Source organism: Cavia porcellus, unplaced genomic scaffold, assembly GCF_034190915.1.
Source record: "Cavia porcellus strain 051 isolate PalLab524CR breed Dunkin Hartley unplaced genomic scaffold, mCavPor4.1 scaffold_22, whole genome shotgun sequence".
Taxonomy (NCBI): domain Eukaryota; kingdom Metazoa; phylum Chordata; class Mammalia; order Rodentia; family Caviidae; genus Cavia; species Cavia porcellus.
The window spans coordinates 19,969,805-20,024,628 of record NW_026947505.1 but is presented as its reverse complement, the minus strand read 5'-3'; the positions used below and the strand labels follow the sequence as shown (position 1 = coordinate 20,024,628).

Genomic DNA, 54,824 nt, shown 5'->3' with positions numbered 1-54,824 from the left:
TTATGTAGGTCTGTATTAAGGAGGGATTTGTAGAAATTTTCAAGCCTATATGCTGTTACAGTTTGGATAGCATAAAGGCTTTTAAACATTAGGAATAATCCAGAAAACCTGTGGGCTTTTTGAAAACAGTCAGATCTGACGGTCATTTCCTGCAGAGGGGTGGTCATTGCCTATGGAAAGGGTCAGGCCTGCTGCTCCCAAACATCATGATTCTATCGTCCTCTCTTGCCTGCCTGGGTCCAGTTGCTTGGCATTTCTCGCTATGTCCCATTGGCATTTGGCTTTGTGACCTCAGTTTTCAAGTCTTGGATGCCATGCTGGAGAATGTGTGCTGCTGTCACAGGCCATGGCTGCCCCCCTCCCCGCCCCAAGGATTCTGGCAGGAGCCAGAGACTGTGGAATCCGAGGATTCCCGTGCCATGCTTTGCTTTAGGCCAGTGAGCAGCTCTTGCTGGGGAGCTGCTGGCTGGGCCTTGGAAATATTTTCATGATGAACAGCATGGGATTTACTAGAGAGGGCTTTGCTTTGTCATCTAGAAAGCGAGGCAGACTTCTAGTGATCTGAAGTTCTCTCCTGCCTCTACTTCTGGCTAGCGTGATTAGATCGTGGCTCCTGGCATGTTGCTCTGAAAGGGATGTTGGGGTTATGAGTTGGTGAGTTGTGAGTCACAGCTGTCAGTTGCCTTGGGACATTAGATTCTGAGGTGCTTTGGTTCTGTGGGCCCATAAAAGAAGACCAAGGAGAAGCGGGAGCCCCAGCGGGAAAGGGTGCATAGTCTGAAGAGGTTCATAGTGGCTGCAGTGTAGCTGGCACAAGCCCAGGTATTAATGCATATGGCTACAGAAGAGTAGGTGTGTTTGGGACAGCTGGTGTGGGAAGTCTTTATGGCTGAGGACACTCTGGCTTTTCCTGGAGTCCTAACTACCCACCATTCAGAGCTCCTCCCAGGTGAGCTGCAGGTGACAGGGGCTGACCAATCGTTTCCCTGCTTTTTACAGGTAGGACAAAATTTACCTAAAAGTATTGCCTTTTTTTTTTAAACACACAGATACAAGTTAGGAATTTTCTTAAAAGCATATAGCCATAGGATGCAAGGGTACCTAGAAGTCAGCTGAATTACATCAAGTTGAATCTATTTCCTGTTTTATGTGATGTTTTGCTTACTAAACCAGAAGGGAATGATGCAGCAGCTTTAGTAAAGTAGTTCACAGTTTCTTAAGATACCCTTGTCTGTATTAAATCATAAGTAGTATGATTTAATAGAAGGGGCTGGGTGGTGGTATTGGTTTAATTTAGGGATCCTATGCAAACGCTGTTAGTTACTGGTGCAGAGTCAGCCTGGGAGGAGGTCAGAAAGTGAGCACCACAGGGCTCTGATTTTGGCTTGGGTTGGGTTGAGTATAAGGAAGATGCATTTGTCTGATTTGGAGGCCCAGAACTGGGAAGGACTGCTTAGTCTGTAGATAAATCAGAGTCATCTAGAATGAAGACCTCAAATTAACAAGAAAAAGACCCGGTGTGGTGCACGTGTGTGATTCCAGGTAATTGGGAGACTGAGGCAGGAGGATTGCAAGTTCCGGCCCTGCTTGGGTAACTGTGAGCGTCTTTCTCTAAATAAATAAACAAATGGGGCTAACTAGGGTTGTAGCTCACAGCCCCTTCCCTCATTTCTGTAAAAAATAAATATAAAGTGTGGTTCAGTTTTACAGATTTGAGCCGAAATCTCAAGATGGCCAAATAGTCTAATCAGATAATTATTCTTCTGGGGATGTAGCTGAGACAAAACATGAAATATAGATGATATTTTCATGCACCCATCATTCAGATTTTTTAAAAACTCTAGTAAAAAATTGGTAGCAACCTATATTTCCACTGGTGTGGGCTGGAGATAGTGGATAGGTCAATTCCAGGGGATGTGTCTTTAGAATGGAGGTTTATGAAGTTATGCAAAATAATATTTAGGAGCAAATTAAAAGATAATCAGGGACTATGTTTCTGGTAAAAGTTACAGTGTGCCTACCATCTAATTCCAAAGGTTTAAAAAACATGCCTAGAAAATAACTGGAAGGAAGTGTCCTAATAATACCAAACCTCCTTTGTTTCTAGATGGGTTGAGCTAAGTGACTTTCTCTTTTTCATGCTTTTAAAGTTATTATTTGCCAGTGGGGGAAAAAACCACTCCTTTAAACAGGTCTTGTTGTCTGAGGACAGGATGGAGTAGATGATTCATGTGGAGATTATTGTTGAGTACCTACCTGCCCCGTGTCAAGTGTTGGCTTAGATACTACTCTCACAAAATAACACCCAGCACCTGACTCTGGCACAGGCCACTGTGGAAGGCCAGGCTGTCTGGTGGAAAGTCTTGTGTTTTTTTTTTCTCTGTCATTTATGAATTCAGCGTGGAGTCCTCAGTGGGTTGAGGCTATCCAAATGTCAAAGCCAGTGGAGAATCCCAGGATCCAGTCTTGACGACCTTGGTGATATGACCTTTGGACTCCTGGGGTGATTTTAAAGGAACCTGAGCATCAGGACTTGATCCACAAAGGGAGAATAGGGTGATGGAGACTCAGGAGTGACCTGTATGGGCTTGTGGAGGGGGTCTGCAGTAGTGCCTATAAAAGGCTTTCATGGTTGTCAGGGGCAGGCAAGACCACTAGTGTTCATTTTTTTTGTTCATTTTTTGGTGCCTGGAATTGAACTCATGACCTTGTACTTGCCAGGCAAGTGCTTGAGCCGCTGAGCCAAATCCCTGGTCCTAGGTTTGGCGCCATAGGTAAATTCCCAGGGGTGGGGAAGATGACATCACGGTAAATTCCTAGGGGTGGGGGAGATAGGAGCTTCCTGGTTCCTGTTGAGGCTTTTCTGGCTAGAGTCCTGTCTGGGCCAAAACCCTTGCAAATTTAATTTGACATAATCTCTTTAAATGGTTGGCAGCGGTCATTTAGGGCTCTTGTCATTCCATACAGCGAGGCACCTTGGGAGAGCGCCCCACCCCATCTCTCCCCAGTGCTGTTCAGTTCAGGGCTCTGGCCAGCCACCTCAGCAAGCTTTTGTGCAGTTAGGAGCCATGCAGCCTTGTTCCCGTGGCACAGCTACTTACACATATTTTCTGAGCCTCACTAGCTTATTCTCCATGTGTTTTGTTTCTTTAGGCAGGGGCTGAACAAGCGTTGTGTGTTTTCACTTCAGTTACATTTATTGGTACATTTGGGACATACCTAATGATCATCATAGAGGATTTGTACCTCTACATGGTACTGTTTACTTTCCCATTCCCCTACCCTCCCTTCAACGTTCCTCCCCTTATCCATTTACAAACTTTCCTTTCCACGTTTTCTTTCTGTTTTGCGTTAAGTAATCAGATTTACACTCTTTTCCCTTTTTGCTTCTTGATTTTTGAGACATAATCAGGAAAGACCTGTTGAATACATAGAAAAAAATCACCCAACACTTTTTTGATACAGTCGTTTGTTTCTGCCATCAGTTGCTGATCCTTTTAATCCACATTGTGAATAAGGACGGAAGGCTCCCTCAACTACAATGCCAGCCACCTGCGACAGGGGCCTGGCTCTGAGGTGAGCTGCCGCGCCAGGGGTCTGCACCCTGAACTTTGACGCGTGGCCCCACCCCACCTGGGCGAAGGTGCCAGCCAGGCCAGCAGCCACGTAGCGGCACTTGCAAGGCCTGGTGCCCAGCTCCAGCGGTGAAGGCACCTGAGCTTGGTGCCCTAGAGCGGCTATTGGCCAGCCTTGCTCTGTGGCCACGGGACCCCGCCCCCGGCCGCCCTCATTGGGCGCTCCGCCCGCAGGCCTCCTTCATTGGACGCTCCCGCCCCGCCCCCGCGCGGTGTCCAGCTTTCGCCCCGCCCCCTCAGTGAAGCCCTGCCCCTTTGTGGTCGTCCTGGAGACCCTCTGTTACCTATGTTTATGGTTCATAGAGCAGCACGAAGCCGAAGGTGTAGCTGTGCAGTTCCGCCCTCTGCTGCCACTGCCACTGGGAAAGACTTCTTTGCCACTGCCGGTCCGGCCCGGTCGGGCCAGGTCCTGCCCGGTCCTGCCCGGTTCGGCCGGGTCCGCAGCGAGCGGTCCTTTGCTATGGACACGGTATCAGCCACTGTAGCCGTGGTCTTCGTGTCCCCGGGCACCCCCGAGCTGCTGAAGCGCCTGTTAAAGCTGTACTCGGCCTTTGTAGCCCTGCTACTGAAGGTGAGGCGGGGGAACCAGGGTTGGGCAAGGGGCGCTGGTCGCCTGCTGGTGGGACGGTCCCTTCGGAAGGTACCCGATGGCAGGAGCGTGGTGTGGACTGCAGAGGGCCGGGCTGTCCTGAGGGAGCGGCATGGTCTGAAGCCAGCCATCGCCTTGGGAGCCACGTTCACGCCCCACCTGTTTTCCTTGCAAGGATTGTTTCCTGAGGGTGCACCGAATTGAGACGCAGCCTCCTGGAGGAGTGATGCCTGATTTGTGGCGATCATTGTCATAGTGCTTTTGCTTGCAGACACACAAACCGATGGCTTCTATCATGTATTTACAATGTGGGGTGTGTGTTTGTGTGTGTGTGTGTGTGTGTGTGTGCGCGCGCGCGCGCGCGTGTGCAGTAATAGAAAACAGCTCACCTAAGCGTGATCTGGGCCATGCGTGAGACACTGCGATGAAGAAGGGCTGTTGGCCAACTGGGAAATAGGCTCAACTCACTCCCTAAATTTAGAGACTCCACATATGGGACAAGAATGTGAGCCTGACTGTACCCCCTTTCCAGACGTTTCTACAGGGCACCTGGAAGTTGGTTTAGACTATGGAGAGTAGATCGAGAGTATCTGTGATGATCCTTTGTGATTGCTCCGCCAGTTCTGTTAACGGGTTTCCGTTATTTGTGGCCTTCCTTTTCAGCTGGTTGCAGTGTTACCTGAGAATCTCCAGCCCGGGCCTGGAGACTTATATGGGCTCCCCTGGGAGCCTGTATTGCTCACTACCTGTGTTGGAATCCTTATGCTTGCGATTTTCTTGTGGAGGAATGTTTTTCCAGTGAGTGAATTAACTTGTTCTTTGACTTCTGTATATATTGAGGATTCTATTATCATTGGCCCTTTCAGTTATTAACATAAACAAATCAGTGGTTCTAATTCAAGTTAGTTTTCTGAAATAATTTAATCTTGGTACTGGCAAAGACTTAAGAGCAAGCTAACCATATCCACTTGTTAGTAGAGTTGGTGACTCGTATAGCCATCCTGAAAACCAGTTTAATAATTCTATATATCATAAGCCTTTAAAATGGGATACAAAACAGCATAAGAAATATAAATTGCTTTTATATGGTATAATAACATCAGTAAGTGATCTTAAAGAAATTACATGTTAAGATTTTATACAAAGGTATTAGATGTAGTATTTAATAGAGTAATAACTTGGTGAAACCTAAATGATCTATATTAGGGAATATCACGTTTCACCTTATTTATATCCACAGAACAGAATATTAGGCTGCTGTATGTATTTCAAAGGCAGGGGGCAAAGAAGGTGTTCACGATTTAATGTGAAGTGGGATAAGGGGAAACAGACCGTGAGGTACTGATGAACTGTGCTGTAGAAACATACAGGGCAAGAAATACAGTAAGATGGTAAAAAGGTCCAGGCAAGATCAGGCAGAGTGGTGTGTGTATTCCTGCAGCCCTGGAGGAGAGGGAGGCTGAGACAGGAGAAGTGCAAGTTTGAGCCCAGCCTGGGCAACTTGGTCACTTAGCAAGAGCCTGTCTCAAGAAAAATGGGAAGGCTGAGAATGTAGTTCATTGTGAAGGCCCTGTCCCAGGTTCCACCAAAAAACAAACCCAAAATAGCACCGTATGAAAGATTCCTGTGAGGACTTCTGGAATCTCACTGAATAGCTTCTTGGATGCAAGCACGCCTGGAAGGGTACGCAGAGTGTTTGGGGGTGAAAAGGTGCTGTTTCCCCTGCTCCTCTCCTTTGGTTCCCCTGCAGCTGCTACCCAGCAGGGCTCTCAGGCTCAGCCCTGCAGCTTCACACCCTGCCCCTGGGCTCACTTCCTCCCACTCCCTGAGGTCACATGGCTCTGAGGTGCCACTCCTGATCCTGGAGAGCACAGTCGCCCTCCCCCCCACGCCCCTCAGCTGGCCACTGCGCTCTGCTGTCCTATACTGTTTATAGCACTCGGAACGAGAAGACAGAGTCTGCGTTACAGAGAAGTGCAGTGATCGCTGCTGTGGTATTTAATTAGTTGCAGTTTAGGATTTATGACCCCAGAAGGCACCGGGAGGAAGAACTGGGTCTGTGCTCTTCCTGGAAGCCGTTAGCTGTCATTTCTCTGTGTTCTTCTGGTGTCTTCCCTTCTGCTTAGATTTATTACTGTTTTTGTGGTCTGGGGAAAAGATGATGAGGTGTATTAGATTATTTCTTAATTGAGTCAATAGATCACTTGAAATAGGGTTTCTGAGGTATCTTCCAGTGGGTGAGAGAGGCGTATCTTAGTGCAAAGGTTATGCTGGTAATCTCGCTTTCCAGTCTTCCATATGGTCACCCATTTCTAGACTGCATGCTTGCCTTTGGGATTGTCAAGTAATTTTGAGTAAGTAAATCAATAATGTGTGTATTATAAAAACAAGCATTTCACTGTTGAAGCCAAATGCTCATCTCAGAAGCCTGGTGTTCACTTGGTCCTGGCACACAAGCCTATGTGTAGCTGTGAAGTAAGACACGCTCCTTACTCTTCCTCTGTATCAGAGGCTATTTATAATACGTTTTTAATTGTATGGGTTTATTCTGAACTAAGGTTACTAAATTTTCACTTGGTTATGATCCTGACTTGTGTTAGGAACTATGCATTCCTTTTAATCAAATGTTTGACATCAAATTTCTCTCTTTTTCTTCTAGGTAAAGGAGAGAATATACCAAGGTAAATCTCTTCCTGTTGGTGTTTGGGAGGACTTTTAGGCAGGCTAGGAGCGACAGTGACTTTGGTGTCTGATTTGACTCACTAACTGCTCCACATTTTACTGTTGCTACTAACCATAGTATAGTGGGGAGGGTGATGGTACCGGCTGAGCTAGGAGATGTGGTGCAGGGGTGACTGCTTACTTGGAGCAGACAGAGCGTGGCTGGACCACACAGGTGTGGAGAGAGGACAGTGTGTCTGTGCTAGGGACACCTTGGCCCCTATAGGTTTATCGGCACAGGAGCTCAAGAGACAGCAGTGTAGATCTGTAGCCTAAAGTTTCTTTTTCTCGTAGCAAATGACATTCATTTGAAGTGATCCGTTTTCAGAGAACAAGTGCCTTTTGTGAAAGAAGCCTCTCCAACTGTGTAACATTTTACTGTATCTCCTGCCTTTGCAGTAATTGGTATCTCCTCAAAACAAGTATTACTATAGTTTTCTTAAAGTTTAACAGTGTCCTGTGCACTGTTGCTGTTAGCTTCGGGTCTCTCTGGACAGGCAGGTAGCTGTGCTAAGCCCTGTCTCTCACAGAGCCTCACAGGTGTCCTTGCTGCTGAGACACTGTGCAGCTCAGTTCCATTTAATGCTCCTAATAACCTGGCTATTTCCTCTTTTTAGTCACTGAACAGCAGATTGCCGAAAAGGTGAAGACTACCACAAAGGACAATGCACAACTTGCAGAAAAATTGTCAAGTTATGAACAGAAGGTAGAACCTCTCACGGGCCCTCCTCTAGCTTGTCTGTGGTGTAGCTCAGTTATTACGGTATTTTGAAGGCCTGTGTTCTCGCTTCATCATTTCCTCTGAGCCCTCCAGATCTTATGCACCATCATGTGTAAAGGGAACGCTCTGCTTGCTTCTTTGGAACAAGGTTTTACTAGCACAGTGACTTCTGTTACTTAGTTCTGAATGTGTTTTTTACATAGATCAATCAATCGCAGAGGCTTCTTCAGGAGACCAAGAATCAGAATAGGATTCTCTCTGAGGAAGCAATTAAATACAAGGTAAAAGTCCTTCTCTTTTGGGGATTATAGTCTAAAAACAAAAGCAAGCATTAATGCATACTGTTACTTTTAATCTCTTTTCTTCTGGATAAAATCAAGGTGCTTGAAGAAAGCAAGGAATTTCTGGATGATATGGCCAGAACTCTTGGTGATATGTTAGAATGTGAGCGGAAACGCAACATGAAAAATCAGGATTTGGTGAGTTCTGCTGCTGCGTGTTACTACAGATGTATTATTAGGTATTTCGTAAATCAGTTGAGCTGTTCCCATGCTGTTAACTCCATGAGACTAGGAATAACAGAAGCGAGCATGCCTGTACCCATTTTGTGGGATTTTTAGTACTAATTCAGTAGAATGTTTTTATAGGCACGGGAAGTGTTTTGATCCTGAATCTTGGATAATTTCATAGTTGTGTCCTCCAGAACACACAGTGGCTAAAAAATTGGTCCAGTTGAGTACTCTGTGTAAACTGGTTTTATTTCACAGTGAACTCTGTGCCTTTCGAATAGTCTGCAAATCCCCTAAGCGGAAATGTAGTGAGGAGAGTTCTCACACTTCCCACCTCCTGTGTGGCCTGGTCCTTTGCTCAGCACACACCTGGTGAATTGCCCATTTTCAGTCCTTTGTGCACCATGCTGTTTGGCAGGAAGTTATGACATACAACCTGCAGTTAAAAGAACGGTGGGTTAGGGTCACCCCTTGAGCCAGTATTGTCATAAATATTGAGAAATTTGGCACATGAGATTTTTCTATTCCCCCAGAAACACTTTTTTTTCTATTGTTTTATTTTGGTTTTGTCTTTTTGAGACTGGGTTCTGTTATGCAGTTCAGGCTGGCTGTGAACTCACCTTGTAGCCTAGGCTGGCCTTAAACTCTCCTGCCTCAGCTTCCTGAGTGCTGGGATTACAGGCGTCCTCCACCATACCCAGCATTCTTACCATTTTTAATTCAGACAAGAACATGTTTAAAGTGATCTTGGAGCTGGTTTTTTTTTTTTTTTTTTTTTTTGTTTTTTTTTTTTTGGTGCCAGGGATCGAACTCATGACCCAGTGCTTGGCGGGCAGGCATTTAATGCTGCTGAGCTAAATCTCCAGACCTTTTGGGGCTTGTTTTCCTGACACCAGAAAAAGCTGTTCATTTTCCATGGTTTGCTTGAACATTTCTTTATTCTATGTCATGTGGTTACCCCAAAGCTTGAGGGTGCCATGAAACTCTTGAATTCAGTTTTTTCTCTCAGCTCTTTAAGCAGATTTATTTCCCCAGACCACGTTTAATCCCGATTTTACCTAAAACATAGTGGATAGTTTGGGGTACCTTGTAGTAATGTTTTTGTTCTTTAGCATATGTATCAGTGTTTCTCCCACAGTCCTAATGCGTTCTGTGTGTTCCTTGCTTCCGTGGCAGGTCCTGGAAAATGAGAAATCTGTGGAGAAGCTAAAGGAGGTTATTTCAATGAATGCCTCAGAATTTTCCAAGGTAAGGCTGCCCACACTCCCTGCCGGTGTCAGTGTCGAGACTCAGCTGCATGGAGCAGTGGTGACCTGATGAGTGCTGAGAGCCGTGGAAGGCAGAGGCCGTGCATGATTGAGGGGCAGGGCGTGGGGCCCCTCCCTGGCGCGGCTCGTGAACAGTCGTGTTGTGCGTTAGGTTCAGGTCGCCCTGAATGAAGGCAAGTTGAGTGAGGAGAAGGTGAAGTCTGAGTGCCATCAGGTTCAGGAAGAAAACACAAGGCTGAAGAAGAAGAAAGTGCAGATTTTGTAAATGTTTGGTCAGAGTGGGTGCAAAACCCAGCGACTTTAGCTCTGTCATCTTTTCTCATGAGGAGCTGCTTATGCAGGCCCCTGTAGCAAGCTGGGGAGCATCGAGTCTGTCCTCCTCAGCTTGCACATTACTGAGGGCACAGGCTCCTTTTGTGTTTCTCATGGATTTTCAATTTTGTAAATTGATGGCAGTTCTTGGCCCTTGTCTTGTTAGATACTAGTCATTACTTTGGCCTCAGCAAGGCCATGGGTTGGCTTTTTAAACCTCAGATTTAAGGCTTTGCTAAGCCTCCTCTAACAGTTACTGCCTCACATTGGCCATAGGAAGGTTAGATCAGGGATCTGTGATCAACACACACACACTGAGGCCAGAAATCCCACAACTAGCTGCCGGCAGTTCCCATGTGAATGGGTTATGTTCCTGCTAGGGGGATACACAGGATAGTCCCATTAGGTGGTAAGGACAGTCCTGCATGCCCTGCAGCGGTTCATGCCAGTGGGAATATGTTAAGCCCCAGCAATACATGCCCACGGGTGCCACCTGGAAGTCAGGCATTTGAGTCAGCAGGCATTTTTCAGAAGGACTTGATGGATGGGGTCAGCTTCATTGACAGCTCAGGGTGGAAGTCACACTCTGCAGTCCTGAACCAAGTCTTAGCCTCTGCGATGGGACAAGGAGGGACAGGACTCCTGCTTCCCCATCCCACTTGCATGGTCCTGTGCCTCTGTGGAATCCCCAGTCCGCAGGGACCCTTCCATGTGACTTTCAGCTACAGCAGGAAGTTGAAGACCAGAAGAAGCTGAACGCTAAACTCAGCCAGCGAATCAGGTCGTTGGAAAAGTCTCAGAGGGATCTGGAAGCCACTCTCCATGATAAGGATGATAGCATTGGTGTAAGTTACCCCAGCCGGCCCAGCCTGATCATGAACACTTGGAAAACAAACCCACTGTGAGGATGGAGAGGCGATTAACTGCTGCTCCCTTCTCTGCTAGGCTCTGAACAACTGCATCATGCAGCTGAACCGGTTGGAGGAGAGGGGATCGGAATCTGAGGGTCCAGGTCCAGGCAGATGTGAGCCAGGTGAATTAGCCAAAGGAGAAGTGGGAGGTAAGACCAGCCCTAGCCCAAGGGCCCTTTTTTTTTTTAAACCAGGGATCTAACTCATGACCATGCACTCACCAGGCAGGTGCTTGTGCCACTGAGCTAAATCCCCAGCCCTTCAAGGGCCCTTTTTTGTCTTCTTCTCTTTATTGTTATTTTAGACAAGGTCTCTATGTAGTGGCTGGCCTTGATCTCACTGTGTAGCCCACACTGGCCTCAAACCCACAGCAAAATTTCTACCTCAGTCTCCTAAGCATTTTTGTCTTTAATTCCATACATGGATACTGCTTCTCAGCTGAGTTTCTTCTTGCCCCGACTGACCCATGCAGCTCTTTAGGTTCTTAGTGTGAAGGACCACAAGAGGATGGGAAAATAGACAGACCAATCTGGGGTCAGGTGGAGCCCTTACCCTCCTCATGGGAAGAAAGGAACTGGCCCCTCACTGCAGGGGCGTTTATAAGTTTTAGCAACTTAATGTCATGTGACACACTGTTGTCCTAGCAGCCCACTGTTCAGATTGTCTTGGGGCTTGGTCATCTCTGGGCTGAGGCAGCTTCTTCACATGGCAACCCCAGGGACTCTTTGTTCTTGGGCCAGCCATGCCCTGGCCCTGCATGTGTGGTCGGTTTCCAGCTTCAATGGCTCCCAACATCTGAATAATTCGTACTTATGTCTGGGTCACTGGGGTGCAGTAGCAGCAGGCAAGTGGGGAAAGCTGCTTTTCCACCCCTGAGAACTGGATGTGTACGCTGGAGCCTTTGTCTTTGTGTCGGCCTCTGTGCCAGAGAAGACACTCACTCAGCTTTCTGGAGATGACACACGGGTCCGTACTCACGGCCTCTGCTGTTCTGTGGTTCTCAGGCACTTGGCCAGGGTCACCTAGAGTGTCGGGATGTGGAACCACAGCGCAGGCTGTCAGGGCAGAGGCTGGAGAGCAGCAGGGTCTGAGATGAGGAAATTGGTCACGGTGCCGCCCCAGCTGCAGAGGGTGCTCAGAGTGCGAGTCTGGACCCACGTCGGCCAGCTCCCCCTAGACCATGTGGCATGCTGTCTTGGCAGGAGCTCACAAAATCTAAGGGTGCAGTTGTCATGAAAGTCAGTGTGTCAGTTCTGTTGGTGAATTGTTTTTCTTTACAGTGTTTCATGAGCATTAGTTTAGTTTTGTGGAAGTCAAGACCACAGTGTTAGAAACGGCACAGGAAGACACAGCCACACTTGTTCTCTTTGTAGGTGGGGAAAATAAGAAGGCTCACATGCACCAGCTGATGGATGTCTCCCGGGTGAGTCCCTTCACAGAGCCCCCCCCCCCCGGGGCCCTTGAGTCCTGACTCAGCCTTACTTTCAAGCCTGTGCCCCTCCCTCACAATTTTCAGACACATCCCGCAATATCCGTATTTCAGAAAGATCTCCAACTCCTGCAGTCGAAGCTGAGAGCCTCCCTGTCTGCCAGATGTGATCTGGAAGGTAGGTCCCTGACCGCATGGTGGTCAGGCTGAGTGCCGGCATGAATGAGGCAGGGATGCTGGGAGCCTGGTTCTGTGTCTTTGGCAGTGCCCTTGGTGACGTGTCTCACCTCCCAGACCAGATCGTGAAGCTAGGTGAGGACCTCGGCAGGCTGCAGGTGGACAAGGCCCGGCTGGAGGAGGAGTTTAGCATGCTGCAGCAGAAGGTGGAGGTCCTGAAGGAGCTGTCCCAACAGAAGGAGCTGGAGCTGCAGAAGTGAGTCCCAGAGATTTTGCCCAGTGTCTCATGCTGGCCATTCCTGTCACTTCTGATTGCCTAGCAGCTTCGATGTGCAGTGATCATAGAGGAAACTTGGGGCCCAGGGTGCTGCTGGTTTCCTGTGATGGCGACCTGAGGCTGCTCCTGCCTGTCTGCCGTCACCTTCATCCAGCTAGCAGTTGGGCCCAGCGTCCCTGCCTCTGTAGCCTCAGCTCCACTGCTTGTTTCTTGAAGCCTAGGGATTTGTCGAGGGCTCAGTTCAGCATCTTTGGCATTGTTCTCCATGTGTGGGTTGAGGGAGGGCAGCACTGGCCTCTGGGGACCACATTTTGCTTTCTGGCTGGGGCCAAGGCTCCCGTCCACCCATTCGGCCTATCTTGTGTGCTTATCATGGCCTAGGTCTAGAGGAACAGCTCTTCCCTGACAGTATGGGGGAAGCGGGGGAGGTGGACTCCGCCTATTGCTTTCCCAGCAGCTCTGCTGGACAATCCTGGCTTCCCTCGGGGTACACTCATCTCCCACACAGGCAGCTAGAGCCTGGCGCATGCTTGCTCTTAGCTTGTTCTGTTTGCCGATTAGACAATTACAACGAGAGGTGAGAGAATATAAGAACACAAGCAAATGGCCCAGAGCCTGGAGCTTGACTGCCCTCCTGAAACCCTGTGTCTGCTGCTGGGTGGGGAAGTGGCCTGTGGGCCGAGTTCAGCCCTGGCAGCTGCCTTTCTCCTAGGATACCGAGTCAGGTGGAATGTGCACAGCAGCAGCCAGAGCAGGCGCTGTCGGCTGTGGATGAGAAGGTGGTGCCGGCCACAGAGGCGGTGAAAATCTACAAGTGAGTGTGGCGTCCGAGACAGAGGAACTGGGCTGAGTTGCTTTGTTACATAGAAGAGATGGGCACAGAAGCACATGAGAAGTCCAAAATGGAATGTATTTAACTCACACGGGGAGGGGTTCTACATTAACAGACCAAGGCTTGTTAACAGCGAAGCTCCTTTGCAGATGTGTCCTGTGCCCATTTTTAGGAAATCGGCCTGCTTCTGTCACACGTCTACACCCACCAGAGTCTCAGTGCTCCGACAGACTGGGGGCAGCATTTTGAGTCACTTCTTATGGCTATAATTTGAGGGGAAAACCTTTTTTTTTTATCAGTACCGGGGATCAAAGTTAGGACCACCCGCTTGCAAGGCAGGTGCTTATGCCTCTGAGCTAAATCCCCAGCCCCTGAGGGAAAAATCTTTATGGGGAAGGTAGCCTTAGCCAGATTATTTTGAGAATATAATTCAAGGACAGTTAAGGAAATTGACAAGTTTTCAACTCATAATCTCTAGGCATTCAATGAAAAATCAGGAAACTGAGGTTCACACTGCACTCATCACGTTATGAAATGTTTCTGTATGATGAAGTGCGGGATGACCGGTGTGCATCGCCATACTCGCGTGGGCTTGATTTTTGGGAGCAGCTGTTGGGGTCCTCAGGGCCTGTGCTAGGCAGACACCTTGCAATGATCGGGATGAGGTGGGCGTGGGCTCTTGTGGGAGTTGGGAGCCAGTTCCAGGGCCCCCTGAATCCGACCCCGGGCGGCCCAGGCTGCTGTGCCTCCTGGTCCTTAGGCTGATGCCTTGGCAGCCTTCACACCGCATGGGGCCGCCTGCAATGGTCAGAGCTCCATGGACTGCCTCCCAAGCAGCCCAGGCGCAGGCGCCTCCGCCAGCCCCTCCCTGTGCAGTGTCAACTGGCCGAGGCAGCTTCCTGTTCTCCCCAGATACCCCGGGACCCTGGGAGCCCTTGTGTCGCCCCTGTCGTGCCCAGGGCCACGCTCATGCTGGCAAGAGTGCAGCGAGCTGGTGCAGCGCCCCGCTGGCACCTCTGGAGCTCATCTCTGCACACAAGTGGGGCAGCGTGGTGACCATGCTCGATGCTTGGCTTGCTACTCAAGAGGGGCCAGCAGGGTCCGGGATCCCTTGACTCCTCTTGGGACGGGCACCCGGTTCACTGCCGAGCTCTAAACTGGGCCTGCTTCTGTTCGCAGGTGAGCATGGCCGTGAAGGGGCCCCCAGCCCATCCAGGGCCCCCGTTCCTGGGAGGCCCCATGCCGTCCCACGTGGACTATGGGTCGCCGCCGCCACCACTGCTCTGCAGATCCTTCGGGCCTCGGCCGATGTCTCCTAGGCCACCGCAACCATTCGGTACCGTAGGACACTTGGGCCGGCACCACCGCCTACCCTGTCCTCTCGCCTACCCTGTCCTCTCTCCTCACCTGTCCTGATTGGCAGCTGCAGCCCGCCTGACTTGAAGCACGAGGCCCAGCACTCTGAGCCCAGTGCAGCCTCCACAGCTGCTTGGACCAGAAGGGCCCTTTCGGCAGAGCGAAAGCCAGTCTCAGCGGGGTGGTCACCTGGGACGCCACAGGCCGCCGGCAGTGGGAGAAGGGAGGGTCAGGCTGTGGTTGAGCCTTACTGAGCCTCAGTTTTCCTTATCTGTGATGTCCAGTGCATCACTCGACTTCCTGGCACAGGGGAAGGGAAACGCTTTCAGCAGACCTGGGCTGCTCCTCAGGACGTGTCCGCATGTCCCTCTTGCTTTCCAGTTGCACGCATGGGCCCACCACTGGGCTTAAGAGACTATGCGCCCGGCATGCTGCCCGGACGCCACGACCTGCCGCTACATCCCCGCGAGTTCTTGCCGAGACCTGTGCCATTCAGGCCTCCAGGCCCGCTCGGCGCCCGAGCATATTTCATTTCGGATCTGCGAATGCCACCTGCTGGACTCCAAGACTACCGACCACCACCTGCCGGGCCCCAGGATAACCCACAGATGCCTGCCGGGCCCCAGGACAACCCACTGACGCCTGCCGGGCCCCAGGACTACCCACCACCGCCTGCTGGGCGCCAGGCCTACCCACCACCACGTGCCGGGCACCAGCACTACCCACCACCGCCTGCCAGGCCCCAGGACTACCAACCACCAAGTGCCGGGCTCCCGGACTACCCACCGCCGCCTGCCCGGCCCCACGACTACCCACCGCCGCCTGCGGGGGTCCCAGGAAAACCCACCACCAAGTGCCGGGCCTCAGGACCATGGATGGCCGCCCTCTGCGAGCCTAAACTTCGCATGCTGTGACATTCCCAGAGCCGACTTCGGTGAGCCTCTCCAGGGCCTCGAGTCCTGGGACTCCATGACAGCATGCTGCATTGCCCCGAGCATGGTTCCCTGGACTCTGGTACAGAGCCCGGGCACTCCTGGCTCGGGTTTCCACTTAGCCCTGGGTCCTGTGCAGGCCCAACTCCATTGCAGTGCAGGAGCAGGGTCCTGGGAGCAGTCGCCCACCCGGTCACTCCCAACCCTCTCTGGCTGTGGCATGGCAGAGGCCACAGTGTCGCCCTCTCCCTCTCTGCACAGTGTTCAATGAGTGGGCGCACTTTCGTCACCACTCACCTGCGGGCCACCAGGGACGGCTCCCGAGCTGGCAGGTCCGCGTGTTACTGGTTCTGTGCGCTGCTCCCAAAGCACGTGGCCGCTGTGTGCGGACTCAGTCTTCCTTGGCCCTGTCTTCCTCCTCCACAGCCTGAGACCTAAAGCAGCCTCCGCCTCTGGCTTGGGCTGCCACAACACAGCTTTCCCAGCTCCCCAGGTCCGCGAAGTGCTGACCAGGTGGAGCCCGCGCAGGCTGAGGCCTCCTTCGACCCCCCCACCCTCACTTGATGCCTGCTCAGTGAGCCTGGTACCTCTGGCTCCACTCGAGGGCTCCCTGGCCTCCTGCCTCCCACGGGCCTTGCAGCTGCCTGTCAGAGGCAGCCATGCCTCTGCTCCCTCCAGGGACAGTCCTCGGGGCGCTGCAGTGTTCCCCAGTGCACATCTGAGGGCGTGCCCGAGGCCTCTTCCGGTCCTTGTCTTCATCCTCATCCTCGTCCCCATACTCGTCCTCGTCCTGGGAAAGTCCTCTGAGTGCCTTCTCTGCCCCCAGATCCCGGCCCTGGCCCCGTGGCCAACAGCAGCTCCCGAGGCTCCTCCCCAGCGAAGGACATGGACAACGCCAAGGTGAGCCTGGAGCCCGTGCATGGGCCCAAGCCGCTCCATGTGCCTTCGGTTTCCACTCTGTTCTCCAGCTGGCCTGGGCGTGATGACCCCGCTGACTAGGTCACCATCTGACTGGGCCTTCACTAAGGCTCGGGCCGCGTGCTGAGTGCTGGAGCACAGCACACCTCACGCCCCTGCCTTGAGTGTTTGGTCAAGCAGGACTTGACCTCACAGTACCCAGAGCCCACCTGCAGTTCCCTAGCAGTCCTCCCACCTCAGCCTCCCGAGTGCGGGATGACCGGTATGCATCGCCACACTCGCGTGCGCTTGAATTTTGGGAGCAGCTGTTGGGGTCCTCAGGGTCTGTGCTAGGCAGACCCCTTGCAATGATGGGGATGAGGTGGGCGTGGGCTCTTGTGGGAGTGGGGAGCCAGTTCCAGGGCCCCCTGAATCCGACCCCGGGCGGCCCAGGCTGCTGTGCCTCCTGGTCCTTAGGCTGATGCCTTGGCAGCCTTCACACCGCATGGGGCCGCCTGCAATGGTCAGAGCTCCATGGACTGCCTCCCAAGCAGCCCAGGCACAGGCGCCTCCGCCAGCCCCTCCCTGTGCAGTGTCAACAGGCCGAGGTAGCTTCCTGTTCTCCCCAGATACCCCGGGACCCTGGGAGCCCTTGTGCCGCCCCTGTCGTGCCCAGGGCCACGCTCATGCTGGCAAGAGTGCAGCGAGCTGGTGCAGCGCCCCGCTGGCACCTCTGGAGCTCATCTCTGCACACAAGTGGGGCAGCGTGGTGACCATGCTCGATGCTTGGCTTGCTACTCAAGAGGGGCCAGTAGGGTCCGGGATCCCTTGACTCCTCTTGGGACGGGCAACCGGTTCACTGCCGAGCTCTAAACTGGGCCTGCTTCTGTTCGCAGGTGAGCATGGCCGTGAAGGGGCCCCCAGCCCATCCAGGGCCCCCGTTCCTGGGAGGCCCCATGCCGTCCCACGTGGACTATGGGTCGCCGCCGCCACCACTGCTCTGCAGATCCTTCGGGCCTCGGCCGATGTCTCCTAGGCCACCGCAACCATTCGGTACCGTAGGACACTTGGGCCGGCACCACCGCCTACCCTGTCCTCTCACCTCACCTGTCCTGATTGGCAGCTGCAGCCCGCCTGACTTGAAGCACGAGGCCCAGCACTCTGAGCCCAGTGCAGCCTCCACAGCTGCTTGGACCAGAAGGGCCCTTTCGGCAGAGCGAAAGCCAGTCTCAGCGGGGTGGTCACCTGGGACGCCACAGGCCGCTGGCAGTGGGAGAAGGGAGGGTCAGGCTGTGGTTGAGCCTTACTGAGCCTCAGTTTTCCTTATCTGTGATGTCCAGTGCATCACTCGACTTCCTGGCACAGGGGAAGGGAAACGCTTTCAGCAGACCTGGGCTGCTCCTCAGGACGTGTCCGCATGTCCCTCTTGCTTTCCAGTTGCACGCATGGGCCCACCACTGGGCTTAAGAGACTATGCGCCCGGCATGCTGCCCGGACGCCACGACCTGCCGCTACATCCTCGCGAGTTCTTGCCGGGACCTGTGCCATTCAGGCCTCCAGGCCCGCTCGGCGCCCGAGCATATTTCATTTCGGATCTGCGAATGCCACCCGCTGGACTCCAAGACTACCGACCACCACCTGCCGGGCCCCAGGATAACCCACCGATGCCTGCCGGGCCCCAGGACAACCCACCACCGCCTGCTGGGCGCCAGGCCTACCCACCACCACGTGCCGGGCACCAGCACTACCCACCACCGCCTGCCAGGCCCCAGGACTACCAACCACCAAGTGCCGGGCTCCAGGACTACCCACCGCCGCCTGCCCGGCCCCACGACTACCCACCGCCGCCTGCGGGGGTCCCAGGAAAACCCACCACCAAGTGCCGGGCCTCAGGACCATGGATGGCCGCCCTCTGCGAGCCTAAACTTCGCATGCTGTGACATTCCCAGAGCCGACTTCGGTGAGCCTCTCCAGGGCCTCGAGTCCTGGGACTCCATGACAGCATGCTGCATTGCCCCGAGCATGGTTCCCTGGACTCTGGTACAGAGCCCGGGCACTCCTGGCTCGGGTTTCCACTTAGCCCTGGGTCCTGTGCAGGCCCAACTCCATTGCAGTGCAGGAGCAGGGTCCTGGGAGCAGTCGCCCACCCGGTCACTCCCAACCCTCTCTGGCTGTGGCATGGCAGAGGCCACAGTGTCGCCCTCTCCCTCTCTGCACAGTGTTCAATGAGTGGGCGCACTTTCGTCACCACTCACCTGCGGGCCACCAGGGACGGCTCCCGAGCTGGCAGGTCCGCGTGTTACTGGTTCTGTGCGCTGCTCCCAAAGCACGTGGCCGCTGTGTGCGGACTCAGTCTTCCTTGGCCCTGTCTTCCTCCTCCACAGCCTGAGACCTAAAGCAGCCTCCGCCTCTGGCTTGGGCTGCCACAACACAGCTTTCCCAGCTCCCCAGGTCCGCGAAGTGCTGACCAGGTGGAGCCCGCGCAGGCTGAGGCCTCCTTCGACCCCCCCACCCTCACTTGATGCCTGCTCAGTGAGCCTGGTACCTCTGGCTCCACTCGAGGGCTCCCTGGCCTCCTGCCTCCCACGGGCCTTGCAGCTGCCTGTCAGAGGCAGCCATGCCTCTGCTCCCTCCAGGGACAGTCCTCGGGGCGCTGCAGTGTTCCCCAGTGCACATCTGAGGGCGTGCCCGAGGCCTCTTCCGGTCCTTGTCTTCATCCTCATCCTCGTCCCCATACTCGTCCTCGTCCTGGGAAAGTCCTCTGAGTGCCTTCTCTGCCCCCAGATCCCGGCCCTGGCCCCGTGGCCAACAGCAGCTCCCGCGGCTCCTCCCCAGCGAAGGACATGGACAACGCCAAGGTGAGCCTGGAGCCCGTGCATGGGCCCAAGCCGCTCCATGTGCCTTCGGTTTCCACTCTGTTCTCCAGCTGGCCTGGGCGTGATGACCCCGCTGACTAGGTCACCATCTGACTGGGCCTTCACTAAGGCTCGGGCCGCGTGCTGAGTGCTGGAGCACAGCACACCTCACGCCCCTGCCTTGAGTGTTTGGTCAAGCAGGACTTGACCTCACAGTACCCAGAGCCCACCTGCAGTTCCCTAGCAGTCCTCCCACCTCAGCCTCCCGAGTGCGGGATGACCGGTATGCATCGCCACACTCGCGTGCGCTTGAATTTTGGGAGCAGCTGTTGGGGTCCTCAGGGTCTGTGCTAGGCAGACCCCTTGCAATGATGGGGATGAGGTGGGCGTGGGCTCTTGTGGGAGTGGGGAGCCAGTTCCAGGGCCCCCTGAATCCGACCCCGGGCGGCCCAGGCTGCTGTGCCTCCTGGTCCTTAGGCTGATGCCTTGGCAGCCTTCACACCGCATGGGGCCGCCTGCAATGGTCAGAGCTCCATGGACTGCCTCCCAAGCAGCCCAGGCACAGGCGCCTCCGCCAGCCCCTCCCTGTGCAGTGTCAACAGGCCGAGGTAGCTTCCTGTTCTCCCCAGATACCCCGGGACCCTGGGAGCCCTTGTGCCGCCCCTGTCGTGCCCAGGGCCACGCTCATGCTGGCAAGAGTGCAGCGAGCTGGTGCAGCGCCCCGCTGGCACCTCTGGAGCTCATCTCTGCACACAAGTGGGGCAGCGTGGTGACCATGCTCGATGCTTGGCTTGCTACTCAAGAGGGGCCAGTAGGGTCCGGGATCCCTTGACTCCTCTTGGGACGGGCAACCGGTTCACTGCCGAGCTCTAAACTGGGCCTGCTTCTGTTCGCAGGTGAGCATGGCCGTGAAGGGGCCCCCAGCCCATCCAGGGCCCCCGTTCCTGGGAGGCCCCATGCCGTCCCACGTGGACTATGGGTCGCCGCCGCCACCACTGCTCTGCAGATCCTTCGGGCCTCGGCCGATGTCTCCTAGGCCACCGCAACCATTCGGTACCGTAGGACACTTGGGCCGGCACCACCGCCTACCCTGTCCTCTCGCCTGCCCTGTCCTCTCTCCTCACCTGTCCTGATTGGCAGCTGCAGCCCGCCTGACTTGAAGCACGAGGCCCAGCACTCTGAGCCCAGTGCAGCCTCCACAGCTGCTTGGACCAGAAGGGCCCTTTCGGCAGAGCGAAAGCCAGTCTCAGCGGGGTGGTCACCTGGGACGCCACAGGCCGCTGGCAGTGGGAGAAGGGAGGGTCAGGCTGTGGTTGAGCCTTACTGAGCCTCAGTTTTCCTTATCTGTGATGTCCAGTGCATCACTCGACTTCCTGGCACAGGGGAAGGGAAACCCTTTCAGCAGACCTGGGCTGCTCCTCAGGACGTGTCCGCATGTCCCTCTTGCTTTCCAGTTGCACGCATGGGCCCACCACTGGGCTTAAGAGACTATGCGCCCGGCATGCTGCCCGGACGCCACGACCTGCCGCTACATCCCCGCGAGTTCTTGCCTGGACCTGTGCCATTCAGGCCTCCAGGCCCGCTCGGCGCCCGAGCATATTTCATTTCGGATCTGCGAATGCCACCCGCTGGACTCCAAGACTACCGACCACCACCTGCCGGGCCCCAGGATAACCCACCGATGCCTGCCGGGCCCCAGGACAACCCACCACCGCCTGCTGGGCGCCAGGCCTACCCACCACCACGTGCCGGGCACCAGCACTACCCACCACCGCCTGCCAGGCCCCAGGACTACCCACCGTCGCCTGCGGGGGTCCCAGGAAAACCCACCACCAAGTGCCGGGCCTCAGGACCATGGATGGCCGCCCTCTGCGAGCCTAAACTTCGCATGCTGTGACATTCCCAGAGCCGACTTCGGTGAGCCTCTCCAGGGCCTCGAGTCCTGGGACTCCATGACAGCATGCTGCATTGCCCCGAGCATGGTTCCCTGGACTCTGGTACAGAGCCCGGGCACTCCTGGCTCGGGTTTCCACTTAGCCCTGGGTCCTGTGCAGGCCCACCTCCATTGCAGTGCAGGAGCAGGGTCCTGGGAGCAGTCGCCCACCCGGTCACTCCCAACCCTCTCTGGCTGTGGCATGGCAGAGTCCACAGTGTCACCCTCTCCCTCTCTGCACAGTGTTCAATGAGTGGGCGCACTTTCGTCACCACTCACCTGCGGGCCACCAGGGACGGCTCCCGAGCTGGCAGGTCCGCGTGTTACTGGTTCTGTGCGCTGCTCCCAAAGCACGTGGCCGCTGTGTGCGGACTCAGTCTTCCTTGGCCCTGTCTTCCTCCTCCACAGCCTGAGACCTAAAGCAGCCTCCGCCTCTGGCTTGGGCTGCCACAACACAGCTTTCCCAGCTCCCCAGGTCCGCGAAGTGCTGACCAGGTGGAGCCCGCGCAGGCTGAGGCCTCCTTCGACCCCCCCACCCTCACTTGATGCCTGCTCAGTGAGCCTGGTACCTCTGGCTCCACTCGAGGGCTCCCTGGCCTCCTGCCTCCCACGGGCCTTGCAGCTGCCTGTCAGAGGCAGCCATGCCTCTGCTCCCTCCAGGGACAGTCCTCGGGGCGCTGCAGTGTTCCCCAGTGCACATCTGAGGGCGTGCCCGAGGCCTCTTCCGGTCCTTGTCTTCATCCTCATCCTTGTCTCCATACTTGTCCTCGTCCTGGGAAAGTCCTCTGAGTGACTTCTGTGCCCCCAGATCCCGGCCCTGGCCCCGTGGCCAACAGCAGCTCCCGCGGCTCCTCCCCAGCGAAGGACATGGACAACGCCAAGGTGAGCCTGGAGCCCGTGCCTGGGCCCAAGCCGCTCCATGTGCCTTCGGTTTCCACTCTGTTCTCCAGCTGGCCTGGGCGTGATGACCCCGCTGACTAGGTCACCATCTGACTGGGCCTTCACTAAGGCTCGGGCCGCGTGCTGAGTGCTGGAGCACAGCACACCTCACGCCCCTGCCTTGAGTGTTTGGTCAAGCAGGACTTGACCTCACAGTACCCAGAGCCCACCTGCAGTTCCCTAGCAGTCCTCCCACCTCAGCCTCCCGAGTGCGGGATGACCGGTATGCATCGCCACACTCGCGTGCGCTTGAATTTTGGGAGCAGCTGTTGGGGTCCTCAGGGTCTGTGCTAGGCAGACCCCTTGCAATGATGGGGATGAGGTGGGCGTGGGCTCTTGTGGGAGTGGGGAGCCAGTTCCAGGGCCCCCTGAATCCGACCCCGGGCGGCCCAGGCTGCTGTGCCTCCTGGTCCTTAGGCTGATGCCTTGGCAGCCTTCACACCGCATGGGGCCGCCTGCAATGGTCAGAGCTCCATGGACTGCCTCCCAAGCAGCCCAGGCACAGGCGCCTCCGCCAGCCCCTCCCTGTGCAGTGTCAACTGGCCGAGGCAGCTTCCTGTTCTCCCCAGATACCCCGGGACCCTGGGAGCCCTTGTGCCGCCCCTGTCGTGCCCAGGGCCACGCTCATGCTGGCAAGAGTGCAGCGAGCTGGTGCAGCGCCCCGCTGGCACCTCTGGAGCTCATCTCTGCACACAAGTGGGGCAGCGTGGTGACCATGCTCGATGCTTGGCTTGCTACTCCAGAGGGGCCAGCAGGGTCCGGGATCCCTTGACTCCTCTTGGGACGGGCACCCGGTTCACTGCCGAGCTCTAAACTGGGCCTGCTTCTGTTCGCAGGTGAGCATGGCCGTGAAGGGGCCCCCAGCCCATCCAGGGCCCCCGTTCCTGGGAGGCCCCATGCCGTCCCACGTGGACTATGGGTCGCCGCCGCCACCACTGCTCTGCAGATCCTTCGGGCCTCGGCCGATGTCTCCTAGGCCACCGCAACCATTCGGTACCGTAGGACACTTGGGCCGGCACCACCGCCTACCCTGTCCTCTCACCTCACCTGTCCTGATTGGCAGCTGCAGCCCGCCTGACTTGAAGCACGAGGCCCAGCACTCTGAGCCCAGTGCAGCCTCCACAGCTGCTTGGACCAGAAGGGCCCTTTCGGCAGAGCGAAAGCCAGTCTCAGCGGGGTGGTCACCTGGGACGCCACAGGCCGCTGGCAGTGGGAGAAGGGAGGGTCAGGCTGTGGTTGAGCCTTACTGAGCCTCAGTTTTCCTTATCTGTGATGTCCAGTGCATCACTCGACTTCCTGGCACAGGGGAAGGGAAACGCTTTCAGCAGACCTGGGCTGCTCCTCAGGACGTGTCCGCATGTCCCTCTTGCTTTCCAGTTGCACGCATGGGCCCACCACTGGGCTTAAGAGACTATGCGCCCGGCATGCTGCCCGGACGCCACGACCTGCCGCTACATCCTCGCGAGTTCTTGCCGGGACCTGTGCCATTCAGGCCTCCAGGCCCGCTCGGCGCCCGAGCATATTTCATTTCGGATCTGCGAATGCCACCCGCTGGACTCCAAGACTACCGACCACCACCTGCCGGGCCCCAGGATAACCCACCGATGCCTGCCGGGCCCCAGGACAACCCACCACCGCCTGCTGGGCGCCAGGCCTACCCACCACCACGTGCCGGGCACCAGCACTACCCACCACCGCCTGCCAGGCCCCAGGACTACCAACCACCAAGTGCCGGGCTCCAGGACTACCCACCGCCGCCTGCCCGGCCCCACGACTACCCACCGCCGCCTGCGGGGGTCCCAGGAAAACCCACCACCAAGTGCCGGGCCTCAGGACCATGGATGGCCGCCCTCTGCGAGCCTAAACTTCGCATGCTGTGACATTCCCAGAGCCGACTTCGGTGAGCCTCTCCAGGGCCTCGAGTCCTGGGACTCCATGACAGCATGCTGCATTGCCCCGAGCATGGTTCCCTGGACTCTGGTACAGAGCCCGGGCACTCCTGGCTCGGGTTTCCACTTAGCCCTGGGTCCTGTGCAGGCCCAACTCCATTGCAGTGCAGGAGCAGGGTCCTGGGAGCAGTCGCCCACCCGGTCACTCCCAACCCTCTCTGGCTGTGGCATGGCAGAGGCCACAGTGTCGCCCTCTCCCTCTCTGCACAGTGTTCAATGAGTGGGCGCACTTTCGTCACCACTCACCTGCGGGCCACCAGGGACGGCTCCCGAGCTGGCAGGTCCGCGTGTTACTGGTTCTGTGCGCTGCTCCCAAAGCACGTGGCCGCTGTGTGCGGACTCAGTCTTCCTTGGCCCTGTCTTCCTCCTCCACAGCCTGAGACCTAAAGCAGCCTCCGCCTCTGGCTTGGGCTGCCACAACACAGCTTTCCCAGCTCCCCAGGTCCGCGAAGTGCTGACCAGGTGGAGCCCGCGCAGGCTGAGGCCTCCTTCGACCCCCCCACCCTCACTTGATGCCTGCTCAGTGAGCCTGGTACCTCTGGCTCCACTCGAGGGCTCCCTGGCCTCCTGCCTCCCACGGGCCTTGCAGCTGCCTGTCAGAGGCAGCCATGCCTCTGCTCCCTCCAGGGACAGTCCTCGGGGCGCTGCAGTGTTCCCCAGTGCACATCTGAGGGCGTGCCCGAGGCCTCTTCCGGTCCTTGTCTTCATCCTCATCCTCGTCCCCATACTCGTCCTCGTCCTGGGAAAGTCCTCTGAGTGCCTTCTCTGCCCCCAGATCCCGGCCCTGGCCCCGTGGCCAACAGCAGCTCCCGCGGCTCCTCCCCAGCGAAGGACATGGACAACGCCAAGGTGAGCCTGGAGCCCGTGCATGGGCCCAAGCCGCTCCATGTGCCTTCGGTTTCCACTCTGTTCTCCAGCTGGCCTGGGCGTGATGACCCCGCTGACTAGGTCACCATCTGACTGGGCCTTCACTAAGGCTCGGGCCGCGTGCTGAGTGCTGGAGCACAGCACACCTCACGCCCCTGCCTTGAGTGTTTGGTCAAGCAGGACTTGACCTCACAGTACCCAGAGCCCACCTGCAGTTCCCTAGCAGTCCTCCCACCTCAGCCTCCCGAGTGCGGGATGACCGGTATGCATCGCCACACTCGCGTGCGCTTGAATTTTGGGAGCAGCTGTTGGGGTCCTCAGGGTCTGTGCTAGGCAGACCCCTTGCAATGATGGGGATGAGGTGGGCGTGGGCTCTTGTGGGAGTGGGGAGCCAGTTCCAGGGCCCCCTGAATCCGACCCCGGGCGGCCCAGGCTGCTGTGCCTCCTGGTCCTTAGGCTGATGCCTTGGCAGCCTTCACACCGCATGGGGCCGCCTGCAATGGTCAGAGCTCCATGGACTGCCTCCCAAGCAGCCCAGGCACAGGCGCCTCCGCCAGCCCCTCCCTGTGCAGTGTCAACAGGCCGAGGTAGCTTCCTGTTCTCCCCAGATACCCCGGGACCCTGGGAGCCCTTGTGCCGCCCCTGTCGTGCCCAGGGCCACGCTCATGCTGGCAAGAGTGCAGCGAGCTGGTGCAGCGCCCCGCTGGCACCTCTGGAGCTCATCTCTGCACACAAGTGGGGCAGCGTGGTGACCATGCTCGATGCTTGGCTTGCTACTCAAGAGGGGCCAGTAGGGTCCGGGATCCCTTGACTCCTCTTGGGACGGGCAACCGGTTCACTGCCGAGCTCTAAACTGGGCCTGCTTCTGTTCGCAGGTGAGCATGGCCGTGAAGGGGCCCCCAGCCCATCCAGGGCCCCCGTTCCTGGGAGGCCCCATGCCGTCCCACGTGGACTATGGGTCGCCGCCGCCACCACTGCTCTGCAGATCCTTCGGGCCTCGGCCGATGTCTCCTAGGCCACCGCAACCATTCGGTACCGTAGGACACTTGGGCCGGCACCACCGCCTACCCTGTCCTCTCGCCTGCCCTGTCCTCTCTCCTCACCTGTCCTGATTGGCAGCTGCAGCCCGCCTGACTTGAAGCACGAGGCCCAGCACTCTGAGCCCAGTGCAGCCTCCACAGCTGCTTGGACCAGAAGGGCCCTTTCGGCAGAGCGAAAGCCAGTCTCAGCGGGGTGGTCACCTGGGACGCCACAGGCCGCTGGCAGTGGGAGAAGGGAGGGTCAGGCTGTGGTTGAGCCTTACTGAGCCTCAGTTTTCCTTATCTGTGATGTCCAGTGCATCACTCGACTTCCTGGCACAGGGGAAGGGAAACCCTTTCAGCAGACCTGGGCTGCTCCTCAGGACGTGTCCGCATGTCCCTCTTGCTTTCCAGTTGCACGCATGGGCCCACCACTGGGCTTAAGAGACTATGCGCCCGGCATGCTGCCCGGACGCCACGACCTGCCGCTACATCCCCGCGAGTTCTTGCCTGGACCTGTGCCATTCAGGCCTCCAGGCCCGCTCGGCGCCCGAGCATATTTCATTTCGGATCTGCGAATGCCACCCGCTGGACTCCAAGACTACCGACCACCACCTGCCGGGCCCCAGGATAACCCACCGATGCCTGCCGGGCCCCAGGACAACCCACCACCGCCTGCCGGGCCCCAGGACTACCAACCACCAAGTGCCGGGCTCCCGGACTACCCACCGCCGCCTGCCCGGCCCCACGACTACCCACCGCCGCCTGCGGGGGTCCCAGGAAAACCCACCACCAAGTGCCGGGCCTCAGGACCATGGATGGCCGCCCTCTGCGAGCCTAAACTTCGCATGCTGTGACATTCCCAGAGCCGACTTCGGTGAGCCTCTCCAGGGCCTCGAGTCCTGGGACTCCATGACAGCATGCTGCATTGCCCCGAGCATGGTTCCCTGGACTCTGGTACAGAGCCCGGGCACTCCTGGCTCGGGTTTCCACTTAGCCCTGGGTCCTGTGCAGGCCCAACTCCATTGCAGTGCAGGAGCAGGGTCCTGGGAGCAGTCGCCCACCCGGTCACTCCCAACCCTCTCTGGCTGTGGCATGGCAGAGGCCACAGTGTCGCCCTCTCCCTCTCTGCACAGTGTTCAATGAGTGGGCGCACTTTCGTCACCACTCACCTGCGGGCCACCAGGGACGGCTCCCGAGCTGGCAGGTCCGCGTGTTACTGGTTCTGTGCGCTGCTCCCAAAGCACGTGGCCGCTGTGTGCGGACTCAGTCTTCCTTGGCCCTGTCTTCCTCCTCCACAGCCTGAGACCTAAAGCAGCCTCCGCCTCTGGCTTGGGCTGCCACAACACAGCTTTCCCAGCTCCCCAGGTCCGCGAAGTGCTGACCAGGTGGAGCCCGCGCAGGCTGAGGCCTCCTTCGACCCCCCCACCCTCACTTGATGCCTGCTCAGTGAGCCTGGTACCTCTGGCTCCACTCGAGGGCTCCCTGGCCTCCTGCCTCCCACGGGCCTTGCAGCTGCCTGTCAGAGGCAGCCATGCCTCTGCTCCCTCCAGGGACAGTCCTCGGGGCGCTGCAGTGTTCCCCAGTGCACATCTGAGGGCGTGCCCGAGGCCTCTTCCGGTCCTTGTCTTCATCCTCATCCTCGTCCCCATACTCGTCCTCGTCCTGGGAAAGTCCTCTGAGTGCCTTCTCTGCCCCCAGATCCCGGCCCTGGCCCCGTGGCCAACAGCAGCTCCCGCGGCTCCTCCCCAGCGAAGGACATGGACAACGCCAAGGTGAGCCTGGAGCCCGTGCATGGGCCCAAGCCGCTCCATGTGCCTTCGGTTTCCACTCTGTTCTCCAGCTGGCCTGGGCGTGATGACCCCGCTGACTAGGTCACCATCTGACTGGGCCTTCACTAAGGCTCGGGCCGCGTGCTGAGTGCTGGAGCACAGCACACCTCACGCCCCTGCCTTGAGTGTTTGGTCAAGCAGGACTTGACCTCACAGTACCCAGAGCCCACCTGCAGTTCCCTAGCAGTCCTCCCACCTCAGCCTCCCGAGTGCGGGATGACCGGTATGCATCGCCACACTCGCGTGCGCTTGAATTTTGGGAGCAGCTGTTGGGGTCCTCAGGGTCTGTGCTAGGCAGACCCCTTGCAATGATGGGGATGAGGTGGGCGTGGGCTCTTGTGGGAGTGGGGAGCCAGTTCCAGGGCCCCCTGAATCCGACCCCGGGCGGCCCAGGCTGCTGTGCCTCCTGGTCCTTAGGCTGATGCCTTGGCAGCCTTCACACCGCATGGGGCCGCCTGCAATGGTCAGAGCTCCATGGACTGCCTCCCAAGCAGCCCAGGCACAGGCGCCTCCGCCAGCCCCTCCCTGTGCAGTGTCAACAGGCCGAGGTAGCTTCCTGTTCTCCCCAGATACCCCGGGACCCTGGGAGCCCTTGTGCCGCCCCTGTCGTGCCCAGGGCCACGCTCATGCTGGCAAGAGTGCAGCGAGCTGGTGCAGCGCCCCGCTGGCACCTCTGGAGCTCATCTCTGCACACAAGTGGGGCAGCGTGGTGACCATGCTCGATGCTTGGCTTGCTACTCAAGAGGGGCCAGTAGGGTCCGGGATCCCTTGACTCCTCTTGGGACGGGCAACCGGTTCACTGCCGAGCTCTAAACTGGGCCTGCTTCTGTTCGCAGGTGAGCATGGCCGTGAAGGGGCCCCCAGCCCATCCAGGGCCCCCGTTCCTGGGAGGCCCCATGCCGTCCCACGTGGACTATGGGTCGCCGCCGCCACCACTGCTCTGCAGATCCTTCGGGCCTCGGCCGATGTCTCCTAGGCCACCGCAACCATTCGGTACCGTAGGACACTTGGGCCGGCACCACCGCCTACCCTGTCCTCTCGCCTGCCCTGTCCTCTCTCCTCACCTGTCCTGATTGGCAGCTGCAGCCCGCCTGACTTGAAGCACGAGGCCCAGCACTCTGAGCCCAGTGCAGCCTCCACAGCTGCTTGGACCAGAAGGGCCCTTTCGGCAGAGCGAAAGCCAGTCTCAGCGGGGTGGTCACCTGGGACGCCACAGGCCGCTGGCAGTGGGAGAAGGGAGGGTCAGGCTGTGGTTGAGCCTTACTGAGCCTCAGTTTTCCTTATCTGTGATGTCCAGTGCATCACTCGACTTCCTGGCACAGGGGAAGGGAAACCCTTTCAGCAGACCTGGGCTGCTCCTCAGGACGTGTCCGCATGTCCCTCTTGCTTTCCAGTTGCACGCATGGGCCCACCACTGGGCTTAAGAGACTATGCGCCCGGCATGCTGCCCGGACGCCACGACCTGCCGCTACATCCCCGCGAGTTCTTGCCTGGACCTGTGCCATTCAGGCCTCCAGGCCCGCTCGGCGCCCGAGCATATTTCATTTCGGATCTGCGAATGCCACCCGCTGGACTCCAAGACTACCGACCACCACCTGCCGGGCCCCAGGATAACCCACCGATGCCTGCCGGGCCCCAGGACAACCCACCACCGCCTGCCGGGCCCCAGGACTACCAACCACCAAGTGCCGGGCTCCCGGACTACCCACCGCCGCCTGCCCGGCCCCACGACTACCCACCACCGCCTGCGGGGGTCCCAGGAAAACCCACCACCAAGTGCCGGGCCTCAGGACCATGGATGGCCGCCCTCTGCGAGCCTAAACTTCGCATGCTGTGACATTCCCAGAGCCGACTTCGGTGAGCCTCTCCAGGGCCTCGAGTCCTGGGACTCCATGACAGCATGCTGCATTGCCCCGAGCATGGTTCCCTGGACTCTGGTACAGAGCCCGGGCACTCCTGGCTCGGGTTTCCACTTAGCCCTGGGTCCTGTGCAGGCCCAACTCCATTGCAGTGCAGGAGCAGGGTCCTGGGAGCAGTCGCCCACCCGGTCACTCCCAACCCTCTCTGGCTGTGGCATGGCAGAGGCCACAGTGTCGCCCTCTCCCTCTCTGCACAGTGTTCAATGAGTGGGCGCACTTTCGTCACCACTCACCTGCGGGCCACCAGGGACGGCTCCCGAGCTGGCAGGTCCGCGTGTTACTGGTTCTGTGCGCTGCTCCCAAAGCACGTGGCCGCTGTGTGCGGACTCAGTCTTCCTTGGCCCTGTCTTCCTCCTCCACAGCCTGAGACCTAAAGCAGCCTCCGCCTCTGGCTTGGGCTGCCACAACACAGCTTTCCCAGCTCCCCAGGTCCGCGAAGTGCTGACCAGGTGGAGCCCGCGCAGGCTGAGGCCTCCTTCGACCCCCCCACCCTCACTTGATGCCTGCTCAGTGAGCCTGGTACCTCTGGCTCCACTCGAGGGCTCCCTGGCCTCCTGCCTCCCACGGGCCTTGCAGCTGCCTGTCAGAGGCAGCCATGCCTCTGCTCCCTCCAGGGACAGTCCTCGGGGCGCTGCAGTGTTCCCCAGTGCACATCTGAGGGCGTGCCCGAGGCCTCTTCCGGTCCTTGTCTTCATCCTCATCCTCGTCCCCATACTCGTCCTCGTCCTGGGAAAGTCCTCTGAGTGCCTTCTCTGCCCCCAGATCCCGGCCCTGGCCCCGTGGCCAACAGCAGCTCCCGCGGCTCCTCCCCAGCGAAGGACATGGACAACGCCAAGGTGAGCCTGGAGCCCGTGCATGGGCCCAAGCCGCTCCATGTGCCTTCGGTTTCCACTCTGTTCTCCAGCTGGCCTGGGCGTGATGACCCCGCTGACTAGGTCACCATCTGACTGGGCCTTCACTAAGGCTCGGGCCGCGTGCTGAGTGCTGGAGCACAGCACACCTCACGCCCCTGCCTTGAGTGTTTGGTCAAGCAGGACTTGACCTCACAGTACCCAGAGCCCACCTGCAGTTCCCTAGCAGTCCTCCCACCTCAGCCTCCCGAGTGCGGGATGACCGGTATGCATCGCCACACTCGCGTGCGCTTGAATTTTGGGAGCAGCTGTTGGGGTCCTCAGGGTCTGTGCTAGGCAGACCCCTTGCAATGATGGGGATGAGGTGGGCGTGGGCTCTTGTGGGAGTGGGGAGCCAGTTCCAGGGCCCCCTGAATCCGACCCCGGGCGGCCCAGGCTGCTGTGCCTCCTGGTCCTTAGGCTGATGCCTTGGCAGCCTTCACACCGCATGGGGCCGCCTGCAATGGTCAGAGCTCCATGGACTGCCTCCCAAGCAGCCCAGGCACAGGCGCCTCCGCCAGCCCCTCCCTGTGCAGTGTCAACAGGCCGAGGTAGCTTCCTGTTCTCCCCAGATACCCCGGGACCCTGGGAGCCCTTGTGCCGCCCCTGTCGTGCCCAGGGCCACGCTCATGCTGGCAAGAGTGCAGCGAGCTGGTGCAGCGCCCCGCTGGCACCTCTGGAGCTCATCTCTGCACACAAGTGGGGCAGCGTGGTGACCATGCTCGATGCTTGGCTTGCTACTCAAGAGGGGCCAGTAGGGTCCGGGATCCCTTGACTCCTCTTGGGACGGGCAACCGGTTCACTGCCGAGCTCTAAACTGGGCCTGCTTCTGTTCGCAGGTGAGCATGGCCGTGAAGGGGCCCCCAGCCCATCCAGGGCCCCCGTTCCTGGGAGGCCCCATGCCGTCCCACGTGGACTATGGGTCGCCGCCGCCACCACTGCTCTGCAGATCCTTCGGGCCTCGGCCGATGTCTCCTAGGCCACCGCAACCATTCGGTACCGTAGGACACTTGGGCCGGCACCACCGCCTACCCTGTCCTCTCGCCTGCCCTGTCCTCTCTCCTCACCTGTCCTGATTGGCAGCTGCAGCCCGCCTGACTTGAAGCACGAGGCCCAGCACTCTGAGCCCAGTGCAGCCTCCACAGCTGCTTGGACCAGAAGGGCCCTTTCGGCAGAGCGAAAGCCAGTCTCAGCGGGGTGGTCACCTGGGACGCCACAGGCCGCTGGCAGTGGGAGAAGGGAGGGTCAGGCTGTGGTTGAGCCTTACTGAGCCTCAGTTTTCCTTATCTGTGATGTCCAGTGCATCACTCGACTTCCTGGCACAGGGGAAGGGAAACCCTTTCAGCAGACCTGGGCTGCTCCTCAGGACGTGTCCGCATGTCCCTCTTGCTTTCCAGTTGCACGCATGGGCCCACCACTGGGCTTAAGAGACTATGCGCCCGGCATGCTGCCCGGACGCCACGACCTGCCGCTACATCCCCGCGAGTTCTTGCCTGGACCTGTGCCATTCAGGCCTCCAGGCCCGCTCGGCGCCCGAGCATATTTCATTTCGGATCTGCGAATGCCACCCGCTGGACTCCAAGACTACCGACCACCACCTGCCGGGCCCCAGGATAACCCACCGATGCCTGCCGGGCCCCAGGACAACCCACCACCGCCTGCCGGGCCCCAGGACTACCAACCACCAAGTGCCGGGCTCCCGGACTACCCACCGCCGCCTGCCCGGCCCCACGACTACCCACCGCCGCCTGCGGGGGTCCCAGGAAAACCCACCACCAAGTGCCGGGCCTCAGGACCATGGATGGCCGCCCTCTGCGAGCCTAAACTTCGCATGCTGTGACATTCCCAGAGCCGACTTCGGTGAGCCTCTCCAGGGCCTCGAGTCCTGGGACTCCATGACAGCATGCTGCATTGCCCCGAGCATGGTTCCCTGGACTCTGGTACAGAGCCCGGGCACTCCTGGCTCGGGTTTCCACTTAGCCCTGGGTCCTGTGCAGGCCCAACTCCATTGCAGTGCAGGAGCAGGGTCCTGGGAGCAGTCGCCCACCCGGTCACTCCCAACCCTCTCTGGCTGTGGCATGGCAGAGGCCACAGTGTCGCCCTCTCCCTCTCTGCACAGTGTTCAATGAGTGGGCGCACTTTCGTCACCACTCACCTGCGGGCCACCAGGGACGGCTCCCGAGCTGGCAGGTCCGCGTGTTACTGGTTCTGTGCGCTGCTCCCAAAGCACGTGGCCGCTGTGTGCGGACTCAGTCTTCCTTGGCCCTGTCTTCCTCCTCCACAGCCTGAGACCTAAAGCAGCCTCCGCCTCTGGCTTGGGCTGCCACAACACAGCTTTCCCAGCTCCCCAGGTCCGCGAAGTGCTGACCAGGTGGAGCCCGCGCAGGCTGAGGCCTCCTTCGACCCCCCCACCCTCACTTGATGCCTGCTCAGTGAGCCTGGTACCTCTGGCTCCACTCGAGGGCTCCCTGGCCTCCTGCCTCCCACGGGCCTTGCAGCTGCCTGTCAGAGGCAGCCATGCCTCTGCTCCCTCCAGGGACAGTCCTCGGGGCGCTGCAGTGTTCCCCAGTGCACATCTGAGGGCGTGCCCGAGGCCTCTTCCGGTCCTTGTCTTCATCCTCATCCTCGTCCCCATACTCGTCCTCGTCCTGGGAAAGTCCTCTGAGTGCCTTCTCTGCCCCCAGATCCCGGCCCTGGCCCCGTGGCCAACAGCAGCTCCCGCGGCTCCTCCCCAGCGAAGGACATGGACAACGCCAAGGTGAGCCTGGAGCCCGTGCATGGGCCCAAGCCGCTCCATGTGCCTTCGGTTTCCACTCTGTTCTCCAGCTGGCCTGGGCGTGATGACCCCGCTGACTAGGTCACCATCTGACTGGGCCTTCACTAAGGCTCGGGCCGCGTGCTGAGTGCTGGAGCACAGCACACCTCACGCCCCTGCCTTGAGTGTTTGGTCAAGCAGGACTTGACCTCACAGTACCCAGAGCCCACCTGCAGTTCCCTAGCAGTCCTCCCACCTCAGCCTCCCGAGTGCGGGATGACCGGTATGCATCGCCACACTCGCGTGCGCTTGAATTTTGGGAGCAGCTGTTGGGGTCCTCAGGGTCTGTGCTAGGCAGACCCCTTGCAATGATGGGGATGAGGTGGGCGTGGGCTCTTGTGGGAGTGGGGAGCCAGTTCCAGGGCCCCCTGAATCCGACCCCGGGCGGCCCAGGCTGCTGTGCCTCCTGGTCCTTAGGCTGATGCCTTGGCAGCCTTCACACCGCATGGGGCCGCCTGCAATGGTCAGAGCTCCATGGACTGCCTCCCAAGCAGCCCAGGCACAGGCGCCTCCGCCAGCCCCTCCCTGTGCAGTGTCAACAGGCCGAGGTAGCTTCCTGTTCTCCCCAGATACCCCGGGACCCTGGGAGCCCTTGTGCCGCCCCTGTCGTGCCCAGGGCCACGCTCATGCTGGCAAGAGTGCAGCGAGCTGGTGCAGCGCCCCGCTGGCACCTCTGGAGCTCATCTCTGCACACAAGTGGGGCAGCGTGGTGACCATGCTCGATGCTTGGCTTGCTACTCAAGAGGGGCCAGTAGGGTCCGGGATCCCTTGACTCCTCTTGGGACGGGCAACCGGTTCACTGCCGAGCTCTAAACTGGGCCTGCTTCTGTTCGCAGGTGAGCATGGCCGTGAAGGGGCCCCCAGCCCATCCAGGGCCCCCGTTCCTGGGAGGCCCCATGCCGTCCCACGTGGACTATGGGTCGCCGCCGCCACCACTGCTCTGCAGATCCTTCGGGCCTCGGCCGATGTCTCCTAGGCCACCGCAACCATTCGGTACCGTAGGACACTTGGGCCGGCACCACCGCCTACCCTGTCCTCTCGCCTGCCCTGTCCTCTCTCCTCACCTGTCCTGATTGGCAGCTGCAGCCCGCCTGACTTGAAGCACGAGGCCCAGCACTCTGAGCCCAGTGCAGCCTCCACAGCTGCTTGGACCAGAAGGGCCCTTTCGGCAGAGCGAAAGCCAGTCTCAGCGGGGTGGTCACCTGGGACGCCACAGGCCGCTGGCAGTGGGAGAAGGGAGGGTCAGGCTGTGGTTGAGCCTTACTGAGCCTCAGTTTTCCTTATCTGTGATGTCCAGTGCATCACTCGACTTCCTGGCACAGGGGAAGGGAAACCCTTTCAGCAGACCTGGGCTGCTCCTCAGGACGTGTCCGCATGTCCCTCTTGCTTTCCAGTTGCACGCATGGGCCCACCACTGGGCTTAAGAGACTATGCGCCCGGCATGCTGCCCGGACGCCACGACCTGCCGCTACATCCCCGCGAGTTCTTGCCTGGACCTGTGCCATTCAGGCCTCCAGGCCCGCTCGGCGCCCGAGCATATTTCATTTCGGATCTGCGAATGCCACCCGCTGGACTCCAAGACTACCGACCACCACCTGCCGGGCCCCAGGATAACCCACCGATGCCTGCCGGGCCCCAGGACAACCCACCACCGCCTGCCGGGCCCCAGGACTACCAACCACCAAGTGCCGGGCTCCCGGACTACCCACCGCCGCCTGCCCGGCCCCACGACTACCCACCGCCGCCTGCGGGGGTCCCAGGAAAACCCACCACCAAGTGCCGGGCCTCAGGACCATGGATGGCCGCCCTCTGCGAGCCTAAACTTCGCATGCTGTGACATTCCCAGAGCCGACTTCGGTGAGCCTCTCCAGGGCCTCGAGTCCTGGGACTCCATGACAGCATGCTGCATTGCCCCGAGCATGGTTCCCTGGACTCTGGTACAGAGCCCGGGCACTCCTGGCTCGGGTTTCCACTTAGCCCTGGGTCCTGTGCAGGCCCAACTCCATTGCAGTGCAGGAGCAGGGTCCTGGGAGCAGTCGCCCACCCGGTCACTCCCAACCCTCTCTGGCTGTGGCATGGCAGAGGCCACAGTGTCGCCCTCTCCCTCTCTGCACAGTGTTCAATGAGTGGGCGCACTTTCGTCACCACTCACCTGCGGGCCACCAGGGACGGCTCCCGAGCTGGCAGGTCCGCGTGTTACTGGTTCTGTGCGCTGCTCCCAAAGCACGTGGCCGCTGTGTGCGGACTCAGTCTTCCTTGGCCCTGTCTTCCTCCTCCACAGCCTGAGACCTAAAGCAGCCTCCGCCTCTGGCTTGGGCTGCCACAACACAGCTTTCCCAGCTCCCCAGGTCCGCGAAGTGCTGACCAGGTGGAGCCCGCGCAGGCTGAGGCCTCCTTCGACCCCCCCACCCTCACTTGATGCCTGCTCAGTGAGCCTGGTACCTCTGGCTCCACTCGAGGGCTCCCTGGCCTCCTGCCTCCCACGGGCCTTGCAGCTGCCTGTCAGAGGCAGCCATGCCTCTGCTCCCTCCAGGGACAGTCCTCGGGGCGCTGCAGTGTTCCCCAGTGCACATCTGAGGGCGTGCCCGAGGCCTCTTCCGGTCCTTGTCTTCATCCTCATCCTCGTCCCCATACTCGTCCTCGTCCTGGGAAAGTCCTCTGAGTGCCTTCTCTGCCCCCAGATCCCGGCCCTGGCCCCGTGGCCAACAGCAGCTCCCGCGGCTCCTCCCCAGCGAAGGACATGGACAACGCCAAGGTGAGCCTGGAGCCCGTGCATGGGCCCAAGCCGCTCCATGTGCCTTCGGTTTCCACTCTGTTCTCCAGCTGGCCTGGGCGTGATGACCCCGCTGACTAGGTCACCATCTGACTGGGCCTTCACTAAGGCTCGGGCCGCGTGCTGAGTGCTGGAGCACAGCACACCTCACGCCCCTGCCTTGAGTGTTTGGTCAAGCAGGACTTGACCTCACAGTACCCAGAGCCCACCTGCAGTTCCCTAGCAGTCCTCCCACCTCAGCCTCCCGAGTGCGGGATGACCGGTATGCATCGCCACACTCGCGTGCGCTTGAATTTTGGGAGCAGCTGTTGGGGTCCTCAGGGTCTGTGCTAGGCAGACCCCTTGCAATGATGGGGATGAGGTGGGCGTGGGCTCTTGTGGGAGTGGGGAGCCAGTTCCAGGGCCCCCTGAATCCGACCCCGGGCGGCCCAGGCTGCTGTGCCTCCTGGTCCTTAGGCTGATGCCTTGGCAGCCTTCACACCGCATGGGGCCGCCTGCAATGGTCAGAGCTCCATGGACTGCCTCCCAAGCAGCCCAGGCACAGGCGCCTCCGCCAGCCCCTCCCTGTGCAGTGTCAACAGGCCGAGGTAGCTTCCTGTTCTCCCCAGATACCCCGGGACCCTGGGAGCCCTTGTGCCGCCCCTGTCGTGCCCAGGGCCACGCTCATGCTGGCAAGAGTGCAGCGAGCTGGTGCAGCGCCCCGCTGGCACCTCTGGAGCTCATCTCTGCACACAAGTGGGGCAGCGTGGTGACCATGCTCGATGCTTGGCTTGCTACTCAAGAGGGGCCAGTAGGGTCCGGGATCCCTTGACTCCTCTTGGGACGGGCAACCGGTTCACTGCCGAGCTCTAAACTGGGCCTGCTTCTGTTCGCAGGTGAGCATGGCCGTGAAGGGGCCCCCAGCCCATCCAGGGCCCCCGTTCCTGGGAGGCCCCATGCCGTCCCACGTGGACTATGGGTCGCCGCCGCCACCACTGCTCTGCAGATCCTTCGGGCCTCGGCCGATGTCTCCTAGGCCACCGCAACCATTCGGTACCGTAGGACACTTGGGCCGGCACCACCGCCTACCCTGTCCTCTCGCCTGCCCTGTCCTCTCTCCTCACCTGTCCTGATTGGCAGCTGCAGCCCGCCTGACTTGAAGCACGAGGCCCAGCACTCTGAGCCCAGTGCAGCCTCCACAGCTGCTTGGACCAGAAGGGCCCTTTCGGCAGAGCGAAAGCCAGTCTCAGCGGGGTGGTCACCTGGGACGCCACAGGCCGCTGGCAGTGGGAGAAGGGAGGGTCAGGCTGTGGTTGAGCCTTACTGAGCCTCAGTTTTCCTTATCTGTGATGTCCAGTGCATCACTCGACTTCCTGGCACAGGGGAAGGGAAACCCTTTCAGCAGACCTGGGCTGCTCCTCAGGACGTGTCCGCATGTCCCTCTTGCTTTCCAGTTGCACGCATGGGCCCACCACTGGGCTTAAGAGACTATGCGCCCGGCATGCTGCCCGGACGCCACGACCTGCCGCTACATCCCCGCGAGTTCTTGCCTGGACCTGTGCCATTCAGGCCTCCAGGCCCGCTCGGCGCCCGAGCATATTTCATTTCGGATCTGCGAATGCCACCCGCTGGACTCCAAGACTACCGACCACCACCTGCCGGGCCCCAGGATAACCCACCGATGCCTGCCGGGCCCCAGGACAACCCACCACCGCCTGCCGGGCCCCAGGACTACCAACCACCAAGTGCCGGGCTCCCGGACTACCCACCGCCGCCTGCCCGGCCCCACGACTACCCACCGCCGCCTGCGGGGGTCCCAGGAAAACCCACCACCAAGTGCCGGGCCTCAGGACCATGGATGGCCGCCCTCTGCGAGCCTAAACTTCGCATGCTGTGACATTCCCAGAGCCGACTTCGGTGAGCCTCTCCAGGGCCTCGAGTCCTGGGACTCCATGACAGCATGCTGCATTGCCCCGAGCATGGTTCCCTGGACTCTGGTACAGAGCCCGGGCACTCCTGGCTCGGGTTTCCACTTAGCCCTGGGTCCTGTGCAGGCCCAACTCCATTGCAGTGCAGGAGCAGGGTCCTGGGAGCAGTCGCCCACCCGGTCACTCCCAACCCTCTCTGGCTGTGGCATGGCAGAGGCCACAGTGTCGCCCTCTCCCTCTCTGCACAGTGTTCAATGAGTGGGCGCACTTTCGTCACCACTCACCTGCGGGCCACCAGGGACGGCTCCCGAGCTGGCAGGTCCGCGTGTTACTGGTTCTGTGCGCTGCTCCCAAAGCACGTGGCCGCTGTGTGCGGACTCAGTCTTCCTTGGCCCTGTCTTCCTCCTCCACAGCCTGAGACCTAAAGCAGCCTCCGCCTCTGGCTTGGGCTGCCACAACACAGCTTTCCCAGCTCCCCAGGTCCGCGAAGTGCTGACCAGGTGGAGCCCGCGCAGGCTGAGGCCTCCTTCGACCCCCCCACCCTCACTTGATGCCTGCTCAGTGAGCCTGGTACCTCTGGCTCCACTCGAGGGCTCCCTGGCCTCCTGCCTCCCACGGGCCTTGCAGCTGCCTGTCAGAGGCAGCCATGCCTCTGCTCCCTCCAGGGACAGTCCTCGGGGCGCTGCAGTGTTCCCCAGTGCACATCTGAGGGCGTGCCCGAGGCCTCTTCCGGTCCTTGTCTTCATCCTCATCCTCGTCCCCATACTCGTCCTCGTCCTGGGAAAGTCCTCTGAGTGCCTTCTCTGCCCCCAGATCCCGGCCCTGGCCCCGTGGCCAACAGCAGCTCCCGCGGCTCCTCCCCAGCGAAGGACATGGACAACGCCAAGGTGAGCCTGGAGCCCGTGCATGGGCCCAAGCCGCTCCATGTGCCTTCGGTTTCCACTCTGTTCTCCAGCTGGCCTGGGCGTGATGACCCCGCTGACTAGGTCACCATCTGACTGGGCCTTCACTAAGGCTCGGGCCGCGTGCTGAGTGCTGGAGCACAGCACACCTCACGCCCCTGCCTTGAGTGTTTGGTCAAGCAGGACTTGACCTCACAGTACCCAGAGCCCACCTGCAGTTCCCTAGCAGTCCTCCCACTTCAGCCTCCCGAGTGCGGGATGACCGGTATGCATCGCCATACTCGCGTGCGCTTGAATTTTGGGAGCAGCTGTTGGGGTCCTCAGGGTCTGTGCTAGGCAGACCCCTTGCAATGATGGGGATGAGGTGGGCGTGGGCTCTTGTGGGAGTGGGGAGCCAGTTCCAGGGCCCCCTGAATCCGACCCCGGGCGGCCCAGGCTGCTGTGCCTCCTGGTCCTTAGGCTGATGCCTTGGCAGCCTTCACACCGCATGGGGCCGCCTGCAATGGTCAGAGCTCCATGGACTGCCTCCCAAGCAGCCCAGGCACAGGCGCCTCCGCCAGCCCCTCCCTGTGCAGTGTCAACAGGCCGAGGTAGCTTCCTGTTCTCCCCAGATACCCCGGGACCCTGGGAGCCCTTGTGCCGCCCCTGTCGTGCCCAGGGCCACGCTCATGCTGGCAAGAGTGCAGCGAGCTGGTGCAGCGCCCCGCTGGCACCTCTGGAGCTCATCTCTGCACACAAGTGGGGCAGCGTGGTGACCATGCTCGATGCTTGGCTTGCTACTCAAGAGGGGCCAGTAGGGTCCGGGATCCCTTGACTCCTCTTGGGACGGGCAACCGGTTCACTGCCGAGCTCTAAACTGGGCCTGCTTCTGTTCGCAGGTGAGCATGGCCGTGAAGGGGCCCCCAGCCCATCCAGGGCCCCCGTTCCTGGGAGGCCCCATGCCGTCCCACGTGGACTATGGGTCGCCGCCGCCACCACTGCTCTGCAGATCCTTCGGGCCTCGGCCGATGTCTCCTAGGCCACCGCAACCATTCGGTACCGTAGGACACTTGGGCCGGCACCACCGCCTACCCTGTCCTCTCGCCTGCCCTGTCCTCTCTCCTCACCTGTCCTGATTGGCAGCTGCAGCCCGCCTGACTTGAAGCACGAGGCCCAGCACTCTGAGCCCAGTGCAGCCTCCACAGCTGCTTGGACCAGAAGGGCCCTTTCGGCAGAGCGAAAGCCAGTCTCAGCGGGGTGGTCACCTGGGACGCCACAGGCCGCTGGCAGTGGGAGAAGGGAGGGTCAGGCTGTGGTTGAGCCTTACTGAGCCTCAGTTTTCCTTATCTGTGATGTCCAGTGCATCACTCGACTTCCTGGCACAGGGGAAGGGAAACCCTTTCAGCAGACCTGGGCTGCTCCTCAGGACGTGTCCGCATGTCCCTCTTGCTTTCCAGTTGCACGCATGGGCCCACCACTGGGCTTAAGAGACTATGCGCCCGGCATGCTGCCCGGACGCCACGACCTGCCGCTACATCCCCGCGAGTTCTTGCCTGGACCTGTGCCATTCAGGCCTCCAGGCCCGCTCGGCGCCCGAGCATATTTCATTTCGGATCTGCGAATGCCACCCGCTGGACTCCAAGACTACCGACCACCACCTGCCGGGCCCCAGGATAACCCACCGATGCCTGCCGGGCCCCAGGACAACCCACCACCGCCTGCTGGGCGCCAGGCCTACCCACCACCACGTGCCGGGCACCAGCACTACCCACCACCGCCTGCCAGGCCCCAGGACTACCCACCGTCGCCTGCGGGGGTCCCAGGAAAACCCACCACCAAGTGCCGGGCCTCAGGACCATGGATGGCCGCCCTCTGCGAGCCTAAACTTCGCATGCTGTGACATTCCCAGAGCCGACTTCGGTGAGCCTCTCCAGGGCCTCGAGTCCTGGGACTCCATGACAGCATGCTGCATTGCCCCGAGCATGGTTCCCTGGACTCTGGTACAGAGCCCGGGCACTCCTGGCTCGGGTTTCCACTTAGCCCTGGGTCCTGTGCAGGCCCACCTCCATTGCAGTGCAGGAGCAGGGTCCTGGGAGCAGTCGCCCACCCGGTCACTCCCAACCCTCTCTGGCTGTGGCATGGCAGAGTCCACAGTGTCACCCTCTCCCTCTCTGCACAGTGTTCAATGAGTGGGCGCACTTTCGTCACCACTCACCTGCGGGCCACCAGGGACGGCTCCCGAGCTGGCAGGTCCGCGTGTTACTGGTTCTGTGCGCTGCTCCCAAAGCACGTGGCCGCTGTGTGCGGACTCAGTCTTCCTTGGCCCTGTCTTCCTCCTCCACAGCCTGAGACCTAAAGCAGCCTCCGCCTCTGGCTTGGGCTGCCACAACACAGCTTTCCCAGCTCCCCAGGTCCGCGAAGTGCTGACCAGGTGGAGCCCGCGCAGGCTGAGGCCTCCTTCGACCCCCCCACCCTCACTTGATGCCTGCTCAGTGAGCCTGGTACCTCTGGCTCCACTCGAGGGCTCCCTGGCCTCCTGCCTCCCACGGGCCTTGCAGCTGCCTGTCAGAGGCAGCCATGCCTCTGCTCCCTCCAGGGACAGTCCTCGGGGCGCTGCAGTGTTCCCCAGTGCACATCTGAGGGCGTGCCCGAGGCCTCTTCCGGTCCTTGTCTTCATCCTCATCCTTGTCTCCATACTTGTCCTCGTCCTGGGAAAGTCCTCTGAGTGACTTCTGTGCCCCCAGATCCCGGCCCTGGCCCCGTGGCCAACAGCAGCTCCCGCGGCTCCTCCCCAGCGAAGGACATGGACAACGCCAAGGTGAGCCTGGAGCCCGTGCCTGGGCCCAAGCCGCTCCATGTGCCTTCGGTTTCCACTCTGTTCTCCAGCTGGCCTGGGCGTGATGACCCCGCTGACTAGGTCACCATCTGACTGGGCCTTCACTAAGGCTCGGGCCGCGTGCTGAGTGCTGGAGCACAGCACACCTCACGCCCCTGCCTTGAGTGTTTGGTCAAGCAGGACTTGACCTCACAGTACCCAGAGCCCACCTGCAGTTCCCTAGCAGTCCTCCCACCTCAGCCTCCCGAGTGCGGGATGACCGGTATGCATCGCCACACTCGCGTGCGCTTGAATTTTGGGAGCAGCTGTTGGGGTCCTCAGGGTCTGTGCTAGGCAGACCCCTTGCAATGATGGGGATGAGGTGGGCGTGGGCTCTTGTGGGAGTGGGGAGCCAGTTCCAGGGCCCCCTGAATCCGACCCCGGGCGGCCCAGGCTGCTGTGCCTCCTGGTCCTTAGGCTGATGCCTTGGCAGCCTTCACACCGCATGGGGCCGCCTGCAATGGTCAGAGCTCCATGGACTGCCTCCCAAGCAGCCCAGGCACAGGCGCCTCCGCCAGCCCCTCCCTGTGCAGTGTCAACAGGCCGAGGTAGCTTCCTGTTCTCCCCAGATACCCCGGGACCCTGGGAGCCCTTGTGCCGCCCCTGTCGTGCCCAGGGCCACGCTCATGCTGGCAAGAGTGCAGCGAGCTGGTGCAGCGCCCCGCTGGCACCTCTGGAGCTCATCTCTGCACACAAGTGGGGCAGCGTGGTGACCATGCTCGATGCTTGGCTTGCTACTCAAGAGGGGCCAGTAGGGTCCGGGATCCCTTGACTCCTCTTGGGACGGGCAACCGGTTCACTGCCGAGCTCTAAACTGGGCCTGCTTCTGTTCGCAGGTGAGCATGGCCGTGAAGGGGCCCCCAGCCCATCCAGGGCCCCCGTTCCTGGGAGGCCCCATGCCGTCCCACGTGGACTATGGGTCGCCGCCGCCACCACTGCTCTGCAGATCCTTCGGGCCTCGGCCGATGTCTCCTAGGCCACCGCAACCATTCGGTACCGTAGGACACTTGGGCCGGCACCACCGCCTACCCTGTCCTCTCACCTCACCTGTCCTGATTGGCAGCTGCAGCCCGCCTGACTTGAAGCACGAGGCCCAGCACTCTGAGCCCAGTGCAGCCTCCACAGCTGCTTGGACCAGAAGGGCCCTTTCGGCAGAGCGAAAGCCAGTCTCAGCGGGGTGGTCACCTGGGACGCCACAGGCCGCTGGCAGTGGGAGAAGGGAGGGTCAGGCTGTGGTTGAGCCTTACTGAGCCTCAGTTTTCCTTATCTGTGATGTCCAGTGCATCACTCGACTTCCTGGCACAGGGGAAGGGAAACGCTTTCAGCAGACCTGGGCTGCTCCTCAGGACGTGTCCGCATGTCCCTCTTGCTTTCCAGTTGCACGCATGGGCCCACCACTGGGCTTAAGAGACTATGCGCCCGGCATGCTGCCCGGACGCCACGACCTGCCGCTACATCCTCGCGAGTTCTTGCCGGGACCTGTGCCATTCAGGCCTCCAGGCCCGCTCGGCGCCCGAGCATATTTCATTTCGGATCTGCGAATGCCACCCGCTGGACTCCAAGACTACCGACCACCACCTGCCGGGCCCCAGGATAACCCACCGATGCCTGCCGGGCCCCAGGACAACCCACCACCGCCTGCCGGGCCCCAGGACTACCAACCACCAAGTGCCGGGCTCCCGGACTACCCACCGCCGCCTGCCCGGCCCCACGACTACCCACCGCCGCCTGCGGGGGTCCCAGGAAAACCCACCACCAAGTGCCGGGCCTCAGGACCATGGATGGCCGCCCTCTGCGAGCCTAAACTTCGCATGCTGTGACATTCCCAGAGCCGACTTCGGTGAGCCTCTCCAGGGCCTCGAGTCCTGGGACTCCATGACAGCATGCTGCATTGCCCCGAGCATGGTTCCCTGGACTCTGGTACAGAGCCCGGGCACTCCTGGCTCGGGTTTCCACTTAGCCCTGGGTCCTGTGCAGGCCCAACTCCATTGCAGTGCAGGAGCAGGGTCCTGGGAGCAGTCGCCCACCCGGTCACTCCCAACCCTCTCTGGCTGTGGCATGGCAGAGGCCACAGTGTCGCCCTCTCCCTCTCTGCACAGTGTTCAATGAGTGGGCGCACTTTCGTCACCACTCACCTGCGGGCCACCAGGGACGGCTCCCGAGCTGGCAGGTCCGCGTGTTACTGGTTCTGTGCGCTGCTCCCAAAGCACGTGGCCGCTGTGTGCGGACTCAGTCTTCCTTGGCCCTGTCTTCCTCCTCCACAGCCTGAGACCTAAAGCAGCCTCCGCCTCTGGCTTGGGCTGCCACAACACAGCTTTCCCAGCTCCCCAGGTCCGCGAAGTGCTGACCAGGTGGAGCCCGCGCAGGCTGAGGCCTCCTTCGACCCCCCCACCCTCACTTGATGCCTGCTCAGTGAGCCTGGTACCTCTGGCTCCACTCGAGGGCTCCCTGGCCTCCTGCCTCCCACGGGCCTTGCAGCTGCCTGTCAGAGGCAGCCATGCCTCTGCTCCCTCCAGGGACAGTCCTCGGGGCGCTGCAGTGTTCCCCAGTGCACATCTGAGGGCGTGCCCGAGGCCTCTTCCGGTCCTTGTCTTCATCCTCATCCTCGTCCCCATACTCGTCCTCGTCCTGGGAAAGTCCTCTGAGTGCCTTCTCTGCCCCCAGATCCCGGCCCTGGCCCCGTGGCCAACAGCAGCTCCCGCGGCTCCTCCCCAGCGAAGGACATGGACAACGCCAAGGTGAGCCTGGAGCCCGTGCATGGGCCCAAGCCGCTCCATGTGCCTTCGGTTTCCACTCTGTTCTCCAGCTGGCCTGGGCGTGATGACCCCGCTGACTAGGTCACCATCTGACTGGGCCTTCACTAAGGCTCGGGCCGCGTGCTGAGTGCTGGAGCACAGCACACCTCACGCCCCTGCCTTGAGTGTTTGGTCAAGCAGGACTTGACCTCACAGTACCCAGAGCCCACCTGCAGTTCCCTAGCAGTCCTCCCACCTCAGCCTCCCGAGTGCGGGATGACCGGTATGCATCGCCACACTCGCGTGCGCTTGAATTTTGGGAGCAGCTGTTGGGGTCCTCAGGGTCTGTGCTAGGCAGACCCCTTGCAATGATGGGGATGAGGTGGGCGTGGGCTCTTGTGGGAGTGGGGAGCCAGTTCCAGGGCCCCCTGAATCCGACCCCGGGCGGCCCAGGCTGCTGTGCCTCCTGGTCCTTAGGCTGATGCCTTGGCAGCCTTCACACCGCATGGGGCCGCCTGCAATGGTCAGAGCTCCATGGACTGCCTCCCAAGCAGCCCAGGCACAGGCGCCTCCGCCAGCCCCTCCCTGTGCAGTGTCAACAGGCCGAGGTAGCTTCCTGTTCTCCCCAGATACCCCGGGACCCTGGGAGCCCTTGTGCCGCCCCTGTCGTGCCCAGGGCCACGCTCATGCTGGCAAGAGTGCAGCGAGCTGGTGCAGCGCCCCGCTGGCACCTCTGGAGCTCATCTCTGCACACAAGTGGGGCAGCGTGGTGACCATGCTCGATGCTTGGCTTGCTACTCAAGAGGGGCCAGTAGGGTCCGGGATCCCTTGACTCCTCTTGGGACGGGCAACCGGTTCACTGCCGAGCTCTAAACTGGGCCTGCTTCTGTTCGCAGGTGAGCATGGCCGTGAAGGGGCCCCCAGCCCATCCAGGGCCCCCGTTCCTGGGAGGCCCCATGCCGTCCCACGTGGACTATGGGTCGCCGCCGCCACCACTGCTCTGCAGATCCTTCGGGCCTCGGCCGATGTCTCCTAGGCCACCGCAACCATTCGGTACCGTAGGACACTTGGGCCGGCACCACCGCCTACCCTGTCCTCTCGCCTGCCCTGTCCTCTCTCCTCACCTGTCCTGATTGGCAGCTGCAGCCCGCCTGACTTGAAGCACGAGGCCCAGCACTCTGAGCCCAGTGCAGCCTCCACAGCTGCTTGGACCAGAAGGGCCCTTTCGGCAGAGCGAAAGCCAGTCTCAGCGGGGTGGTCACCTGGGACGCCACAGGCCGCTGGCAGTGGGAGAAGGGAGGGTCAGGCTGTGGTTGAGCCTTACTGAGCCTCAGTTTTCCTTATCTGTGATGTCCAGTGCATCACTCGACTTCCTGGCACAGGGGAAGGGAAACCCTTTCAGCAGACCTGGGCTGCTCCTCAGGACGTGTCCGCATGTCCCTCTTGCTTTCCAGTTGCACGCATGGGCCCACCACTGGGCTTAAGAGACTATGCGCCCGGCATGCTGCCCGGACGCCACGACCTGCCGCTACATCCCCGCGAGTTCTTGCCTGGACCTGTGCCATTCAGGCCTCCAGGCCCGCTCGGCGCCCGAGCATATTTCATTTCGGATCTGCGAATGCCACCCGCTGGACTCCAAGACTACCGACCACCACCTGCCGGGCCCCAGGATAACCCACCGATGCCTGCCGGGCCCCAGGACAACCCACCACCGCCTGCCGGGCCCCAGGACTACCAACCACCAAGTGCCGGGCTCCCGGACTACCCACCGCCGCCTGCCCGGCCCCACGACTACCCACCGCCGCCTGCGGGGGTCCCAGGAAAACCCACCACCAAGTGCCGGGCCTCAGGACCATGGATGGCCGCCCTCTGCGAGCCTAAACTTCGCATGCTGTGACATTCCCAGAGCCGACTTCGGTGAGCCTCTCCAGGGCCTCGAGTCCTGGGACTCCATGACAGCATGCTGCATTGCCCCGAGCATGGTTCCCTGGACTCTGGTACAGAGCCCGGGCACTCCTGGCTCGGGTTTCCACTTAGCCCTGGGTCCTGTGCAGGCCCAACTCCATTGCAGTGCAGGAGCAGGGTCCTGGGAGCAGTCGCCCACCCGGTCACTCCCAACCCTCTCTGGCTGTGGCATGGCAGAGGCCACAGTGTCGCCCTCTCCCTCTCTGCACAGTGTTCAATGAGTGGGCGCACTTTCGTCACCACTCACCTGCGGGCCACCAGGGACGGCTCCCGAGCTGGCAGGTCCGCGTGTTACTGGTTCTGTGCGCTGCTCCCAAAGCACGTGGCCGCTGTGTGCGGACTCAGTCTTCCTTGGCCCTGTCTTCCTCCTCCACAGCCTGAGACCTAAAGCAGCCTCCGCCTCTGGCTTGGGCTGCCACAACACAGCTTTCCCAGCTCCCCAGGTCCGCGAAGTGCTGACCAGGTGGAGCCCGCGCAGGCTGAGGCCTCCTTCGACCCCCCCACCCTCACTTGATGCCTGCTCAGTGAGCCTGGTACCTCTGGCTCCACTCGAGGGCTCCCTGGCCTCCTGCCTCCCACGGGCCTTGCAGCTGCCTGTCAGAGGCAGCCATGCCTCTGCTCCCTCCAGGGACAGTCCTCGGGGCGCTGCAGTGTTCCCCAGTGCACATCTGAGGGCGTGCCCGAGGCCTCTTCCGGTCCTTGTCTTCATCCTCATCCTCGTCCCCATACTCGTCCTCGTCCTGGGAAAGTCCTCTGAGTGCCTTCTCTGCCCCCAGATCCCGGCCCTGGCCCCGTGGCCAACAGCAGCTCCCGCGGCTCCTCCCCAGCGAAGGACATGGACAACGCCAAGGTGAGCCTGGAGCCCGTGCATGGGCCCAAGCCGCTCCATGTGCCTTCGGTTTCCACTCTGTTCTCCAGCTGGCCTGGGCGTGATGACCCCGCTGACTAGGTCACCATCTGACTGGGCCTTCACTAAGGCTCGGGCCGCGTGCTGAGTGCTGGAGCACAGCACACCTCACGCCCCTGCCTTGAGTGTTTGGTCAAGCAGGACTTGACCTCACAGTACCCAGAGCCCACCTGCAGTTCCCTAGCAGTCCTCCCACCTCAGCCTCCCGAGTGCGGGATGACCGGTATGCATCGCCACACTCGCGTGCGCTTGAATTTTGGGAGCAGCTGTTGGGGTCCTCAGGGTCTGTGCTAGGCAGACCCCTTGCAATGATGGGGATGAGGTGGGCGTGGGCTCTTGTGGGAGTGGGGAGCCAGTTCCAGGGCCCCCTGAATCCGACCCCGGGCGGCCCAGGCTGCTGTGCCTCCTGGTCCTTAGGCTGATGCCTTGGCAGCCTTCACACCGCATGGGGCCGCCTGCAATGGTCAGAGCTCCATGGACTGCCTCCCAAGCAGCCCAGGCACAGGCGCCTCCGCCAGCCCCTCCCTGTGCAGTGTCAACAGGCCGAGGTAGCTTCCTGTTCTCCCCAGATACCCCGGGACCCTGGGAGCCCTTGTGCCGCCCCTGTCGTGCCCAGGGCCACGCTCATGCTGGCAAGAGTGCAGCGAGCTGGTGCAGCGCCCCGCTGGCACCTCTGGAGCTCATCTCTGCACACAAGTGGGGCAGCGTGGTGACCATGCTCGATGCTTGGCTTGCTACTCAAGAGGGGCCAGTAGGGTCCGGGATCCCTTGACTCCTCTTGGGACGGGCAACCGGTTCACTGCCGAGCTCTAAACTGGGCCTGCTTCTGTTCGCAGGTGAGCATGGCCGTGAAGGGGCCCCCAGCCCATCCAGGGCCCCCGTTCCTGGGAGGCCCCATGCCGTCCCACGTGGACTATGGGTCGCCGCCGCCACCACTGCTCTGCAGATCCTTCGGGCCTCGGCCGATGTCTCCTAGGCCACCGCAACCATTCGGTACCGTAGGACACTTGGGCCGGCACCACCGCCTACCCTGTCCTCTCGCCTGCCCTGTCCTCTCTCCTCACCTGTCCTGATTGGCAGCTGCAGCCCGCCTGACTTGAAGCACGAGGCCCAGCACTCTGAGCCCAGTGCAGCCTCCACAGCTGCTTGGACCAGAAGGGCCCTTTCGGCAGAGCGAAAGCCAGTCTCAGCGGGGTGGTCACCTGGGACGCCACAGGCCGCTGGCAGTGGGAGAAGGGAGGGTCAGGCTGTGGTTGAGCCTTACTGAGCCTCAGTTTTCCTTATCTGTGATGTCCAGTGCATCACTCGACTTCCTGGCACAGGGGAAGGGAAACCCTTTCAGCAGACCTGGGCTGCTCCTCAGGACGTGTCCGCATGTCCCTCTTGCTTTCCAGTTGCACGCATGGGCCCACCACTGGGCTTAAGAGACTATGCGCCCGGCATGCTGCCCGGACGCCACGACCTGCCGCTACATCCCCGCGAGTTCTTGCCTGGACCTGTGCCATTCAGGCCTCCAGGCCCGCTCGGCGCCCGAGCATATTTCATTTCGGATCTGCGAATGCCACCCGCTGGACTCCAAGACTACCGACCACCACCTGCCGGGCCCCAGGATAACCCACCGATGCCTGCCGGGCCCCAGGACAACCCACCACCGCCTGCCGGGCCCCAGGACTACCAACCACCAAGTGCCGGGCTCCCGGACTACCCACCGCCGCCTGCCCGGCCCCACGACTACCCACCGCCGCCTGCGGGGGTCCCAGGAAAACCCACCACCAAGTGCCGGGCCTCAGGACCATGGATGGCCGCCCTCTGCGAGCCTAAACTTCGCATGCTGTGACATTCCCAGAGCCGACTTCGGTGAGCCTCTCCAGGGCCTCGAGTCCTGGGACTCCATGACAGCATGCTGCATTGCCCCGAGCATGGTTCCCTGGACTCTGGTACAGAGCCCGGGCACTCCTGGCTCGGGTTTCCACTTAGCCCTGGGTCCTGTGCAGGCCCAACTCCATTGCAGTGCAGGAGCAGGGTCCTGGGAGCAGTCGCCCACCCGGTCACTCCCAACCCTCTCTGGCTGTGGCATGGCAGAGGCCACAGTGTCGCCCTCTCCCTCTCTGCACAGTGTTCAATGAGTGGGCGCACTTTCGTCACCACTCACCTGCGGGCCACCAGGGACGGCTCCCGAGCTGGCAGGTCCGCGTGTTACTGGTTCTGTGCGCTGCTCCCAAAGCACGTGGCCGCTGTGTGCGGACTCAGTCTTCCTTGGCCCTGTCTTCCTCCTCCACAGCCTGAGACCTAAAGCAGCCTCCGCCTCTGGCTTGGGCTGCCACAACACAGCTTTCCCAGCTCCCCAGGTCCGCGAAGTGCTGACCAGGTGGAGCCCGCGCAGGCTGAGGCCTCCTTCGACCCCCCCACCCTCACTTGATGCCTGCTCAGTGAGCCTGGTACCTCTGGCTCCACTCGAGGGCTCCCTGGCCTCCTGCCTCCCACGGGCCTTGCAGCTGCCTGTCAGAGGCAGCCATGCCTCTGCTCCCTCCAGGGACAGTCCTCGGGGCGCTGCAGTGTTCCCCAGTGCACATCTGAGGGCGTGCCCGAGGCCTCTTCCGGTCCTTGTCTTCATCCTCATCCTCGTCCCCATACTCGTCCTCGTCCTGGGAAAGTCCTCTGAGTGCCTTCTCTGCCCCCAGATCCCGGCCCTGGCCCCGTGGCCAACAGCAGCTCCCGCGGCTCCTCCCCAGCGAAGGACATGGACAACGCCAAGGTGAGCCTGGAGCCCGTGCATGGGCCCAAGCCGCTCCATGTGCCTTCGGTTTCCACTCTGTTCTCCAGCTGGCCTGGGCGTGATGACCCCGCTGACTAGGTCACCATCTGACTGGGCCTTCACTAAGGCTCGGGCCGCGTGCTGAGTGCTGGAGCACAGCACACCTCACGCCCCTGCCTTGAGTGTTTGGTCAAGCAGGACTTGACCTCACAGTACCCAGAGCCCACCTGCAGTTCCCTAGCAGTCCTCCCACCTCAGCCTCCCGAGTGCGGGATGACCGGTATGCATCGCCACACTCGCGTGCGCTTGAATTTTGGGAGCAGCTGTTGGGGTCCTCAGGGTCTGTGCTAGGCAGACCCCTTGCAATGATGGGGATGAGGTGGGCGTGGGCTCTTGTGGGAGTGGGGAGCCAGTTCCAGGGCCCCCTGAATCCGACCCCGGGCGGCCCAGGCTGCTGTGCCTCCTGGTCCTTAGGCTGATGCCTTGGCAGCCTTCACACCGCATGGGGCCGCCTGCAATGGTCAGAGCTCCATGGACTGCCTCCCAAGCAGCCCAGGCACAGGCGCCTCCGCCAGCCCCTCCCTGTGCAGTGTCAACTGGCCGAGGCAGCTTCCTGTTCTCCCCAGATACCCCGGGACCCTGGGAGCCCTTGTGCCGCCCCTGTCGTGCCCAGGGCCACGCTCATGCTGGCAAGAGTGCAGCGAGCTGGTGCAGCGCCCCGCTGGCACCTCTGGAGCTCATCTCTGCACACAAGTGGGGCAGCGTGGTGACCATGCTCGATGCTTGGCTTGCTACTCCAGAGGGGCCAGCAGGGTCCGGGATCCCTTGACTCCTCTTGGGACGGGCACCCGGTTCACTGCCGAGCTCTAAACTGGGCCTGCTTCTGTTCGCAGGTGAGCATGGCCGTGAAGGGGCCCCCAGCCCATCCAGGGCCCCCGTTCCTGGGAGGCCCCATGCCGTCCCACGTGGACTATGGGTCGCCGCCGCCACCACTGCTCTGCAGATCCTTCGGGCCTCGGCCGATGTCTCCTAGGCCACCGCAACCATTCGGTACCGTAGGACACTTGGGCCGGCACCACCGCCTACCCTGTCCTCTCACCTCACCTGTCCTGATTGGCAGCTGCAGCCCGCCTGACTTGAAGCACGAGGCCCAGCACTCTGAGCCCAGTGCAGCCTCCACAGCTGCTTGGACCAGAAGGGCCCTTTCGGCAGAGCGAAAGCCAGTCTCAGCGGGGTGGTCACCTGGGACGCCACAGGCCGCTGGCAGTGGGAGAAGGGAGGGTCAGGCTGTGGTTGAGCCTTACTGAGCCTCAGTTTTCCTTATCTGTGATGTCCAGTGCATCACTCGACTTCCTGGCACAGGGGAAGGGAAACGCTTTCAGCAGACCTGGGCTGCTCCTCAGGACGTGTCCGCATGTCCCTCTTGCTTTCCAGTTGCACGCATGGGCCCACCACTGGGCTTAAGAGACTATGCGCCCGGCATGCTGCCCGGACGCCACGACCTGCCGCTACATCCTCGCGAGTTCTTGCCGGGACCTGTGCCATTCAGGCCTCCAGGCCCGCTCGGCGCCCGAGCATATTTCATTTCGGATCTGCGAATGCCACCCGCTGGACTCCAAGACTACCGACCACCACCTGCCGGGCCCCAGGATAACCCACCGATGCCTGCCGGGCCCCAGGACAACCCACCACCGCCTGCTGGGCGCCAGGCCTACCCACCACCACGTGCCGGGCACCAGCACTACCCACCACCGCCTGCCAGGCCCCAGGACTACCAACCACCAAGTGCCGGGCTCCAGGACTACCCACCGCCGCCTGCCCGGCCCCACGACTACCCACCGCCGCCTGCGGGGGTCCCAGGAAAACCCACCACCAAGTGCCGGGCCTCAGGACCATGGATGGCCGCCCTCTGCGAGCCTAAACTTCGCATGCTGTGACATTCCCAGAGCCGACTTCGGTGAGCCTCTCCAGGGCCTCGAGTCCTGGGACTCCATGACAGCATGCTGCATTGCCCCGAGCATGGTTCCCTGGACTCTGGTACAGAGCCCGGGCACTCCTGGCTCGGGTTTCCACTTAGCCCTGGGTCCTGTGCAGGCCCAACTCCATTGCAGTGCAGGAGCAGGGTCCTGGGAGCAGTCGCCCACCCGGTCACTCCCAACCCTCTCTGGCTGTGGCATGGCAGAGGCCACAGTGTCGCCCTCTCCCTCTCTGCACAGTGTTCAATGAGTGGGCGCACTTTCGTCACCACTCACCTGCGGGCCACCAGGGACGGCTCCCGAGCTGGCAGGTCCGCGTGTTACTGGTTCTGTGCGCTGCTCCCAAAGCACGTGGCCGCTGTGTGCGGACTCAGTCTTCCTTGGCCCTGTCTTCCTCCTCCACAGCCTGAGACCTAAAGCAGCCTCCGCCTCTGGCTTGGGCTGCCACAACACAGCTTTCCCAGCTCCCCAGGTCCGCGAAGTGCTGACCAGGTGGAGCCCGCGCAGGCTGAGGCCTCCTTCGACCCCCCCACCCTCACTTGATGCCTGCTCAGTGAGCCTGGTACCTCTGGCTCCACTCGAGGGCTCCCTGGCCTCCTGCCTCCCACGGGCCTTGCAGCTGCCTGTCAGAGGCAGCCATGCCTCTGCTCCCTCCAGGGACAGTCCTCGGGGCGCTGCAGTGTTCCCCAGTGCACATCTGAGGGCGTGCCCGAGGCCTCTTCCGGTCCTTGTCTTCATCCTCATCCTCGTCCCCATACTCGTCCTCGTCCTGGGAAAGTCCTCTGAGTGCCTTCTCTGCCCCCAGATCCCGGCCCTGGCCCCGTGGCCAACAGCAGCTCCCGCGGCTCCTCCCCAGCGAAGGACATGGACAACGCCAAGGTGAGCCTGGAGCCCGTGCATGGGCCCAAGCCGCTCCATGTGCCTTCGGTTTCCACTCTGTTCTCCAGCTGGCCTGGGCGTGATGACCCCGCTGACTAGGTCACCATCTGACTGGGCCTTCACTAAGGCTCGGGCCGCGTGCTGAGTGCTGGAGCACAGCACACCTCACGCCCCTGCCTTGAGTGTTTGGTCAAGCAGGACTTGACCTCACAGTACCCAGAGCCCACCTGCAGTTCCCTAGCAGTCCTCCCACCTCAGCCTCCCGAGTGCGGGATGACCGGTATGCATCGCCACACTCGCGTGCGCTTGAATTTTGGGAGCAGCTGTTGGGGTCCTCAGGGTCTGTGCTAGGCAGACCCCTTGCAATGATGGGGATGAGGTGGGCGTGGGCTCTTGTGGGAGTGGGGAGCCAGTTCCAGGGCCCCCTGAATCCGACCCCGGGCGGCCCAGGCTGCTGTGCCTCCTGGTCCTTAGGCTGATGCCTTGGCAGCCTTCACACCGCATGGGGCCGCCTGCAATGGTCAGAGCTCCATGGACTGCCTCCCAAGCAGCCCAGGCACAGGCGCCTCCGCCAGCCCCTCCCTGTGCAGTGTCAACAGGCCGAGGTAGCTTCCTGTTCTCCCCAGATACCCCGGGACCCTGGGAGCCCTTGTGCCGCCCCTGTCGTGCCCAGGGCCACGCTCATGCTGGCAAGAGTGCAGCGAGCTGGTGCAGCGCCCCGCTGGCACCTCTGGAGCTCATCTCTGCACACAAGTGGGGCAGCGTGGTGACCATGCTCGATGCTTGGCTTGCTACTCAAGAGGGGCCAGTAGGGTCCGGGATCCCTTGACTCCTCTTGGGACGGGCAACCGGTTCACTGCCGAGCTCTAAACTGGGCCTGCTTCTGTTCGCAGGTGAGCATGGCCGTGAAGGGGCCCCCAGCCCATCCAGGGCCCCCGTTCCTGGGAGGCCCCATGCCGTCCCACGTGGACTATGGGTCGCCGCCGCCACCACTGCTCTGCAGATCCTTCGGGCCTCGGCCGATGTCTCCTAGGCCACCGCAACCATTCGGTACCGTAGGACACTTGGGCCGGCACCACCGCCTACCCTGTCCTCTCGCCTGCCCTGTCCTCTCTCCTCACCTGTCCTGATTGGCAGCTGCAGCCCGCCTGACTTGAAGCACGAGGCCCAGCACTCTGAGCCCAGTGCAGCCTCCACAGCTGCTTGGACCAGAAGGGCCCTTTCGGCAGAGCGAAAGCCAGTCTCAGCGGGGTGGTCACCTGGGACGCCACAGGCCGCTGGCAGTGGGAGAAGGGAGGGTCAGGCTGTGGTTGAGCCTTACTGAGCCTCAGTTTTCCTTATCTGTGATGTCCAGTGCATCACTCGACTTCCTGGCACAGGGGAAGGGAAACCCTTTCAGCAGACCTGGGCTGCTCCTCAGGACGTGTCCGCATGTCCCTCTTGCTTTCCAGTTGCACGCATGGGCCCACCACTGGGCTTAAGAGACTATGCGCCCGGCATGCTGCCCGGACGCCACGACCTGCCGCTACATCCCCGCGAGTTCTTGCCTGGACCTGTGCCATTCAGGCCTCCAGGCCCGCTCGGCGC

General features: G+C 60.6%; 6 protein-coding genes across 8 annotated transcripts; all 6 read left to right on the top strand.

The window, feature by feature from the left end:
* Window positions 1-3,863: 3,863 nt before the first annotated feature.
* LOC100732748 (transport and Golgi organization protein 1 homolog) lies at window positions 3,864-15,743 on the top strand. Of its 3 annotated transcripts, none has more exons than XM_063232896.1 (15): window positions 3,864-4,206; window positions 4,888-5,022; window positions 6,884-6,905; window positions 7,563-7,651; window positions 7,870-7,947; window positions 8,047-8,145; window positions 9,352-9,423; window positions 10,448-10,600; window positions 10,701-10,815; window positions 12,040-12,089; window positions 12,183-12,273; window positions 12,390-12,528; window positions 13,262-13,363; window positions 14,561-14,717; window positions 15,119-15,743. In XM_063232896.1, exons 1-14 carry the CDS (start codon window positions 3,922-3,924, stop codon window positions 14,562-14,564), a joined length of 1,434 nt encoding a protein of 477 aa, XP_063088966.1. In that variant the 5' UTR covers window positions 3,864-3,921; the 3' UTR covers window positions 14,565-14,717; window positions 15,119-15,743. The 3 variants fall into 3 exon arrangements, with proteins under 3 accessions (XP_063088966.1, XP_063088968.1, XP_063088967.1); XM_063232898.1 differs by having other exon boundaries at window positions 3,867-4,206; window positions 10,478-10,600; window positions 15,119-15,739; XM_063232897.1 differs by having other exon boundaries at window positions 3,869-4,206; window positions 12,210-12,273; window positions 15,119-15,738.
* A 2,268-nt stretch (window positions 15,744-18,011) lies between these two features.
* On the top strand, window positions 18,012-18,506 carry LOC134472167 (proline-rich protein 2-like). The gene has a single exon (XM_063233339.1). It carries the CDS (start codon window positions 18,012-18,014, stop codon window positions 18,504-18,506), a length of 495 nt encoding a protein of 164 aa, XP_063089409.1.
* Window positions 18,507-23,678: 5,172 nt separating this feature from the next.
* Window positions 23,679-24,173, top strand: LOC134472163 (proline-rich protein 2-like). The gene has a single exon (XM_063233316.1). The coding sequence runs from the start codon at window positions 23,679-23,681 to the stop codon at window positions 24,171-24,173; it is 495 nt and encodes a 164-aa protein (XP_063089386.1).
* Window positions 24,174-27,599: 3,426 nt separating this feature from the next.
* Window positions 27,600-29,931, top strand: LOC134472070 (proline-rich protein 2-like). The gene has a single exon (XM_063232900.1). It carries the CDS (start codon window positions 29,363-29,365, stop codon window positions 29,795-29,797), a length of 435 nt encoding a protein of 144 aa, XP_063088970.1. The 5' UTR covers window positions 27,600-29,362; the 3' UTR covers window positions 29,798-29,931.
* A 488-nt stretch (window positions 29,932-30,419) lies between these two features.
* Window positions 30,420-32,746, top strand: LOC134472069 (proline-rich protein 2-like). The gene has a single exon (XM_063232899.1). The coding sequence runs from the start codon at window positions 32,175-32,177 to the stop codon at window positions 32,607-32,609; it is 435 nt and encodes a 144-aa protein (XP_063088969.1). The 5' UTR covers window positions 30,420-32,174; the 3' UTR covers window positions 32,610-32,746.
* An 8,381-nt stretch (window positions 32,747-41,127) lies between these two features.
* On the top strand, window positions 41,128-52,319 carry LOC134472162 (basic proline-rich protein-like). The gene is made up of 28 exons (XM_063233315.1): window positions 41,128-41,145; window positions 41,325-41,395; window positions 41,490-41,637; window positions 41,742-41,808; window positions 41,890-41,963; window positions 42,637-42,771; window positions 42,857-43,013; window positions 43,398-43,501; window positions 43,673-43,836; window positions 44,285-44,432; window positions 44,537-44,603; window positions 44,685-44,758; window positions 45,432-45,566; window positions 45,652-45,808; window positions 46,210-46,313; window positions 46,485-46,648; window positions 47,097-47,244; window positions 47,349-47,415; window positions 47,497-47,570; window positions 48,244-48,378; window positions 48,464-48,620; window positions 49,022-49,125; window positions 49,297-49,460; window positions 49,909-50,056; window positions 50,161-50,227; window positions 50,309-50,382; window positions 51,276-51,432; window positions 51,817-52,319. The coding sequence occupies exons 1-28, from the start codon at window positions 41,128-41,130 to the stop codon at window positions 52,317-52,319; spliced, it is 3,585 nt and encodes a 1,194-aa protein (XP_063089385.1).
* The last annotated feature ends 2,505 nt before the right edge of the window (window positions 52,320-54,824 follow it).

Excerpts from the sequence above, each read along its gene's own strand:
- LOC100732748 (XM_063232896.1), top strand. The coding sequence starts at position 3,922 with ATGTTTATGGTTCATAGAGCAGCACGAAGCCGAAGGTGTAGCTGTGCA. Across the intron at positions 5,023-6,883 it reads TGTGGAGGAATGTTTTTCCA|GTAAAGGAGAGAATATACCA; the intron begins GTGAGTGAATTA and ends TTTTTCTTCTAG. Across the intron at positions 7,948-8,046 it reads AGGAAGCAATTAAATACAAG|GTGCTTGAAGAAAGCAAGGA; the intron begins GTAAAAGTCCTT and ends GATAAAATCAAG.
- LOC134472167 (XM_063233339.1), top strand. The coding sequence starts at position 18,012 with ATGGGCCCACCACTGGGCTTAAGAGACTATGCGCCCGGCATGCTGCCC.
- LOC134472163 (XM_063233316.1), top strand. The coding sequence starts at position 23,679 with ATGGGCCCACCACTGGGCTTAAGAGACTATGCGCCCGGCATGCTGCCC.
- LOC134472070 (XM_063232900.1), top strand. The coding sequence starts at position 29,363 with ATGGGCCCACCACTGGGCTTAAGAGACTATGCGCCCGGCATGCTGCCC.
- LOC134472069 (XM_063232899.1), top strand. The coding sequence starts at position 32,175 with ATGGGCCCACCACTGGGCTTAAGAGACTATGCGCCCGGCATGCTGCCC.
- LOC134472162 (XM_063233315.1), top strand. Across the intron at positions 48,621-49,021 it reads TAGGCCACCGCAACCATTCG|TTGCACGCATGGGCCCACCA; the intron begins GTACCGTAGGAC and ends CTTGCTTTCCAG. Across the intron at positions 49,461-49,908 it reads GAGCCTAAACTTCGCATGCT|CCTGAGACCTAAAGCAGCCT; the intron begins GTGACATTCCCA and ends CCTCCTCCACAG.